The 63,349-nt window shown below is 43.3% G+C and overlaps 1 long non-coding RNA gene across 1 annotated transcript; it reads left to right on the top strand.

The window, feature by feature from the left end:
- Positions 1–22,551: 22,551 nt before the first annotated feature.
- On the top strand, positions 22,552–46,960 carry LOC142656372 (uncharacterized). The gene is made up of 4 exons (XR_012849667.1): positions 22,552–22,629; positions 44,455–44,573; positions 45,248–45,362; positions 46,644–46,960. It is a non-coding gene; the product is annotated as an uncharacterized LOC142656372 (long non-coding RNA).
- The last annotated feature ends 16,389 nt before the right edge of the window (positions 46,961–63,349 follow it).

Below are 63,349 nucleotides of genomic sequence, written 5' to 3' on the forward strand. Positions count from 1 at the left end.
CTGAGGAGAGGACTTGGGTACCCACCCGGGATGTTCACGCTGGGGTATTGCTCAGGAGGTTCCATCTTCGTTTCCCCAATAAGCCAGGTCCACCTAGAAAGGGTCCAGTGGCCCCTCTTAAAAGGGAGGGTACTGTAAAGGATCTACCAGACACAGCTTCTGTGTCGACGCCCGTGGGTAATCAGTCTGCACCTGCTCCTAAGTCTGAGAGAGTGACACGATCTTCTACCAGTCAGGCTGGGAGGCTGAGGAGTCGGAGAGCCTATCACAGCCTGGCCAGATGGAGCTAGCTCCCGCCCTCTGTCTATTTATACCTGCATTTCCTGCTCCTCCTTTGCCTGTGATTCTTTTCTGTTTCCTGGCTCTGCTGCTCCTGCTATGATTATTGACCTTGTGTAATGATAGGGGTAGGGAAACGGACAAGTGAGCCCTAATCTACCCGCCACTCTGTCCCTGCTTACTTGCAACGACCCGCCCTAGGCGACGGGGTACAACTGGGCGGCGGTCCCTACGCTCAGTAAGTGCACGAGACAAACATACAAGGGAATATAAAGCAAAGGGAAAGGGGCAGTTGCCCACGGCAACACCGTGAGCAACAGAGTGGTGAACAAGCAAAGTCAAACCAGGAGAGCACGAGGTACCAAACGCAGAGCAGAAGAGTAGTCAGAAAGCCAGGGTCAGAATGGAGTAGGATCAAATTGTTAGGAGCTGTAGCTGGGCCAGGAAACCACACGGAAAGAATCACAAGCAAGGAGGAACAGGAAAGGCAGGTATAAATAGACAGAGGGCGGGAGCTAGCTGAGACTGGCCAGGCTGCGATAGGCTCTCCCACTCCTAAGCCTGCCAGCCTGAGTGGTGGAAGCTGGAGTCAGTCTCAGAGAGATAGACTCAGGTGAAGACTGATTACCTATGGAAGTTAACCCCGAAGCTGTGCCTGGCAGATCCTTTATACCTTGCTTCATTTTTGACCCTGGCTTTACTGACTACGCTCCTACTCTGCGATTTGTACCTCATGCACTCCTGGTTTGACTCGGCTCGTTCACTACTCTTGTTGCTCACTGTGTTGCCGTGGGCAACTGCCCCATTTGCCTTAGCTTCTGTGTACCCTTGTCTGTTTGTCTGTCGTGCACTTATTGAGCATAGGGACCGTCGCCCAGTTGTACGCCGTCGCCTAGGACGGGCCGTTTCAAGTAGGCAGGGACTGAGTGGCGGGTAGATTAGGGCTCACCTGTCTGTCTCCCTACCCCGTCATTACAACTATTTCTATTTTTACAGATGACACCAAGATATGTAATATAGTTCAGACTACGGAAGATGTTTGTGAATTACAAGCGGATTTGAACACACTAAGGCCCCATGCACACGAACGTAAAAACGCCCGTAATTACGGGCCGTAATTACGGCTCGTAATTATGGGTACATAGACTTCTATTGGCCATGGGTACCTCCCCATATGCTTATGGAAATGTGCCCGGGCCGTTGAAAAATATAGAACATGTCCTATTTTAGGCCGTAATTACGGCACGGGCAGGCCCAGAGAAGTCTATGGGGCTCCCGTAATTACGGGTGACTACGTGTGTGCACCCATAATTACGGGAGCGTTGCTAGGCGACGTCAGTAAATAGTCACTGTCCAGGGTGCTGAAAGAGTTAATTGATCGACAGTAACTCTTTCAGCACCCTGGACAGTGACTTCCGATCACAATATAAATCAACGTGTAAGAAAAATAGAAGTTCAAACTTACCCAGAACTCCCTGCTTCTACCTCTACTCCGGCCTCCCGGGATGACGTTTCAGCCCATGTGACCGCTGCAGCCAATCACAGGCCAATCACAGGCTGCAGCGGTCACATGGACTGCCGCGTCATCCAGGGAGGTCGGGCTGGATGTCAAGAGAGGGACGCGTCACTAAGGCAACGGCCGGGTAAGTATGAATTTCTTTTACTTTTACCTCGGAAAGGGCTGTCCCTTCTCTTTATCCTGCACTGATAGAGAGAAGGGCTGCTGATTACTGCAGTGCTATTTTGCAGTGAAAACGTGCCCGTAAATACGGGTGAAATACTGGTGACACCAGACCCATATTTACGGGCACGGGTCCGTAAATACTGGTGGAATACGGGTCGAATACGTGCGACCAATATTTACGCCAGTATTTACGGGAGGAAAAAAGTACGTTTGTGTTAATGAGGCCTAGCTGTCAGTTTTTTATGGCCGTTTTGCATCAGTTTGTCTCTAAATTTTCACCCATTTCCGTTTGACATCCGTTTTGCATCAGTTTTTCATGGCCATTCAAAAAAAAAATGATGAATTTCATTGGTCAGTTTTTTTTTTGTCCCAGCCCCGGGAAAACTCCCAAAGGAAGGTCACATGTTCAACTAGACACTATTTACAGCCTCCCTGTATATGATGCCACACAGCCCCCCTGTATATGATGCCACACAGCCCCCCTGTATATGATGCCACACAACCTCCCTGTATATGATGCCACACAACCTCCCTGTATATGATGCCACACACCTCCCTGTATATGATACCACACACCTCCTGTATATGATGCCACACACCTCCTGTATATGATACCACACACAGCCTGAATATGATGCCACACACCACCTGTATATGATGCCACACACCTCCATGTATATGATGCCACACACCTCCCTGTATATGATGCCACACATCTCCCTGTATATGATGCCACACACCACACTGTATATGATGACACACACCACCCTGTATATGATGCCACACAGCTCCCTGTATATGATGCCACACACCACCCTGTATATGATGCCACACAGCTCCCTGTATATGATGCCACACAGCTCCCTGTATATGATGCCACACAGCCTCACTATATATGATGCCACACAGCCTCCCTGTATATGATGCCACACACCTCCCTGTATATGATGCCACACACCTCCATGTATATGATGCCACACACCACCCTGTATATGATGCCACACACCACCCTGTATATGATGCCACACAGCCTCCCTGTATATGTTGCCACACAGCCCCCTGTATTTGCCACACACTTCCCTGTATATGCCACACACACTCCTGTAAATTATGCCATACACCTCCTGTATATGATGCCACACACCTCCCTGTATATGATGCCAAACACCTCCTGTATATAATGCCACACACCTCCTGTATATAATGACTCACACCTCCCTGTATATGATACCACACACCTCCCTGTATATGATGCCACACACCTCCCTGTATATGATGCCACACAGCCCCCCTGTATATGATGCCACACAGCCCCACTGTATATGATAACAAACACTTCCCTGTATATGATGCCACACAGCCTCCCTGTATATGATGCCACACAGCCTCCCTGTATATGATGCCACACAGCCTCCCTGTATATGATGCCACACAGCCTCCCTGTATATGCCACACACCTCCCTGTATATGCCACATAGCCTCCCTGTATATGGTGCCACACAGCCTCACTGTAGATGCTACACAGCCTCCCTGTATATGATGCCATACGGCCTCACTGTATATGGTGCCACACATACCCATGTATATGGTGCCACACAGCCCAACTGTAGATGCCACACAGCCTCCCTGTATATGATGACACACAGCTTCACTGTATATGGTGCTACAAAGCCTCACTGTATATGGTGCCACACAGCCTCACTGTATATGGTGCCACACAGCCTCCCTGTATATGGTGCCACACAGCCTCCCTGTATATGGTGCCACACAGCCTCACTGTAAATGCCACACAGCCTCCCTTTATATGATGCCACACACCTCCCTGTATATGATGCCACATACCACCTGTATATGATGCCACATACCTCCTGTATATGATGCCACACACCTTCCTGTATATTATGCCACACACCTCCCTGTATATGATGCCACATACCTCCTGTATATGATGCCACACACCTCCCTGTATATGATGCCACACACCTCCCTGTATATGATGCCACACACCTCCCTGTATATGATGCCACACACCTCCCGTTATATGATGCCACACACCTCCCTGTATATGATGCCACACAGCCTCCCTGTATATGATGCCATACACCTCCCTGTATATGATACCACACACCTCCCTGTATATAATGCCACACACCTCCCTGTATATGATGCTACACAGCCTCCCTGTATATGATACCACACAGCCTCCCTGTATATGATGCCACACACCTCCCTGTATATGATGCCACACAGCCTCCCTTTATATGATGCCACACAGCCTCCCTGTGTATGATGCCACACACATCCCTGTATATGATGCCACACATCTCCATGTATATGATGCCACATACCTCCTGTATATGATGCCACATACCTCCCTGTATATGATGCCACTCAGCCTCCCTATATATGATGCCACACACCTCCCTGTATATGATGCCACACACCTCCCTGTATATGATGCCACACAGCCTCCTTGTATGTGATGCCACACACCTCCCTGTATATGGTGCCACACACCTCCCTGTATGTGATGCCACACACCTCCCTGTATATGGTGCCACACACCTCCCTGTATATGATGCCACATAGTTCCTGTATATGATGCCACACACCTCCCTGTATACGATGCCACATACCTCCCTGTATACGATGCCACACACCTCCCTGTATATGATGCCACTCAGCCTCCCTGTATATGATGCCACACACCTCACTGTATATGATGCCACACACCTCCCTGTATATGATGCCACACACCTCCCTGTATATGATGCCACACACCTCCCTGTATATGATGCCACACACCTCCCTGTATATGATGCCACACACCACCCTGTATATGATGCCACACACCACCCTGTATATGATGCCACACAGCTCCCTGTATATGATGCCACACAGCTCCCTGTATATGATGCCACACAGCTCCCTGTATATGATGCCACACAGCCTCACTGTATATGATGCCACACAGCCTCCCTGTATATGATGCCACACACCTCCCTGTATATGATGCCACACACCTCCCTGTATATGATGCCACACACCACCCTGTATATGATGCCACACACCACCCTGTATATGATGCCACACAGCCTCCCTGTATATGTTGCCACACAGCACCCTGTATTTGCCACACACTTCCCTGTATATGCCACACACCCTCCTGTAAATGATGCCATACACCTCCTGTATATGATGCCACACACCTCCCTGTATATGATGCCACACACCTCCCTGTATATGATGCCACACACCTCCTGTATATAATGCCACACACCTCCTGTATATAATGACTCACACCTCCCTGTATATGATACCACACAGCCTCCCTGTATATGATGCCACACACCTCACTGTATATGATGCCACACACCTCCCTGTATATGATGCCACACACCTCCCTGTATATGATGCCACACACCTCCCTGTATATGATGCCACACACCTCCCTGTATATGATGCCACACAGCCCCCCTATATATGATGCCACACAGCCCCCCTGTATATGATAACAAACACCTCCCTGTATATGATGCCACACACCTCCCTGTATATGATGCCACACAGTCTCCCTGTATATGATGCCATACACCTCCCTGTATATGATGCCACACACCTCCCTGTATATAATGCCACACACCTCCCTGTATATGATGCCACACAGCCTCCCTGTATATGATACCACACAGCCTCCCTGTATATGATGCCACACACTTCCCAGTAAATGATGCACCACAGCCTCCCTTTATATGATGCCACACAGCCTCCCTGTGTATGATGCCACACACATCCCTGTATATGATGCCACACATCTCCCTGTATATGATGCCACATACCTCCTGTATATGATGCCACATACCTCCCTGTATATGATGCCACTCAGCCTCCCTATATATGATGCCACACACCTCCCTGTATATTATGCCACACACCTCCTGTATATGATGCCACATACCTCCTGTATATGATGCCACACACCTCCCTGTATATGATGCCACACACCACCCTGTATATTATGCCACACAGCCTCCTTGTATGTGATGCCACACACCTCCCTGTATATGGTGACACACACCTCCCTGTATGTGATGCCACACACCTCCCTGTATATGATGCAACATACTTCCTGTATATGATGCCACACACCTCCCTGTATACGATGCCACATACCTCCCTGTATATGATGCCACTCAGCCTCCCTGTATATGATGCCACACACCTCACTGTATATGATGCCACACACCTCCCTGTATATGATGCCACACAACTCCCTGTATATGATGCCACACACCTCCCTGTATATGATGCCACACACCTCCCTGTATATGATGCCACACACCACCCTGTATATGATGCCACACACCACCCTGTATATGATGCCACACAGCTCCCTGTATATGATGCCATACAGCTCCCTGTATATCATGCCACACAGCCTTACTGTATATGATGCCACACAGCCTCCCTGTATATGATGCCACACACCTCCCTGCATATGATGCCACACACCTCCCTGTATATGATGCCACACACCACCCTGTATATGATGCCACACACCACCCTGTATATGATGCCACACAGCCTCCCTGTATATGTTGCCACCCAGCCCCCTGTATTTGCCACACACTTCCCTGTATATCCAACACACCCTCCTGTAAATGATGCCATACACCTCCTGTATATGATGCCACACACCTCCCTGTATATGATGCCACACACCTCCCTGTATATGATGCCACACACCTCCCTGTATATGATGCCACACACCTCCCTGTATATGATGCCACACACCTCCCTGTATATGATGCCACACACCACCCTGTATATGATGCCACACACCACCCTGTATATGATGCCACACAGCTCCCTGTATATGATGCCACACACCACCCTGTATATGATGCCACACAGCTCCCTGTATATGATGGCACACAGCTCCCTGTATATGATGCCACACAGCCTCCCTGTATATGATGCCACACAGCCTCCCTGTATATGATGCCACACACCTCCCTGTATATAATGCCACACACCTCCCTGTATATGATGCCACACACCACCCTGTATATGATGCCACACACCACCCTGTATATGATGCCACACAGCCTCCCTGTATATGTTGCCACACAGCCCCCTGTATTTGCCACACACTTCCCTGTATATGCCACACACCCTCCTGTATATGCCACATAGCCTCCCTGTATATGGTGCCACACAGCCTCACTGTAGATGCTACACAGCCTCCCTGTATATGATGCCATACGGCCTCACTGTATATGGTGCCACACATCCCCCATGTATATGGTGCCACACAGCCTCACTGTAGATGCCACACAGCCTCCCTGTATATGATGCCACACAGCTTCACTGTATATGGTGCTACAAAGCCTCACTGTATATGGTGCCACACAGCCTTACTGTATATGGTGCCACACAGCCTCCCTGTATATGGTGCCACACAGCCTCCCTGTATATGGTGCCACACAGCCTCACTGTAAATGCCACACAGCCTCCCTGTATATGATGCCACACAGCCTCCCTGTATATGATGCCACACAGCCTCCCTGTATATGATGCCACACAGCCCCCCTGTATATGCCACTCACCTCCCTGTATATGCCACATAGCCTCCCTGTATATGGTGACACACAGCCTCACTGTAGATGCTACACAGCCTCCCTGTATATGATGCCATACGGCCTCACTGTATATGGTGCCACACATCCCCCATGTATATGGTGCCACACAGCCTCACTGTAGATGCCACACAGCCTCCCTGTATATGATGCCACACAGCTTCACTGTATATGGTGCTACAAAGCCTCACTGTATATGGTGCCACACAGCCTCACTGTATATGGTGCCACACAGCCTCACTGTATATGGTGCCACACAGCCTCACTGTATATGGTGCCACACAGCCTCACTGTATATGGTGCCACACAGCCTCCCTGTATATGGTGCCACACAGCCTCCCTGTATATGGTGCCACACAGCCTCACTGTAAATGCCACACAGCCTCCCTTTATATGATGCCACACACCTCCCTGTATATGATGCCACACTGCTCCCTGTATATGATGCCACATACCACCTGTATATGATGCCACACACCTCCCTGTATATGATGCCACATACTTCCTGTATATGATGCCACACACCTCCCTGTATATGATGCCACACACCTCCCTGTATATGATGCCACACACCTCCCTGTATATGATGCCACACACCTCCCTTTATATGATGCCACACACCTCCCTGTATATGATGCCACACAGCCTCCCTTTATATGATGCCACACAGCCTCCCTGTGTATGATGCCACACACATCCCTGTATATGATGCCACACATCTCCCTGTATATGATGCCACATACCTCCTGTATATGATGCCACATACCTCCCTGTATATGATGCCACTCAGCCTCCCTATATATGATGCCACACACCTCCCTGTATATGATGCCACTCACCTCCCTGTATATGATGCCACATACCTCCCTGTATATGATGCCACACACCTCCCTGTATATGATGCCACACAGCCTCCTTGTATGTGATGCCACACACCTCCCTGTATATGGTGCCACACACCTCCCTGTATGTGATGCCACACACCTCCCTGTATATGGTGCAACACACCTCCCTGTATATGATGCCACATACTTCCTGTATACGATGCCACATACCTCCCTGTATATGATGCCACACACCTCCCTGTATATGATGCCACTCAGCCTCCCTGTATATGATGCCACACACCTCACTGTATATGATGCCACACACCTCACTGTATATGATGCCACACAGCCTCCCTGCATATGATACCACACACCACCCTGTATATGATGCCACTCAGCCTCCCTATATATGATGCCACTCTGCCTCCCTATATATGATGCCACACACCTCCCTGTATATGATGCCACACACCTCCCTGTATATGATGCCACACACCTCCCTGTATATGATGCCACACACCTCCCTGTATATGATGCCACACACCTCCCTGTATATGATGCCACACGGCCTCCTTGTATATGATGCCACACCTCCCTGTATATGATGCCACATACCTCCTGTATATGATGCCACACACCTCCCTGTATACGATACTACATACCTCCCTGTATATGATGCCACACACCTCCCTGTATATGACACAACTCAGCCTCCCTGTATATGATGCCACACACCTCAGTGTATATTATGCCACACAGCCTCCCTGCATATGATACCACACACCTCCTGTTTATGATGCCACACAGCCTCCCTGTATATGATGCCACACACCTCCTGTTTATGATGCCACATACCTCCCTGTATATGATGCCACACACATCCCTGTATATGATGCCACACACCTCCCTGTATATGATGCCACACAGCCTCCCTGTATATGATGCCACACAGCCTCCCCGTAAATGCCACACACCGCCCTCTATATGATGCCACACAGCCTCTCTGTATATGCCACACACCTCCCTGTATATGCCACACACCTCCCTGCATACACCACACACCTCCATGTATATGCCACACAGCCTCCCGGTTTATGGTGCCACACGGCCTCACTGTAGATGCAACACAGCCTCCCATTATATGATGCCACACACCTACCTGTATATGATGCCACATACCTCCCTGTATATGGTGCCACTCATCCTCCCTGTATATGATGCCACACACCTCACTTTATATGATGCCACACAGCCTCCCTATTTATGATGCCACACACCTCCCTTTATATGATGCCACATACCTACTGTATATGATGCCATACACAACCATGTATATGATGCCACATACCTCCCGTATATGATGCCACACAGCCTCCATTTATATGATGCCACATAGCCTCCCTGTATATGATGCCACACACATCCCTGTATATGATGCCACACAGCTCCCTGTATATGATGCCACATACCTCTTGTATATGATGCCACACACCTCCCTGTATATGATGCCACACACCTGCTGTATATGATGCCACACACCTCCCTTTATATGATGCCACACACCTCCCTGTATATGATGCCACACACCTCCCTGTATATGATGCCACATACCTCCTGTATATGATGCCACACACCTCCATGTATATGATGCCACACACCTCCATGTATATGATGCCACACACCTCTCTGTATATGATGCCACACACCTCCTGTATAAAATGCCACACAGCCTCCCTGTATATGATGTCACACACCAATCCTGTATATGATGCCACACACATCCCTGTATATGATTCAACACACCTCTCTGTATATGATGCCACATACCAATCCTGTATATGATGCCACACACCAATCCTATATATGATGCCACAGAGCCTCCCTGTATATGATGCCACACACCTCCCTGTATATGATGCAACACACCTCCCTGTATATGATGCCACATACCTCCTGTATATGATGCCACACACCTCCCTGTATATGATGCCACTCAGCCTCGTATATGATGCCACACACCTCACTGTATTTGATGCCACACAGCCTCCCTGCATATGATGCCACACAGCCTCCCTGTATTTGATACCACACAGCCTCCCTGTATATAATGCCACACACCTCCCTGTATACGATGCCACATACCTCCTGTATATTATGCCAAACAGCCTCCCTGTATATGATGCCACACAGCCTCCCTGTATATGATGGCACACAGCCTCCCTATATATGATGGCACACAGCCTCCCTGTATATGATGCACACAGCCTCCCTGTATATGATGCCACGCAGCCTCCCTGTATATGCCACACACCTCCCTGTATATACCACACACCTTCCTATATATGCCACACAGCCTACCTGTATATGATGCCACACAGCCTCACTGTAAATGCTACATAACCTCCCTTTATATGATGCCACGCGGCCTCACTGTATATGTTGCCACACAGCCCCCCTGTATATAGTGCCCCACAGCCTCACTGTAGATGCCACACAGCCTCTCTGTATATGATGCCACACACCTCCCTGTATATGATGCCACACAGCCCCCCTGTATATGATGCCACATGCCTCCCTGTATATGATGCCACATACCCTCCCTGTATATGATGCCACACAGCCTCCCTGTATATGCCACACACCTCCCTGTATATACCACACACACCTCCCTGTATATGCCACAAGGCCTCCCTGTATATGGTGCCACACAGCCTCACTGTAGATACCACACAGGCTCCCTTTATATGATGCCACACACCTCCCTGTATATGCCACAAGGCCTCCCTGTATATGGTGCCACACAGCCTCACTGTAGATACCACACAGGCTCCCTTTATATGATGCCACACACCTCCCTGTATATGATGCCACACACCTCCCTGTATATGATGCCACACACCTCCCGGTATATGATGCCACACACCTCCTGGTATATGATGCCACACTCCTCCCTGTATATGATGCCACACACCTCCTGTATATGATGCCACGCACCTACCTATATATGATGCCACACACCTCCCTGTATATGATGCCACATACCTCCTGCATATGATGCCACACACCTCCCTGTATATGATGCCACACACCTCCCTGTATATGATGCCACACACCTCCTGTATATGATGCCACACACCTCCCTGTATATGATGCCACACACCTCCCTGTATATGCCACACACCTCCGTATATATGCCTCACACCTCTCTGTATATGGTGCCACACAGCCTCCCTGTATATGGTGCCACACAGCCTCACTGTAGATGCCACACAGCCTCCCTTTATATGATGCCACACGGCCTCACTGTATATGGTGCCACACAGTCCCCTGTATATGGTGCCACACAGCCTAACTATAGATGCCACACAGCCCCCTGTATATGGTGCCACACAGCCTCACTGTAGATGCCACACAGCCTCCCTGTATATGTTGCCACACAGCCTCACTGAAGATGCCACACAGCCCCCCTGTAGATGCCTTCTTCTGGTGTAGTCGCTAGTCTCAAGGGATCGGTGAAGGCGGCGGGGTGATGTCATCGCGCCGCCTTCGCAGAACCCGCGAGACTAGTGACCAATCCAGAAGATGTCGGTGCTGCATCGATGAATTGGTAAGTGTGTATCGTCGCGCCGCCGATAACCAGCAAGGGAACTAGTAGTTCCCTTACTAAGCCCCATGTCACAGATCCGTTTTTAACAGTTGTTACATATATTGACAACCATTAAAAACTGACCCATTGACTTCCATGGGGGCCGTTAGGCCGTTAAAATGGCCAAAAATAGGACATGTCCTAATTTTCGACGGCCATTATTCACGGGCTGTTAAAAAAACCACGTGTGACGGCCGTTAAAAGAACGGCCATCACACGGCCGTTTTTCACTGTCGTGTGAATAAGGCCTTAAGCCTACGCGTTTCTGACAGATCACTGTGCCATAACTAAGGACAGGTGATCTGTCAGAAACGCGTAGTCTTACTGCTGAGACAACCACCCTTACTCCTAGTGGATTTTACTTTTGTCTGAAATAAAGTTGGAATATTACCTCCTTTTAACGAAACAGCGCTGGATCAAATTCTTCAGTTTCTGCTACATTTAACCCCTTCCCGACATTTGCCGTAAATGTACGTCATGGAAAGCATTGACTTTTCGCATCTTGCCGTACATATAAGCCGAATGTTTGGGACCGGCTCAGAAGCTGAGCCGGTGCCATCATCACCGGATCTCAGCTGTATCTTACAGCTGACATCCGGCTGTAACGGCGGGGACCGAAATTAGATTCGATCCCCGCCATTAACCCCTTCAGTGCAGCGCTCAAACGCGATCGCTGCACTTAAGGTGTTTGCAGCTCATCGGAACCCCAGTAATGAAATTGCCGGTGTTCCGGTGGCTGCAATGGCAACCGGAGGCCTAATACTGGCCTCCCAGTCTGCCTAGCACCGAAGCCGATCAAGATCCGCCCGGCGGCGGAGCCTGATCGGCTTCCGTAGCTGCCGGCAAGATGGCACCGGGTCAGGAGCTGATCCGGCGTCATCAGCGGTGGAAGTCAGCTGTACTGTACAGCTGACATCCACCTGTAACGGCAGGAACCGGAGCTAGCTCCGATCCCTGCCATTAACCCCTTCGATGCAGCAATCGAAAGGGATTGCTTCATCGTAGCGGTTACTAGCAGATCGCCAGCCCTGACAGGCAATCAGGACTGGTGACTGCTGTTATGGCAACAGGAGACACAATGGTCTCCTGCTCTGCCATTACGGAAGCCGATTTAGGCCCCGCCGGGAGGCGAAGCCTAATCGGCTTGCTGTCAGTGAATGACTGACAGATCGAATACATTGCACTACATAGGTAGTGCAATGTATTAGAAAAAAAAATATCTGACCGTTGGACCTTCAAGTCCCCTAGTGGGACTTGAGAAAAAGTGTAAAAAAGTATAAAAAAGTGTCAAAAAAAGTGCAAATAATAAAAGTTTGAAAACAATAAGGCTGGGTTCACACGTGGCGGAATTTCACTTAAATTCCGCTGCGGACACTCCGCAGCGTTAATCCGCAGCGGAGCCGTTTGTCCATTGATTTCCACTTTAATTTAGCAGTGTTCGTTTAGACGATGCGTAAAATTCCGCTGCAGAGCATAGGCTGCGGAGCGGAATTTGGTGTCCGCAGCATGCTCTGTCTGTTGCGGAGCAGTGGCGGACTCATGGCGGAATTTCTCCATTGACTTCAATGGAGATTCTAATTTCCGCAATGAAGTCCGCAGCTGTCATGCACATGTTATGTGTGCTGCGGATGCGTTTTGCTTTTTTAACTTGACATTTCTTCATTCTGGCTGGACCTATGTATTTCTAGGTCTACAGCCAGACTGAGGAAGTCAATGGGGCTCCCGTAATTACGGGAGCGTTGCTAGGAGACGTCAGTAAATAGTCACTGTGCAGGGTGCTGAAAGAGTTAAGCGATCGGCAGTAACTGTTTCTGCACCCAGGACAGTGACTACCGATCCCAATATACAGCTATCTGTAAAAAAAAATGAAGTTCATACTTACCGAGAACTCACTGCTTCTGTCTCCAGTCCGGCCTCCCAGGATGACGTTTCAGTCTAAGCGACGGCTGCAGCCAATCACAGGCCAATAACAGGCTAATAACAGGCTGCAGCGGTCACATGGACTGCCGCGTCATCCAGGGAGGTCGGGCTGGATGCCGAAGGAGGGACGCGTCACCAAGACAACGGCCGGTAAGTATGAATTTCTTTGACTTTCACAAGGGAAAGTGCTGTCCCTTCTCTCTATCCTGCACTGATAGGGAGAAGGGAAGTACTTTTACCGCAGTCCGCAGCAGCTAGTCCGCATCAATTTACTGCACATTTTGTGCAGATCCGCAGCAGAATCTGCAACGCAGATTCTGTGCGGCATTGATGCGGACAGTTGCGGAGGAAATCCGCCACGTGTGGTCATGCCCTAAAAGTTTCAAGAAATCAAATACAACAAAATCCCCCTTTTACTCTTATCAAGTCCTTTATTATTGAAAAATAATAATAAACCATATGTATTTGGTATCGCCGCGACCGTAACGACCTGAGGTATCAAAATATTATATTATTTATTGTACGCGGTGAACAGCGAAAAAAAACCGTAAAAAACGTTACCAGAGTTTCTGTTTTTTAGTCACTTTGCCCTACAAATGTTAGAATAAAAAGTGATCAAAAAGTCGTACGTATCCAAAAATGGTACCTATAAAAACTATAGCTCGTCCCGCAAAAAACAAGCCCTCATACACCTCCGTCGACAAAAAAATTAAAAAGTTATGGTTCTCACAACTTGGCGACAGAAAAAATACATTCTTTTTACAAAAGTAATTTTATTGTGCAAAAAGTTGTAAAACATAAAAAAGTCCTATAAAATAGGTATCGCCGGAATCGTACTGACCCGCAGAATAAAGTTAACATGTAATTTATAATGCATGGTGAACGCTGTATAAAAAAAAACGAAAAAAGCTGTGCCAGAATTGCGTTTTTTTGTTTACCTGGCATCCCAAAAAATAGGATAAAAGGTGATCAAAAAGTTGCATGTACCCAAAATGGTACCAATAATAACTACAGCTCGTCCCGCAACAAACCAGCCCTCATACCGCTACGTCTATGAAAAATAAAATTAGTTATGGCTCCAATAAGTCAGGAAATAAAAAAATATGCAGTTGTGCCCGAGGGGAACATTTCTTCTGTTTGAAGAGGCGATTTATCAAGGACCTAAAATTAGGGAACCAGGAAAGGGAGGGCCCAAACATATCCGCTGGAAGCGACGGTGCCCGTATTATACCAGGACAACACTTCCTAGCAAAATTCCCCAAACTACAAAGGCGCGGAGTGTGGATCAAAAGGGGGATAATATAGGACGCCATATATCAGTGCGACACCGGCCTGTGCAGAAATGATTGTGTCACAGTGTAACACACATCTATGGATCATTTTATTGTTTTTTTTTACCCCATTATTATACCACCTGACTATGCCCCTTATATACTCGGCCAGGCTTACATAAGCCCTACATTATAAACGGAAACACCAGTAAGACTCCAAACAAAACTACTACCAAGCAAAATCCACGCTCCAAAAGCCAAATGGCGTTTCCTCCCATCTGAACCCTACAGCGTTCCCAAACAGCAGTTTCCTTCCACATATATGGCACCATCATACCCGGGAGAACTCTTTTAGCAATTTTTGGGGTGTGTGTCTCCAGTGGCATAAGCTGGGCACGACATATTTGCCACTGAATGGCATATCTAGGGAAAAATATAAATTTTTAATTTGCACCATCCACAGCGCATTTATTTATGGAAAAGACCTGTGGGGTGAAAATGCTCACTACACCCCTTAATAAATGCCTTGAGGGGTGCAGTTTCCATAATGGGGTCACTTCCCAGGGGTTTATTTTTATTATTTCACATCTGAGCCTCTGCAGTTGTGAACCAATACTTTGTAAATCGCCAAATTAGGCCTCAATTTTACATGGTACGCTTTCACTCCTGAGCCTGGTCGACTGTCCAGGCAAGAGATTAGGGCCACATGTAGGGTGTTTCTAAAACCAGGAAACCCAGCATAACAATTAGAGAGCTGTCTTGTTATGGTGGCACAAGCCGGGCACCACATATTGTCCACATATCTGTGAAAAAAATCAAATTTTCACTCTGCAACATCGAGCTCACACTAATTTCTACAAAACACCTGCAGGGTTAACATGCTCACTAGACCCCTAGGTAAATGCATTGAGGGGTGTAGTTTCCAAAATTGGGTCACTTCTGGGGGGTTTCCACTGTTTTGGGCCCACAGGCCCCCAGAAACCAATCCAGCAACATCTGCACTCCAAATGGCGGTCCTTCCCTTCTGAGCCTTGCCGTGTGCCCAAACAGCAGTTTATGACCACATATGGGGTATTGCCGTACTCGGGAGAAATTGCTTTACAAATGTTGGGTTCTTTTTTTTCTTTTATTTGTTGCGAAAATGAAAAAATTTGCGCTAAAGCTACGTCTTATTGAAGAAAAAGGATTGTTTTTATTTTCACTGCCCAATTCTAATAAATTCTATGAAACATCTGTGGGGTCAAAATGCTCACTACGCCCCTAGATGAATTCCTCAAGAGGTGTAGTTTCCTAAATGGTGTCACTTTTTGGGCGTTTTCATTGTTTTTTCCCCTCAGGGGCTTTGCAAATGTGACATGGCCGCCGCAAACCATTCCTGCTCAATGTGATCTCCAAAAGCCAAATAGCGCTCTTTCCCTTCTAAGCCAAGCCGTGTCTCCAAACAGCCGTTTATTACCACATGTGGGGCATTGTTTTACTCGGGAGAAATTGCTTTACAAATTTTGTGGTGCTTTTTCTCCTTCAGTCCTTGTGGAAATGAGTAAAAATAAGCTAAACCTACATTTTCTTTGAAAAAATTTTGATTTTTATTTTCAGGGCCTACTTCCAATAATTTCTGCAAAAAAACTGTGGGGTCAAATCGCTCACTATACCCCTAGATAATTTCCTCAATGGGTGTAGTCTCCAAAATGGGGTCACTTGTGGGGGGTTTCCACTGTTTTGTCTCCTCAGGGACTTCGTAAATGTGACATGGCCTCCGCAAACCATTCCTGCTAAATGTGAACTCCAAAAGCCAAATGGCACTCCATCCCTTCGAAGCCCTGCCGTGTGTCCAAACAGCCGTTTATTACCACATGTGGGGTATTGTTTTACTTGGGAGAGATTGGTTTACAAATTTACGGTGCTTTTTCTCCTTCAATCCTTGTGGAAAAAATTAGCTAAACCTACATTTTCTTTGAAAAAATTTAGATTGTCATTTTCAGGGCCTACTTCCAATAATTTATGCAAAAAACCTGTTGGGTCAAAATGCTCACTATACCCCTAGATAATTTCCTCAATGGGTGTAGTTTCCAAAATGGGGTCACTTGTGGGGGGTTTCCACTGTTTTGTCCCCTCAGGGGCTTTGTAAATGTGACATGGCCTCCGCAAACCATTCCTGCTAAACTTGAGCTCCAAAAGCCAAATAGCGCTCTTTCCCTTCTCAGCCCTGCCGTGTCTCCAAACAACCGTTTAGTACCACATGTGGGGTATTGTTTTACTCGGGAGAAATTTCTTTACAAATTTTACAGTGCTTTTTCTCCTTCAGTCCTTGTGGAAATGAGAAAAAAAATCGCTAAACCTACATTTTCTTTGAAAAAATTTAGATTGTCATTTTCAGGGCCTACTTCCAATAATTTATGCAAAAAACCTGTTGGGTCAAAACGCTCACTATACCCCTAGATAATTTCCTCAATGGGTGTAGTTTCCAAAATGGGGTCACTTGTGGGGGGTTTCCACTGTTTTGGCACCGCAAGAGCCCTTCAAACCTGACATGGTGCCTAAAATTTATAATTTATTCTAACAAAAATAAGGCCCCAAAATCCCCTAGGTGTTCCTTTGCTTCGGAGGCCGGTGCTTCATTCCAGTAGCACGCTACGGCCACATGTGGGATATTTCCTAAAACTGCAGAAACTGGGCAACAAATATTGAGTTGCATTTCTCTGGTAAAACCTTCTGTGTTATAAAAAAAATTGAACTAAAAATTTATTTCTGCAAAAAATATGAAATTTGTAAATTTCACCTCTACTTTGCTTTAATTCCTGTGACATGTGTAAAGGGTTAAGACATTTTCTAAATGCCGTTTTGAATATTTTGAGGGGTGAAGTTTTTAAAATGGGGTGACTTTTTTGGGGTTTCTAATATATAAGGCCCTCAAAGCCACTTCACAACTGAACTGTAAAAATGGCCTTTTTAAATTTTCTTGAAAATGTGAGAAATTGCTGCTAAAGTTCTAAGCCTTGTGATGTCATAGAAAAATAAAAGGATGTTCAAAAAACAATGCCAATCTAAAGTAGACATATGGGGGATGTTAATTAGCAACAATTTTGTGTGTTATAACTGCCTGTCTTAGGGTATGTTCACACGGCCTATTTACGGACGTAATTCGGGCGTTTTTGCCCTGAATTACGTCTCAAAATAGCGCCTCAATAGCGCTGACAAACATCTGCCCATTGAAAGCAATGGGCAAACGTTTGTCTGTTCACACGAGGCGTATATTTACGCGCCGCTGTCAAATGACGGCGCGTAAATAGACGCCCGCGTCAAAGAAGTGACCTGTCACTTCTTTGGCCGTAATTGGAGCCGTTATTCATTGACTCCAATGAATAGCAGCGCTAATTACGGCCATAATTGACGCGGCGTTCAAGCGCCTGCACATGCCGGTACGGCTGAAATTACGGGGATGTTTTCAGGCTGAAACATCCCCGTAATTTCAGCCGTAACGGACGCCCTCGTGTGAACATACCCTTACAAGCAGATACATTTAAATTGAGAAAAATGCTAATTTTTGCAATTTTTCGCAAAATTTTGGTGTTTTTCACAATTAAATACTGAACATATCGAGCAAATTTTGCCAGTAACTTAAAGTCCAATGTGTCACAAGAAAACAATCTCAGAATCGCTTGGATAGGTGAAAGCATTCCGGAGTTATTACCACATAAAGTGACACATGTCAGATTTGAAAAATGAGGCTCGGTCAGGAAGGTCAAAAGTGGCTAAAGAGGGAAGGGGTTAAATAAGTTTTGTTTTTTGTTGTGATATTTAGAAAAATGGTGCCGATTTTGACATGACTCTAAAAACCCTTTTAAGGCTATATTCACACGGGGTATTTTGGCGAGTTTTTTTACGCGGAAACCGCGTCGCAAAACTCGGCAAAAACGGTCCGAGAACGCCTCCCATTGATTTCAATGGGAGGCGTCTGCGTCTTTTTCCCGCGAGCAGTAAAATTGCCTCGCGGGAAAAAGAAGCGACATGCCCTATCTTCGGGCGCAGAGAAAGCGTATTTCGCAGTTTTATGCCCGCGGCGCTCAATGGCCGCGGTCGAAAAACGGCGCGAAAATCGCCGCGAAAATCGGCGTGCAGGGAGAGGAAAATCTGCCTCAAAGTTCCAAACTGAATTTTGAGGCAGATATTCCTCCCCCAAAATACTCCGTGTGAACATAGCCTAAAAATGCCATGATTTTGCCTGTGAGGTTTTCACACATTTTCACACATTTTCACACATTTTCTCACGCAGAGACAAAAACTGAAGCAAATCGTGGTAAAATCGCGTGTGTTTTCTCGCCATTTTTAATGCGTTTTTTTACCACGTGGCCAAAAACAACTCATGTTAATTTACCCATGTAAAGGTACTCTTCCTCTAAGGCTAAATGTACACGTTGCGTAAACCACACATACCGTAAACGCAGATAATTCCGCAGGTAAAATCTGCACGTAATAATGCGTTTTCTGATGCGTTTTTAGGTGCGTTCTTTACATTTTGATGCGGAAACAGGTGCAGATTTTATGCCGTGTATTTTGGTGCATTCTTTTATAAACTTGTCATTTACAATTCTGGGACGGAAATGCAAGATAAATTGACGGTGCAGATTTTAAAATACGCACCGCAGGTCAATTTACGTTCGGGAAAATTCTGCAACGTGTAGATGAGTTTACTTGGAATCTCAGTTACTTTGCTGGTGCTATATTATGCTGTGGATGTGCCGCAGGAAAATCAGCACGCCAAATCCACACGTAATACGTATAGTGTGCGAGTGGCCTAAGAGTCTATTCACACGTGGCGGTTGAGGTACATCTGAAAGCCGCATGCATTTTTACTGCATTTTGTTGCGTTTTTTACTGCAACATCATCGAAAAAACGCACCAAATTGCACCAAAAAGGCATGGGCTTTTCGGATGCATTTTTTAAGGCGGCTCTAACCACACCTTAACCGCAAAATGAGAATGGACTGTATGACTGAGTTCAAATGGTGCGGTCAAATATAGTTTTTTCTGCCACGACCGCGCAAAATGAATGAATGGTACAGAAATAATGGTTCAGTATTCTAAACCCGGATAGGCCACTGAGGAAAACAACATGGTGCCTTACGGGAAAGGGTACGTTTACATGAGTGATTTTTGGGTGTATTTACAAGAGTAATTAAAACTGGAAAAAACCGCACGCAAATATAAAAAAATCTCGAAAAACCACACACGGTAAGGCTGGGTTCACACGACCTATTTTCAGATGTAAACGAGGCTTATTATGGCTCGTTTTACGTCTGAAAATAGGGCTGCAGTACGTCGGCAAACATCTGCCCATTCATTTCAATGGGTTTGCCGAGGTATTGTGCAGACAACCTGTAATTTACGCGTCGTCGTTTGACAGCTGTCAAACGACGACGCGTAAATGGACTGCCTCGGCAAAGAAGTGCAGGGCACTTCTTTGCCACGTAATTTGAGCTGTTCTTCATTGAACTCAATGAAGCACAGCTCAAGATTTACGAGCGTCTCAGACGCCTCGTAAATTACGAGGAGGAGCATTTACGTGTGAAACGAGGCAGCTGTAAACAGTCTGTCTTTTCACACGTAAATGCCTCTCATCGTGTGAACATACCCTTATACGGCAGTTTGCTGCGGTTTTATATGCGGTTTTCGCCACTGTGGTTTTTACAGCTGAAACTTGTAAAAAAAAGGGTCGTTTCACACTGTGTGAGTGTTTTGGCTCTGATTTTGACGTGGAAACTGCGCCGGAATCCATGCCAAAAAGCACCCTGAATCGTCCCCCATTCATTTCAATGGGAGGCAGAGGCGTTTTTTCTCCTGCAAGGCTTACAGACTTTCGCCGAAAAAAAAGCGGCATGCTCCTTCTTTGAGTGGATTCCGCCTCTAACCTCCCTTTGAAATCAATGGGAGGCACAGGAACTTGCAGCGCTCATTTGGGCGTTTTTATTGCGGCGTTTTTTGCATTACTTTTAAGGGCGGACAAAAAACGCCACAAAAAATATGGAAAAAAAGCGTCATAATGTCAATTCAGAATTTGCCTTAAAATTCGTGAAGCAACTAGTGTGAACTAGGCCTAAATTTGTTTTACCTGTAAAAAACGCGCAGGCGAAAACCAGTTCGTAAACCGCATCAATTCATGGTAAAACTGCGTGGTCGTTTTTATTTGTGTGATTTTTTTTATGTCTTTTTTTTTTACCACGCAGCCAAAAACGTCTCATCTAAATGCACCCTGAGGATGTGTTCACGTGCTATGTTTTCACGCGTATTTTGCATTGTAAACGCCCCAAAATACGCCTTTAGAAATTGTAGCAAAACGCCTACAAACAGCTGCCCATTAAATTCAATGGGAAAAACGGTGTTTCGTAAAAAGAAGGAGCATGTCACTTCTGGAGCCGCTTTTGGAACTGTTTTTCATTGTGTCAATAGAAAACGCCTAAAAATACGCCTAGAAAAAAGCTTCAAATTTATTGCAGGCAGAAAAATCAGCTCCGTTTTTTTTTAAGTGGTTTGGATCACACACGTTTTTTGCCGCGTTTTTTTGGCGCGTTTTTCTAGGCTTTTTTTTAGCTATTTCTTCAACAGACAGAGGGAATAACCGTGAGCGTTTTTTTTTACAGAAAACGTGGCAAAAAAACGCGTTTATATCCGTCTCCCATTGATTTCAATGAGGTTTTTGAGGCATGTTGCTACTTTGGCCCTGTTCACACAGAGTTTTTTTACACGCTTTTTTAAGCGGAAACCGCGTCGGAAAACATGCAAAAAAACGGACGGCTCGCACGAAAAAGAAGCGACATGCCCTATCTTTGGCCGCTTACGTCTCTGACCTCCCATTGACATCAATGGAAGGCAGAGAAAGCATTTTTGGCTGCGTTTTTGCCCGCAAGCAGCTTGCAGGCAGATCAAAATCTGCCTCAAAATTCCAGACTGATTTTTGAGGCAGAATTTTCTGCCTGCAAAAAACTCAGTGTGAACAGGACCAAAAAACATCTCCACCTCCCATTGAAATCAATAGGAGGCAATTTCGGGCATGTTTTCCCCTGGTATTTGCTGCGGCAAAAACTCAGTGTGAACATGCAGCTTCAAAAACGGCTGAAAATCAGAGGCACAGCTCCGTAGTTTTCAGCCGTTTTTGACTCGCGTGTGAACATAGCCTTATCTGATTTAGCATGGGTTTTAAAATGTGTTCAGCAATGAAAGGGTGTTTCTGATTAGAGCTCCGGCGAGCGGGGGTGGGGGCGTGGCCAACTAATTAAGAAGATATAAATACAGCTGCTCGGCGCACTGCTCGTGTGGTTTTCGGCCAAGTGTGAGCAGAAGATGTGGAGGAGCCTGCCAGGATAATGTAAATAACGCCATGTTGGTTTGTGCCCCTCCATGTGCTGGCAGCGATCTGCACGTGATGCCCATTTCATTGCTCTGTTTGTATCTGTTGCTGTGTTTAATCTGTACCTGTAATTTATACGTTAGTGCTGATTACGATCAGTTTTTTAATGTTTTATAATTTTATATTCGCTCAGTTACACATTTAGTAGAGGAACTGCAATAGTAATAACTTTACATAAAGAGTTTGGTTCTCACGTTGTGGTATAAATAAATATTTTACCGAAAATCGTTGTAAAACCGTGTCGTTTGGCCGCGATGTTGCGGAAATCGCGGCAAAAATTGCGTTTTTTTGGCGCAAATTGCACCAAACTGCCCATTTTTACAGTGATCTGTAAACCTAGCCTAATGGTGAAACAAAACTCCTTCCCAACAGCCTGCTTCACCTCGATTTTGATGCAATTTGCGCCAGGACCGCTCTGTTTTTTGCTACAATATTGTGCGGTTTTGGAGCAAATTGCATTAAAGCATGCTTGAAGAATCAATGTAGCCGGTGCGCTGAATTTATGAGCAAAAAAACCAAGTTGCTGTTGGCAAAATAATAAGGCTGGGTTCACACGACCTATTTTCAGACGTAAACGAGGCGTATTATGGCTCGTTTTACGTCTGAAAATAGGGCTACGTTACGTCGGCAAGCATCTGCCCATTCATTTGAATGGGTTTGCCGATGTACTGTGCAGACAACCTGTCATTTAAGCGTCTGACAGCTGTCAAACGCGGACGCGTAAAAATACAGCCTCGTCAAAAAGTGCAGGACACTTCTTTCAGACGTAATTTGAGCCGTTCTTCATTGAACTCAATGAAGCACAGCTCAAAATTTACGGCTGTTGGAGAAGCCTCGCAAAATGCGAGGAGGAGCAATTACGGCTGAAACGAGGCAGCTGTTTTCTCCAGGAAACAGTGTCATTTCAGACGTAAAAGCCTGCTACCGTGTGCACATACCCTGAGCCCTTGTTTCCCAGTTACCGAACGGATTATTATAATTATAAAGCGCAACTTTTCACTGTATTCAAGAACAAACTGGTATTAACCCCTTCCCGCCGCAGCCGTTTTTCAGATTTTCGGTTTTTACTCCCCACTTTCCAAAACCCATAACGTCTTTATTTTTCCGTCGATATAGTACTGTGAGGGCTTGATTTTTGCGGGACTAGTTGTAGTTTTTCGTAGCCCCATTTATTTTGCCATATAATGTACTAGGAAACGGGAAAAAAATTATTTGTGGGGTAGAAAATGAAAAAAACAGCTATTTCTCCATTGTTTTTGCGCTTTTTTTTGCAGAATTCACTGTGCCATTAAAACAACATGTTAGCTTTATTCTGTGGGACAACATGATTACGACAATGCCAAATATATATATATATATATATATATATAGTTTTTTCTATATTTAACTACTTTTACAAGTAAAAACCTAAGTGTAAAAAATAAAATTTATTGTCGCCAAATTCTGAGAGCCATAACTTTTCTTAATTTTCCGTCGATTAAGTGGTATGGGTATGTTCACATGGCTCATTTTCGGCAGTTTTTCGGGCCAAAAACGGCCGAAAAATCGGAAGCAGAACGCCTCCAAACCTGTGCCCATTCATTGCAACGGAAAAAACGGCGTTCTGTTCCGATGGGCCGTTTTTTTAATGCGGCTGTTTTGAAAAACGACTGCGAATAAAGTATAGGACCCTTCTTGGGACGTTTTTGGAGCTGTTTTTCATAGACTTGATTATATATTACATATCTAGAAAACCGCTCAAAAAACGCTGCGAAATTCGCGAGTGTCATAGGCTATGTTAACACACTTTTTTGCAATTCTGTTTGGAAGTTTGAGGACGATTTTCCTCTACCTGCACGCCGATTTTCGCTGCGTTTTTCGCCCGCGGCCATTGAGCGCCGCTTGCATAAAACGCTGCGAAACACGCTTTCTCTGCCTCCCATTGAAGTCAATGGGAGGTCAGAGGCGGAAACGCCAGAAGATAGGGCATGTCGCTTCTTTCTCCTGCGAGCCGGTTCTACCGCTCGCGGGAGAAAACCGCCCCCGCCTCCCATTGAAATAGACGGGAGGCATTTTCGGGCCGTTTTTTACAAGCTTTTTGGCGCGGTTTCCATGTAAAAAAACTAGTCAAAAAAACTGTGTGAACTTGGCCTAAACGTCTGAAAACCAGCAGCCGTTTTCCTTTGAAAACCACTCCGTATTTTCAGACGTTTTTAGTCTAGTGTGAACATACCCTAAGGCCTCATGCCCACGACCGTAAAAACTCCCGTAATCACGGGCCCATAGACTTCTATTGGCCACAGGTACCTTCCCGTATGCTTACAGGAAGGTGCCCGTGTCGTTGAAAAAATATAGAACTTGTCCTATTTCAGGCCGTAATTACTGCACGGCCAGCCCATAGAAGTCTATGGGGTTCCCGTAATTACGGGTGACTACGTGTGTGTACCCGTAATTACGGAAGCGTTGGTAGGCGACGTCAGTACATAGTCACTGTCCAGGCTGCTGAAAGAGTTAAACGATCGGCAGTAACTGTTTCAGCACCCTGGACAGTGACTACCGATCACAATATAGATAAAGCTGTAAAAAAAAAAAAAAGATGTTCATACTTACCCCGAACTCCCTGCTTCTTCCTCCAGTCCGGCCTCCTGGGATGACGTTACAGCCCATGTGACTGCTGCAGCCAATCACAGGCCAATCACAGGCTGCAGCGGTCACATGGACTGCCGTGTCATCCAGGGAGGTTGGACTGGATGTCAAGAGAGGGACGCGTCACCAAGGCAACGGCCGGGTTAGTATGAATTTCTTTTACTTTTACCTCGGAAAGGGCTGTCCCTTCTCTCTATCCTGCACTGATAGAGAGAAGGGGCTGCCGATTAGTGCAATTTTGCAGCCAAAAACGTGGTCCATAAATACTGGTGCAATACGGGTCGAATACATGTGACCAAGGACCCGTATTTACGCCAGTATTTACGGATGGACAAAAATACGGTCGTGTGCTTGAGGCCTAAGGGGTTATTTTTTGCAGGATAAGCTTTAGTTTTTAATTATGCCATTTTGGAGTACATGTGACGTTTTGATCACTTTTTATTTCATTTTTTGTGGGAGATGAGGTGACTGAAAAATAGTTTCTGGCGTTTAAATTTTTATTTTTTTACGGTGTTCACCGTGCGGGTTAAATAATGATATATTGTAATAGTTCAGACTTTTACGGATGCGGCGATATCAATTATGTCTATTTTTTTACTGTGCTCCAGGGGGAAAAGGGGGGTGTTTTTGACCATTTAATTTATTTTTTATTTATGTTTTACAAAAACTTTATTATACAAATTTTTACTTTTTTCTTTTTATTAGTCCCCCTAGGGGACTTAACCAGCGATCTTAGATTGCTTGTAGATATACAGCAAAACTAATGTAAAGCAGTATATTGTGATTCTGACAGGCTTAATAGCAGCGCAAAGATGGCGGACCTGGGGGCCTTCATTAGGCCCCCAGGCAGCCATAGCAACCATTGCCACCCTGCGATTGCATTGCGGGCGGCGCGATGAGCCTCTTAGAGGGGGTCTCCCCCTCTGTCTAACGATTTAAATGCCGCGGTCGCTATTGACAGACATTTAACGAGTGGAATCCCGCTCGTTACTCTGAAGTGTTGGCTGTAACATACAGCCGACGCCCGCTTTATATGGATACGTCAAATGTCAGGAAGGAGTTAAAAAGGTCCATGCAGCTAATGGTCCAAGCGATTGTGTACATGTCAATTTAACAATGTATCACGCTCATTGTAAAGTCTATATGATGTATCAAAGCCACACACCAAGATGGGACATGTCACTTTTTTTTCACGTGAGTGTTTTTTTCTGCTTGCGGCATAAATACGCCTCCACCTCCCATTGAATTTAAAGGGAGGCAATTTTGGGCGTCTTTTGCCGCGGTTTCCGCTGCAAAAAATGTGTCATAAAACTCCATGTGAACAGGGCCTTAAAGTTTAACCCCTTCCCGCTCCTCGACGTACTATTAGGTCATGGTAGCTGTATCGTTCGCGCTCCATGACCTAATAGTACGTCTCGGGAGTAACGGCTGTTTCGGCCGTCCTCCCGACACATACAGGAGCTGTGACAGCTGCTGTCTCGTACAGCAGCTTTCGCAGCTACTACAGCGGGGACCGATCGCTGTGTCCCCGCTGATTAACCCCTTAAAAGCCGCGTTCAATAGGGATCGCGGATTTTTAGGGGTTAAGCTGCCATCGCCAGCCTGCTACAAGATAGCGAATGGCGATGGTGACCATGGCAACTGGACGCCTTACAATGGCGTACGGCTATGCCATGGACGGAAGCCTAGTGGGTCCTGACGAAGTCAGGACCCACTATGCTTGCTGTAAGTGAGTAGCTGACAGCTCTAATACACCACTACGCATGTAGTGCAGTGTATTAGAATAGCGATCAGGGCCTCCTGCCCTCAAGTCCCCTAGTGGGACAAAGTAATAAAGTAAAAAAAAGATGTGTAAAAATAAGAAAATAAGTTTTAAAAGTGATAAAAGTAAAAGTCCCCCTTTTCCCCTTCTCAGTCCTTTATTTTTAATAAAAATATATAAACAAACTATACATAATTGGTATCACCGTGTCCGTAGCGGCCTGATCTTCAAAATTATTTAGTTATTTATCCCGCGCGGTGAACGCCGTAAAAGAAAATAATAAACCATACCAGAATCACTATTGTTTGGTCACTTCACTACAGTTCGTTACGCAAAAAATAAGTTCTCGCACGGCTTTCATGATGGAAAAATAAAAAAGTTCTGGCTCTTAGAATAAGGTAACACAAAAAGTGAATGATTTTTTACAACATGTATTTTCATTGTGCTAACGCCATAAGACATAAAAAAACTATAAATTTCTGGTATCGCCATAATCGTATCGCCCGGCAGAATAAAGTCAATGTGTCACTTATAGCGCACGGTGAACGCTGTAAAAAAAAATAGAATAAAATGACAATAGTAGAATTGCTGTTTTTTAGTCACCACGCCACCTAAAAATAGAATAAAAACGTATCAAAAAGCCGCATGCACCCCAAGAAAACTACAATGAATTCCTCAAGGGGTCTAGTTTCCAAAATGGGGTCACTTTTGGGGGGGTTTCCATTGTTTTGGCACCACAAGACCTCTTCAAACCGGACATGGTGCCTAATAAAAAAGAGGCCTCAAAATCCACTAGGTGCGCCTTTGCTTCGGAGGCCGGTTCTTCAGTCCATTACCGCACTAGGGCCACATTTGGGATATTTCTCAAAACTGCAGAATCTGGGCAATACGTATTAAGTTGCTTTTCTCTGGTAAAACTTTTTGTTATAGAAAAAAAATGGTGTAAAAAGGATTTTCTGAGAAAAATAAATGTCAATTTCACCTCTACTTTGCTCTAAATATCTGAAACACCTAAATGGTTCATAAACGTTCTAAATGCTGTTGTGAATACTTTGAGGGGTCTAGTTTCTGAAATGGGGTGTTTGATAGGGGTGTCTAATATATAGGCCCCTCAAAGCAACTTCAGAACTGAACTGGAACCTAAAAAAATAAATAAATTAGGCAATACTTCGCTTCTTACATTATACTGATAATGAGCCGTGCCCACCCCGAGATGACCCCAGTTTTGATTGTTCGTATAAACGGAGACCCCTATTAGACAGTTTCAGTGCCCGGTTTTCCCAAGCATACACCTCAAGAAGTGTATTTCTATTGATGAGTCCTTGGTACATTTTAACCCCTATCCGCACCAGGACGTAACTGTCCGTCGTCGCGGGAGGTTACTTCTTGTACGAGGACGTATAGTTACTGAGTTTTTCCCGGTGCACACTGTCGGCAACAGTGTGCATCGGGAACCGGGAGGTCAGCTGTCGCCGACAGCTGACACTCCACTCTTGCCGACCAGCGGTCCTTTGCTGCTGGTTTCGGCGAATTAACCCCTTATATTTCGGCGATCAGGTGCAATCGCCGAATTTTGGGGGTTTCTAACATATCGGCAGACCCTGGTCCGACATCGCGGGGTTTGCCGATAGTTACTATGGTAAACGGAAGCCAAACAATGGCTTCCGGGTTTGACATGGACGGAAGCCCATCAGGACCAACCTTCGGCTGGTCCTGATAGGCTTCCTGTCAGAGTAACAGGAAGTCACTGTGTCGTTCCCGATGGCACACTGTCGGCGACAGTGTGCATCGGGAACTTGGAGATCAGCTGTCCCCGACAGCTGACACTCCAGTGTTGCCGATCAGCGGCTCATCGCCGCTGATTTCGGCAATTAACCCGTTAAATGCGGGGCTCGATTGCGATCTCCGCATGTAGCGGGTTTGTTGCGCATCAGCAGCCCCCATGCAATCGTGGGGGCTTCTGATGCTTGTGATGGCACCCGGGGGCCAGACAATGGCCCCCAAGTCTGCCATGTATGTCAGCCTATGGGGATCAGCCTCTGCTGATCCTCGTAGACCAACTGTCAGAGTGACTGGGACGTCACACTGACAGTTGGAATACATTACACTACCTAGGTAGTGTGATGTATTCTAGCAGCAATCAGAGCTGCAGGTAAAAAAAAGAAAGTGTAAAAAGTAAAAAAAAGTTAATAAAAATGTTTTATAAAAGTGTAAAAATAAAAGGTTTTGTTTTCCTATAATAAGTCATTTATTATCGGGAAAAAATGAAAACGTTAAAAAAAAAGTACACATATTTGCTATCACCGTGTTCGTAACAACCCAAACTATGAAACTATAATGTTCATTTTTCCGCATGGTGAACGCCGCAAACAAAATAAACGGAAAACTGTCATCATCGCTATTTTTTGGTCACCACCCCTCCCAAGATGTACAATAAAAAGTGATCAAAAAGTCGCAATTACCCCAAAATGGTACCAATAAAAACTACAACCCGTCACGCAAAAAACAAGACCTCCCACAGCTTTTTTGATGAAAAAATAAAAGTTACGGCTCAGAATAGCGTGTCTCAGAAAATAAATTATTTTATAGAAACTTAATTTTATTGTGCAAACGCTGCAAAACTTAAAAAACACTATACACATATGGTATCGGCGTAATCGTACCGACCGGCAGAATAAATTAAAACGTAATTTATTGCGCACGGTGAACGCTGTAATAAATAAACAATTTAAAGCGCCAAAATCGCTGTTTTTTTGGTCACCTTAGCTCTAAAAAAGATCCTGAGGGGCCAAACTGCTCACTATACCCCTAGAAAAATTCCTTGAGGGGTGTAGATTCCAAAATAGGGTCACTTGTGGGTGGTTTCCACTGTTTTGGTCCCTCCAGGGCGTTGCAAACCCGACATGGCACTGAAAACCAATCCAGCAAAATCTGCGCTCCAAAATCCAAAAGGCGCTCCTTGCCTCCTGAGCCCTGCTGTGGGTACAAACATCAGTTTACGACCACATATGGGGTATTGCCGTAATCGGGAGAAATTGCTTTACAAATGTTGGGCGGCTTTTTCTCCTTTATTCCTTGTAAAAAATAAAAAATTCTATGTTTCCATAGAAAAATAGGTGATTTTCATCTTCACAGACTAATTCCACTAAATTCTGCAAAAAATGGGGTCACTTTTTGGGGTGTTCGACTTTTTTGGTACCACAAGACCTCCTCAAACCTGACATGGTGCCTAAAATATATTCCTAAAAAAAGGAGGCCCCAAAATCCACTAGGTGCTCCTTTGCCTCTGCGGCCTGTGTTTCAGTCCATTAGGACACTAGGGCCACATGTTGGATATTTCTAAAATCTGCAGAATCTGGGCAGTAAATATTGAGTTGCGTTTGTCTGGTAAAATGAAATGAATTTCGGCAAAAAAAATGAAATTTGTAAATTTAACCCCTACTTTGCCTTAATTCCTGTGAAACGCCTAAAGGGTTAAAATACTTTCTAAATGTGGTTTTGAATACCTTGAGGGGTGTAGTTTTCAAAATGGGTTGATATATGGGCACTTTCTAATATATAAGGCCGTCAAAGCCACTTCAGAACTGAACTGGTCCATGAAAAAATGGCCTATTGAAATTTTATTGAAAATATGAGAAATTGCTGCTTAAGTTCTAAGTCTTGTAACGTCCTAGAAAAATAAAGGTACGTGAAAAAAAATGATGCAAACATAAAGTAGACATATGGGGGATGTTAACTAGTAACTATTTTGTGTGGCATTATGATCAATTTTACAAGGAAATACATTTGAATTTAGAAAAATTCAAATTTTTGCTAAAATGTGAAGTTTTTCACAAATATTGAATTTGTCGACCAAATTTTTTTACTAACATAAAATACAATATGTCACGAGAAAACAATCTCAGTATCGGTTGGATAGGTAAAAGCATTCCGGAGTTATTACCACATAAAGTGACACATGTCAGATTTGAAAAAATCATCTGTATCCACAAGGCCAAAACAGGCTGTATCCTAAAGGGGTTAAGGGGAGGCTTCAATTCCGCGAGTACCTGCCGGGTAAGAGGGCAAGGTATGGAGTGAAGATGTATAAACTGTGGAGAGTTCATCAGGGTATACGTACAGATTTAGGATATATGAAGGGAAGGATACCAGTGTTCAGCCCCCAGAATGCCACCCTTAGGCCTCATGCACACGACCGTAGCCATGTGCACGGCCGTGATATTCGTGTTGGCCGGCTGTGGACTGTCAGCCGCGAGCCGCCCGCAAATTGCGGGACATGCACATTGCCGCGGCCATTATTTTCAGTGAGCCTCGACCGCAGAAGACAGCCGTAATAAGACAGGTCCGTTCTTTCTGCGGTGCGGGCTCCCGGGCCATGCACGGCCCATAAAAACTACGGTCGTGGGCATGGCCCCATAGAAATGAATGGGGCCGCAATTCTTTAGTGTATTTTCGGGGGAATTGCGGCTGCAAAAGCACGTTCGTGTGCATGAGCCCTTACTGGGAGTTAATGCAAAAATTGTGTGGGATTTGGTGCAGCCACTTCTGGACCAGGGTTACCACCTCTACCTGGATAATTTTTATACCAGCATCCCACTCTTCAAGTGCCTCGCTTCCAGAAGTCCTGAGGCATGTGGCACTGCTAGAAGAAATACGAGAGGCCTCCCTAAGACTCTGCTTGGGCAAACAAGAAGGGGTGAGAGCAGGGCACAATCTAGCAGCAACATATTGTGTGTCAAGTACAAGGACAAGAGATGTCACACCAGTACCCATGTACCCGTATGAGGTACCAGTACATAGATCCCCAAACCAGACTGCATCCTGGACTACAATAGGTACATGGGAGGGATGGACTTGTCCGATCAAGTCCTGAAACCCTACAGCGCCATGCGGTGTGGTATAAGAAGCTGGCTGTGCACATCATACCGATGGCATTGTACAATGCGTATGTGCTATGTCGATGTGCAGGCCAGAGGGGTACATTCCTGGAATTTCAAGAGGTGGTTATCAAGAAACTAATTTTAGGGACCAAGAATTTTGTTTGAATTCCCAGCCCAATTCAAATAAGTTATGTGAAAAAACTATGGGGTCAAAATGGTCACAACACCAATAAATGAATTCCTTGAGGGGTGTAGTTTCCAAAATGGGGTCACTTCTGATGGGTTTCCATTGCTTTGATACCTCTGGGGCTCTGCAAATACGACATGGCACCCGAAAACCAATCCAGCAAAATCTGCACTCCAAAGAACACACAGCGCTCCTTCCCTTTTGAGCCGTCCCATGGGCCCAAACGTCAGTTTATCGCCACAAATGGGGTATTGCTGCATTCCGGAGAAATTGGGCAACAAAATTGGGTATTTTGTTCCCTGTGAAAATAAGACATTTTGATGAAAAATGACATCATATTGGAAAAAATTTCATTTTTAATTTCACAGCCCAATTCAAACACGTGCTGTGTAAAAACTGTGGGGTCAAAATGGTAACAACCGTAAATGAATTCCTTGAGGGGTGTAGTTTCCGAAATGGGGTCACTTTTTTGGCACCTGAACAGCTCTTCAAACCTGGCATGCTGCATAAAATATATTCTAATAAAAAAGAGGCCTCAAAATGCACTAGGTGCTTCTTTGCTTCTGGGGCTTGTGTTTTAGTCCAGGAGCGCACTAGATCCATATGTGGGACATTTCTAAAAACTGCAGAATCTGGGCAATACATATTTAGTAGTGTTTCTCTGGTAAAACCTTCTGTGTTACAGAAAAAAATTGAATCCAATTGAAATTCAGCAAGAAAAGTTAAATTTGTAAATTTCACCTACTTTTCTATAATTTCTGTGAAATGCCTGAAGGGTTAAATAAACTTTCTAAATGCTGTTTTGAATACTTTGAGGCGTCTAGTTTTCAAAATGGGGTGTTTTATAGGGTTTCTAATACATAGGCCCCTCAAAGCCACTCGGAACCGAACAGGTACCTTAACCCCATAGTGACCAACAATACGCCTATTCACGTGAGCCTAGTCATAAGTCCTGCATGGGTCACCCGTGCAGGCTGGAGCGGGGGCTCAGCTGTCTGATGGCAGCTGGACTCCTGCTCCAACACCCGCGATCGAAGTTTACTTCGATCGCGGCCGATTAACCCGTTAAATGCTGCAGTCAATAGCGACCGCGGCATTTAACTTGTTTACAGAGGGAGTAAGCTCCCTCTGTCACCCATCGGCGGCCCACAAATGCAATCGCGGGTCTCCGATGGGGTGTCATGGCAGCCGGGGGCTTGATAAAAGCCCCCAGGTCTGCTCTGAATATATGCCTGTTAGGACGCCCTGGAGGCACGTCCTAATAGATTGCCTGTCAGATTTACACTGACGGGCAATAATGCTCTGGTATACGAAGTATACCAAAGAATTACAGCAGCGATCTCAAGATCGCACAGTAAAGTCCCCTAGTGGGACTAATGAAATAAACTAAATAAAACCACTTATGATAGAAAAAATGGATTTAGTTTTTTACTGTAATTTTTATTAATCTTTATTTCACATTTATTATTTAAGTGTAAAAAATAAAATATAAGTACACATATATGGTATCGCCGCAACCATAATGACTCCATTAATAAAGTTAATATGTCATTTAAACCGCAAGGTGAACACTGTTAAAAAAAAAAAAACGCAGAAAAACAATGGCGAAATTTCAATTTTTTTCAATTGCCCCCCAAAAAAGTCATAATAAAAATGAATCAATAAATCCCATGCACCCCAAAACAGTGCCAATCAAAACTACGTCTCGTCCCGCAGAAAACAAGCCCAAAAAATCACTACATTGATGGAAAAATAAAAAAGTGACAGCTTTTGGAAAGCAACAATGCAAAAACAAATCATTTTAGTTCAAAAGTGTTTTTATTGTGCAAAAGTCGTAAAACATAAAAAACCTCTACATATGTGCTATCGCCGTAATCATACCGACCCATAGAATAAAGGTAACATGTTATTTACGCCGCACAGTGAACGGCGTCAATTTAAAAACGCATAGAACCATGGTGGCTTTTTTTATAATCCCCCCCCCCCAAAAAAGATACTAAAAGTTAATAAAAATTTTCTATGTACCCTAAAATGGTGCTATTAAAGAGTACAACTAATCCCGCAAAAGTCCTCATACAGCTATGTAGACGAAAAAATAAAAAAGTTATAGCTCTTTGAATGCGACTATAGAAAAACAAATAAAATCGCTTGGTCATTAGGGCCTAAAGTGGGCTGGTCACTAAGGGGTTAAAAAGCTTTTGATTTTTTTAAAAATATGAGAAATTGCTGTTTATATTCTAAGCCTTGTAACGTCCAAGAAAAATAAAATAATGTTCAAAAAAACGATGCCAATCTAAAGTAGACATATGGTAAATGTGAACTAGTAACTATTTTGGGTGGTATAACATCTGTTTTACAAGCAGATGCATTTAAATTCTGAAAAAGGCTATTTTTTTTTATAAATTTCCTCTAAATTTTGCAATTTTTCACCTATAAATACTGAATATATCGTCCAAATTTTACCACTAACATAAAGCCCAATGTGTCACGAGAAAACAGTCTCAGAATCGCTTGGATAGGTTTAAGCATTCCGACGTTATTACCACATAAAGTGAAATATGTCAGATTTGAAAAATGGGCACATCTCAAGCACCGCTGAAGAAAGCGGGATTGAGGCGTGTGCCAGGGTTGTCGTCGTCTTTGTCGGGTGGTTCGGAGTGTAGTGGGGGCTGGTTCATCCAATGCATTTGAGAGTGTTATTATAAAGTTTGGCAGCCAGATTGGGACAGGAGAGGGAAGAGATAGGGGACAATGAGGACTGTAGACTGTCTATGAGTTTCACAGTGTTAATGGCATGTAGATTTCTGTATGTCTGATACGTAGGGATGACCTGAGGAGGCAGAGAATATTTGATAGTAAAGCAGAGAAGATTGTGGTCAGAAAGCGGGAGAGGAGAGTTAATAAAGTCAGAAACTGAGCAGAGCCGGAAGACCAGGTCAAGTGAATGCCCGCCTTCATGTGTATGAGAGTTAGTAAGTTGTGACAGACCGAGGGACGAAGTTAAAGATAGAAACTGGGAGGCAGATGAGGAGATTGGGTTATCAATGGGGATGTTGAAGTCACCCATGATGAGAGTGAGTGTTTCAGAGGATAGAAATTGTGGAAGCCAGGCAGCAAAATGATCCAGGAATTGGCAGGGTGAGCCCGGTGGGCGGTAGACAACTGCCACTCGGAGGGGAAAAGGGTAAAAAAGTCTGAGGGTGTGGACTTCAAAAGAGGGAAATGTGAGTGAGGGGACCGGGGGAATGACCTGGAAAGTGCAGTGTGGGGAAAGAAGTATACCTACTCCTGCACCCTGCCTGTTCTCCGTTCTGGGGGCATGAGAGAACTGGAGACCACCATAAGATAGAGCAGCAGGGGAAGCAGTGTCAGACAGGTGTAGCCATGTTTCTGTAAGAGCCAGAAGGTTGAGAGAGTTAGAAAGGAATAAGTCATGACTAAAGGTGAGTGTGTTGCACACGGACCGAGAGTTCCAGAGAGCACAGTTAAAAGAGACAGGAGAAGACATACAGGGAATGGTAAAAAGATTTGCAGGGTTTCTATGTGTGGCAGGTAAGTGGTTGAGCTTGGCAGAAGAAAAGGGTGGCCCAGGGTTGGGAGAGATGTCCCCTGCAGCTAATAGCAGGAGAATGGAGAGAGACAGCAGATGGTTCTGTGATTTATGAGAGCGTTTTTTATGTTGGGCAGTGGAATGAGATGGGGTAAGTTGACTGAGGAAAGTGAATGGTGAATGGGAGCTGTACATGGGGGAGGCCAGGAGAGAAGGACTGATGTGGACTGTTTTTTAGCAAGTCTTAAATGGGCGATAGGATTGAAAACCAAGAGCAGCTCTAATGATGAGAGCGGTGGCAAACATTTTTGTTTACAGATCGTTCGAAATCTAATATTTAGAGCGTGGGCTAGTTTGTCTGGTTTGGTAATGCAGCTTACCTGTCACTGACCCTGTGCAACTGCCATGTATAACTGCCAGGACACTTTGACAGTATGACACTTAGACAGAGATGACTTCTGCCTTCGTGCCCCCCTGCACGAGTGCCTTCACCATATGCTACATCTAAATTTATAGGGAGTAGATGCTCAGATCTAGGCCTAATTAAGCTCGTTCAGCTATTAATCAAATCAACTAGACACATGAGGTGAAAAGCTATGCAGAGATAAACAAACAAACTAGCAGGTCTGGATGATCATAAAACTTAACGACGATCAAACACTGACAAAACTTAGGGTATGTTCACACGGCCAAATTTCAGACGTATACGAGGCGTATTATGCCTCGTTTTACATCTGAAAAGACGGCTCCAATACGTCGGCAAACATCTGCCCATTCATTTGAATGGGTTTGCCGACGTACTGTGCAGACGACCTGTTATTTACGCGTCGTCGTTTGACAGCTGTCAAACGACGACGCGTAAAAATACAGCCTCGTCAAAAGTGCAGGACACTTCTTTGGACGTTTTTGGAGCTGTTTTCTCATAGACTCCAATGAAAACAGCTCCAAAAACGGACGTAAAAAACGCACCGAAAACGGCGCGAAAAACGCCGCGAAAAATGTGAGTTGGTAAAAAAACGTCTGAAAAGCAGGGTCTGTTTTCCCTTGAAAACAGCTCTGGATTTTCAGACGTTTTTGTTGACTACGTGTGAACATACCCTTAGAGATAACATTAGACTATATAGCAAGACAGGAAAGCAGAGTACCATAAAATACAAGTTTCAGCTTTTTGAAATGCAGCTACAGCAGGGATGAGGTTTGCTCGGTTATATAAATCACAATGAGCCACCTTATACAAATGACAATTTTGAAATATAGGTTATTACAACTTTATGGATCTATCAATTAAAAACACTATGCCCTTTGGGATTAAACTTGGACTTTGAATTAAAATGTTTTCTTTAAATCACAGCTCTAATTACATCCATACATTTTTTCTTTTTTGTAGCCACCTTCTAACCAAAAAAGAAAATAAAAAGGGTATTTTACCCACATGTATAAGATGTAAGATCGGTATATAATATTGTAAGATAAACACATAATGTTGTAATAACCTATATTTCAAAATTGTCATCTACAACCGTCTGAGCGGTAAAAAACTCATTTTATATCTAATACATTGCACTACTTAGGTAGTGCAATGTGTTAGAAATAAGAACATCAGACAGTTGGACCTTCAAGTCCCCTATTGGGACTTGAAAAAGTGTAAAAAAAAGTGTAAAAAAATACGTTTGAAAACAATAAATGTTTCAAGTAATAAAATAAAACACAATCGCCCTTTTTCTCTTATCAAGTCCTTTATTATTGAAGAAAAATAAGAAACCATACGTATTTGGTATCGCTGCGACAAATAACGACCTGAGGTATCAAAATATTATATTTATTGCACGCTGTGAACAGCGTAAAAAAAAACCGTAAAAAACTATACCAGATTTTCTGTTTTTTGGTCACTTGGCCCTACAAATATTGGAATAAAAACAGAGAAAAAAGTCGCACGTATTCAAAAATGGTACCTAGAAAAACTATAGCTTGTCTCGCAAAAAAACAAGCCCTCATACAGCTCCGTCGACAAAAGAATTAAAAAGTTATGGCTCTCACAACTTGGCGACAGAAAAAATACATTCTTTTTACAAAAGTAATTTTATTGTGCAAAAAGTTGTAAAACATAAAAAAGTTCTATAAATTAGGTATCGCTGGAATCGTACTGACCCACAGAATAAAGATATGTAATTTATAACACGTGGTGAACGCTGTATAAAAAAACCTAAAAAAAACTGCCAGAATTGTGTTTTTTTGTTTACCTGGCCTCCCAAAAAATAGGATAAAAGGTGTACCCCAAAATGGTACTAATAACTACAGCCCTCATACCACTACGTCTATGGAAAAAATAAAATTAGTTATGGCTCCATTAAGTCAGGAAAAATATGCAGTTGTGCAGCCCGAGGGAAACATTTCTTCTGTTTCAAGAGGCGATTTATCAAGGACCTAAAATTAGGGAACCAGGAAGGGGAGGGCCCACGCATATCCGCTGGAAGCGACGGTGCCCGTATTATACCAGGACAACACTTTCCCAGCAAAATTCCCCAAACTGCAAAGATGCGGTGTGTGGACTAAAAGGGGCATAAGAAAGGACGCCATATATCAGTGCGACACTGGCCTGTGCGGAAAGGATTGCTTCACAGCGTAACACACATCTATGGATTATTTTATTGTTTTTTTACCACATTATTATACCACCTGACTATGCCCCTGATGTACTCTGCCCAGCTCACATATGCCCCACATTATAAATGGAAACACCAGTAATAATCAAACAAATCAACTACCAAGCAAAATCCGCTCTCCAAAAGCCAAATGGCGCTCCCTCCGCTCTGAACCCTACAGTGTGCCCGTGCCCAAACAGCAGTTTACTTCCACATATATAGCACCGTCATACCCGGGAGAACCCTTCTAACAATTTTTGGGGTGTCTCCTGTGACATAATCTGAGCATGACATATTTGCCACTGAAATGGCATATCTAGGGAAAAATATACATTTTTGATTTGCCCCATCCGCAGCGCATTCATTTATGCAAAAGACCGGTGGGGTGAAAATACTCACTACACCCCTTAATAAATGCCTTGAGGGGGTGTAGTTTCCAAATGGGGTCATTCTCAGGGGTTTCTTTTATTTCACATCAGAGCCTCGGCAATTGTGAACCAATACTTTGTAAATCGCCAAATTAGGCCTTAATTTTACATGGTACGCTTTCACTTTTGAGCCCTGTCAAATGTAGGGTGTCTCTAAAACCGGGAAACACAGCACAATAATTAGAGACCTGTCTTATGATGGTGGCACAAGCTGGGCACCACATATTGGTATATCTATGCAAAAAAATAAAATTTTCACTCTGCAACATCGAGTGCACGCTAATTTCTACATAACACCTGCAGGGTTAAAGAGGCTCCCACCAGATTATAAGTGCCCTGTCTCCTACATAATCTGATCGACGCTGTAATGTAGATAACCGCAGTGGTTTTTATTTTGAAAATCGATCATTTTTGAGCAAGTTATGAGCTAGTTTCGATTTATGCTAATGAGCTTCTCAATGGACAACTGGGCGTGTTTTTTACTTTTTACCAACTGGGTGTTGTACAGAGAAGTGTATGACGCTGACCAATCAGTGACTAATCAGCGTCATACACTTCTCATTGTTCCAGCCCAGCTTTTTTCACTGCACAATCACACTGTGCTGTGGATCATGCTGGGCTGGAACAATGAGAAGTGTAGGACACTGATTAGTCACTGATTGGTCAGCCTCATACACTCCTCTGTACAACACCCAGTTGGTAAAAAGTAAAAAAACACCCAGTTGTCCATTGAGAAAGTCATGAGCTAGTTTAGATTTATGCTAATAACTTGCTCAAAAATGATCGTTTTTCAAAATAAAAACCACTGCTCTTATCTACATTACAGCGCCGATCACATTATGTAGGAGATAGAGCATTTATAATCTGGTGACAGAGCCTCTTTAACATGCTTACTACACCACTAGGTAAATGCATTGAGGGGTGTAGTTTCCAAAATGGCGTCACTCCTGGGAGGGGGGGGGGGGGGGTTCCACTGTTTTGGGCCCTCAGGCGCCCAGCAAGCAATCCAGCAAAATCTGCACTCCAAATGGCGCTCCTTCCCTTCTGAGCCCTGCCGTGTGTCCAAACAGCAGTTTATGACCACATATGGGGTATTGCTGTACTTGGGAGAAATTGCTTTACAAATGTTGGGTTCTTCTTTTCCTTTATTTGTTGAGAAAATTAAAAATGTTGCGCTAACTTTATTGAAGAAAAAGGATTGTTTTTATTTTCACTGCCCAATTCGAATAAATTCTAACATCTATGTGGTCAAAATGCTTACTACACCGCTAGAAGAATTACTCAAGCGGTGTAGTTTCCTAAATGGTGTCACTTTTTGGGCGTTTTCATTGTTTTGTCCCCTCAGGGGCTTTGCAAATGTGACATGGCCTCCGCAAACCATTCCTGCTATATGTGAACTCCAAAAGCCAAATAGCGCTCTTTCCATTCTAAGCCCTGCCGTGTGTCCAAACAGCCGTTTATTACCACATGTGGGGTATTGTTTTACTCAGGAGAAATTGCTTTACAAATTTGTTTGTGCCTTTTCTCTTTTAGTCCTTGTGGAAATGAGAAAAAAAATCGCTAAACCTACATTTTCTTTAAAAACTTCCAATAATTTCTGTAAAAAACCTGTGCGGTCAAAATGCTCACTATACCCCTAGATAATTTCCTTGAGGTGTGTAGTTTCCCAAATGGGGGATTTCCACTGTTTTGGCACCGCAAGAGCCCTTCAAACCTGACATGGTGCCTAAAATATATTGTAATAAAAAGAACGCCCCAAAATCCTCTAGGTGCTCCTTTGCTTCTGTGGCCGGTGCTTCAGTCCAGTAGCATGCTACAGCCACATGTGGGATATTTCCTAAAACTGCAGAACCTGGGCAATAAATATTGAGTTGCATTTCTCGAAGACTTTGTTATAAAGAAAATTGGATTAAAAATTAATTACTGAAAAAAAATATGAAATGTATAAATATCACCTCTACTTTGCTTTAATTCCTGTGAAAAGTTTAAAGGGTTAAGAAATTTTCTAAATCCTGTTTTGAATACTTTGAGGGCTGAAGTTTTTAAAATGGGGGTGACTTTTTTTGGGGTTTCTAATATATAAGGCCCTCAAAGCTACTTCCCAACAGAACTGGCCCCTGTAAAAATAGCCTTTTGAAATTTTCTTGAAAATGTGAGAAATTGCTGCTAAAGTTCTAAGCCTTGTAACGTCCTAGAAAAAAGGATGTTCAAAAAAACTATGCCAATCTAAAGTAGACCTATGGGGGATGTTAGTTAGCAACAATTTTGTGTTATAACTGACTGTTTTACAAGCAGATACATTAATGTTGAGAAAAACGCTAATTTTGCAATTTTTCGCTAAATTTTGGTGTTTTTGACAAATACTGAACATATCGAGCAAATTTTGGCAGTAACATAAAGTCCAATGTGTCACGAGAAAACAATCTCAATCGCTTGGATAGGTTTAAGCATTCCAACGTTATTACCACATAAAGTGAAACATGTCAGATTTGAAAAATGAGGCTGTCCGTAAAGTCAAGTGGCTAAAGAGGGAAGGGGTTAATGTTACTAATGGTTTTTTTGTGTATTTTGTTTTTTACAGGTTGTTGGACTACGTCAGATTCAAGGATTTTAGATTACAGCATTTTTATTTTCATTACATTTAACTAGTGTTGTGTGGCCTTTTATTTCAAATATATATATATATATATATTTTTTTTTAACTTTATTACCACTGCCTTAGTGATGGTGGCTGTCTGATAGATGGCATCCATTACTAAGGCGGGGCTTAGTGTTAGCCGGTGCAGAGGCTAACACTCTCTCGCCCATTATTTCCCCGATACCCACCGCCACCAGGGATACTGGGAAGAGCCAGGTACGATCCAGTACCTGACCATCTGAAGTGACGGTCGGGCACTGGGGCGGCCGCAGGCTGGGAATTCCCAAAAACAATGGGCTTTCCCACCCTGCTAATGCAAGCCTGTGGTTTTGTCTGGCTGGATATGAAAAATAGGTGGGGACCCCCACATCTGTTTTTTTTTTTTTCAATAAACAATTGCTATAAAAATTATTTTTCATAACCAGCTAGATATTATAAAGCCGCTGCAGCCTAGCATTATCAGGGTGGGAAGGACCCTTGTTTTTGTGCTTTCCCAGGGTAATACCGGCCTGCTGCCGCCCCAGTTACCAACCATCACTTAAGATGGTCGGGTAGTAGATTGTACCCTGCTCTTTCTGGCACCCCTGGTGTCGGTGGGTATCGGGGTCATAATGGAGGGGTTAATGCTAGCCTCTTCACCGGCTAACACTAAGTCCCACCTCAGTAATGGACGCTGTCAGTCAGACAGCCGTCATTACTAAGTCAGTAGTAATAAAGTTATAAAAAACACCTATACAGAAAAAACATTTTATTGAAATAAAAGCGCCCCACATAACCATTTCAGTGAAAATAAAAATGCCGTCATCGAAGTAGTCCTCGAATCTGACGTATTCCAACAACCGAACCTGTAAAAAAACACAAAAAAAAGAAAACGCATTAGTACTACTAATAACTTAATAAGCAAAACAATTATACTTGCCATCCTGGGTCTGTCGAAATTAAGCAGTGACAGCTCTACGCGATCATTGGTTAGTTTACATGGTCCCAGGTTACGTCTGTTCATTGGCCTACTTTTAAAGTAGGATGATGTACTGAGGTAACGGGCATAGTTTTTTTTGCTCCAGTTGGGAGGGGGGCTGCTTCAGGAGTGATTTTTATTTTTCTAAAAAATAAGCTGACCTGATCAAGTATAGGGGAAATGGCCCCAGTGTTCATGTGAGGGAGGGGGCAGGGGAAGGATTGTTAATGGGTTAGCACTGAGCTTTTCTTCAAGGGTATGTCGTAGCGTAAACTCTACAGATTTTACGCAATGGATTTCATTGCAAAAAATCCGCAGTGTAATACAGTAGCTTAGAGTGGATGATATTTGAACAAATCTCCACACGCTGCATAAAAAACCTCACCGAAAACAGGTCATAATTTGATCTGCGGAGCGTTTTTTAATCCGGAGCATGTCCATTTATGCTGCGAGATCGCTGGTTTTCTGTCGCAGGTTTTCCCCTATTGAAGTCATCTGGCAGGTAAAATCCACAACAATTAACACATGGTGCGATTTTTTTTTTTTTTGCCGTTAAAGCTGCGTTTTCGGGGGTGTCGGCCCTAAAAGTGCCAAGGGCAGCACCAACTCCAAATATGGCCCTGTCTGGAGGGGTGACCACATTTTTCCATCAGCAGCATCCATTGAATAACATTGTGCACCATAAAGGAAACTATCAAGTGCCGTGTACAGCGTTATTAAATGGAGGCTTCTTATTTACGGGTCTCGTCACACGCCCCTCCATCAGTGGCCATATTTTGCCAGTATACCACTAGCTCAAAAACAAATCTCACTCCATTGCACCTTATAAAAATGGAAATAGTTACCATGAGAGGACAGTAGGAAAACGTGGATATCCGCAGTTCTCATCAGTTGCTAGATTACTAATATGTAAGAAGCGGACTGGAACCAAGGGACAGCTTCACTCGGACCATGGAGAGGGGATGACAGACCAGAGAATTGCATTACAGCAGTCATTTGCAGCTGTCGGTGCATGCTGACAGTTGTAGTTTCTCAACCGCTAGAGGCGCGGTTTGCCAGCTGCTGGATTAGTCTATAACCTGTCATCACTTCTCTCGAAGGTCAAAACGCGTAGGGCACTGTAGATTCGGCTCTTTCATTCTAGCCACCATAGTCTGACAAATCTGAAGTTATAGTATATCTTTCAACTGAATTTGTAATTGAAGACTGGCCTGTACAAATGTGTGCAGCAGCTTGCAAAGGCTTTCCACATAAAACTTATCAGTAATTATTTCCCCCTTAGAGGCTCGGTCACCACATTATAAGTGCCCTATCTTCGACATAATGTGATTGGCGCTGTAATGTAGATTATAGCAGTGGTTTTTTTTATTTAGAAAAACCATCTATTTTGACCAAGTTATTACCTATTTTAGCTTTATGCTAATGAGTTTCTTAATGCCCAATTGGGTGTGTTTATACTTTTGACCAAGTGGGCGTTGTACAGAGGAGTGCATGACGCTGACCAATCAGCGTCATACACTTCTCCATTCATTTACTCTGCACATAGTGATCCTGCGTTGTTCACTATGTGCAGCCACATACACACACACACACACACACACACTAACGTTACTGAAGTGTCTTGAGAGTGAATAGACATTGCTACCAGGACGCGATGTCTATTCACAATCCCGACACTACGCTAACGTTTGTGTGGGACTTACAGCACAGCAAGCGTAATCTTGCTGTAAATGAATGGAGAGGTGTATGATGCTGATTGGTCAGCGTCATACACTTCTCTCCACAACGCATTGGGCATTAAGAAAGTCATTAACATAAAGCTAAAATAGGTCATAATGTGAAAATAGATAGTTTTTCTAAATAAAAACCACTGCTGTAATCTACATTACAGCGTCGATCACATTATGTAGAAGATAGGCCACATAATGTGGTGACAGAGCCTCTTTAAAATAAAAACAAAAAAACTTTGCCTGAGGAAGAGTGGGGCATAATCTCATTTTGATTTTCTATGAACCCGTCGTGCTCTGTCCCCTAGTAAGCAGCACTATCCATGATGCTAAATGGTTTTCTTGGAGTGTTCTTAAAAGCTTACTTCTCTTGTTTTCTCTTTTAGCCTCAAGATTTATTGCTGCCTCCTGACACTGGACACCCAATTCCTAGAGAAATGTGAAACAACCAGATCTCCGTGCCAGCTTCTACCATGTCGTCGCTAGCCAGAGTTGCTTTCAAATAGTAGGTACATAGTTTAGTTCCTTAGTCTGAATGACTTTGTCATATCCAATGTCCTTGTCCCATAAACCTCCAACTACATGCTTTCTGTAGAAAGGCTAATCCTAATCCCCATAAATGTTTCTGGCCTTGACTGGGATTACCGTTCCCTGCCTTAGGCCTTTTGGCCAGCTAGAATAAAGTTCCTGGCTCTGGCTCTTCCTTTCAGGTATTTACATCCTATTTTCCTTTCCATAATGCCCCTTGGCTGTTTTTAGCATACCGTGTAATCTCATTAGCATTTCTAGGTTAATAGCATACATAATGGCTTTAGAATTCTAAACCATTACTGTAATAAACATAGTAATAAGGTGTTCACCATACAACTACATGGTGAAAATGTCAACCCATCCCTAGTTGCGGCAGGATAGGTAGTAGCTACTTGAGCATGATTTGCGCAACTTCTGTCAAAAGGATTAATGAAAACAGAAAAGCACCACGTGCTTTTCTTTTTACAAACATCCAAATGGAGTGTCATAATGATGGCGGCTGCGCGAAAACCACGCAGCGGCGCATCATATGATGCTGCCACACGGAGCTGTCAAGTGCCTTTTGCGCAGTCAAAACACCGAGTTTTTTGCGTGCGCAAAAGGCACACGCTCGTGTGAATCCAGCCTTAGTGTTTTTCTTTCTTGTAGGCATGAGAAGTTGTTTCTATCTACTGTGGACCTCCGAAGTAACCAACAACCACCCAACTTTGCCATCCATGTGCTAGTCATTCAACAAGACAGGGCAGGAAGCCAACATAAGATGGTATGTGTAATTTTTTCATTATTTTCCCACTTTACATTGTACCCAACACAAGAGGCAGAAAATGGCAGTCCTTCGCTGGTCTCAATAATTCCCTTCTCTCTGTTAAAACTAAAAAAATATTGATTCATAATCCCCCCGTTATGAATCAAATCTTTTTAGTGTTATTGGGGGAAAGGGATTGTTGGCATTGGTGATTTTGTTTATTTTCTTAATCTTTGGGTTTTATTAATAGTAGGACGACTTATGTTCTACTCAAAGTAGTTTACTTTTCACCTTTTCTGGTGAAGACCCACCCAATCATCCCAGATTTCCTTAATTTTTATATGGAGTAGTGCTGTATATGATTACGGCCTCCACCTAGTGCTAAAGTACATTGGCTTGTGATATTTCGTGAGACATGAAATGTACTCTGTAGATCCCATAGTACCAGGTTTTAAATGGCTATCCAAAGCTGGTTCCCAGAACTGCCCCTTTCATTTTCACTTAAAGGTATTATGGTTCATAAGCCCCCCCATTATGTATCAAGCCTTTCTGTGTTAATGAAGGGGTGGTGAAGGGTGTTGTTGGTAGACGGTTATTTAACTGGTAATTTCCCTTTAAAAGGTGGAGTTCATCTTCAGACTATGTTTGAGATGGGCAGTGTAAAGGTAGCTTGTAATCCATTATAGTGGCTTAATGTATGGCCATCAGGTGTAACGTTCCCTTTTTCAGGTTACTCCATTAGGAAGCTAAAGAAAAAATAAAGATTACAATGGCAGTCTGAAGCTGGTTCCCAAAACTGCCCTTTTCATGATCACTTAAAGTTATTATGGTTCGTAAGCCCCCCATTATGTATCAAGCCTTTCTATATTAATGGAGGGATGGTGAAGGGAGTTGGTGGTAGACTGCTGTTTAACTGGTAATTTCCCTTTAAAAGGTGGAGTTCATCTTCAAACTGTTTAAAATGAGCAGCGGTAGATTGTAATCCATTATGCAGGATAAATTAACATTATCAAGAATCCGGTTCAATCCTTCAGTGTAGGGGTTGGAAGGGAACTTCAGGTTGCAGGAAGGGGATAAAGATGTAATTTTACCAATATTAGTAGAGATGTGTAAAATGTTTTGGTAGCTGACCTTTTACGATGAACAAATCTTTATACAAAGGTACAAGGAACGTCATGTATCTAATCGGCAGTTGCAAATCCGTAAATGAATTTAGCAAAACTTTCCTAGTTTTAAATGCACTTCAATATACGGTCATTTGAGATAAATATAATCTGAGAAATGAGGTTTCTCTTCTAGGGTCTCGCTGACTGGGGAATACTCTGCATCTCTACATCTGCTATGCTGTGTAGTAATCATCCACTTGAAGTATCAAGAACACGTGCAACTTGGAGACTGGGCTGCACCGGATTCTTAACCCCTTCAGGACTGAGCCTGTTTTGGCCTTCAGGACGAAGCAGATTTTTCAAATCGGACGTGTCACTTTATGTGGTAATAACTCCGGAATGCTTTTGCCTATCCAAGTGATTCTGGGTGTTTTCTCGTGACATATTGTACTTTATGTTAAAGAAAAAATTTGGTAGATAAATTCAATATTTATTTGTAAAAAACACCAAGATTTAGAGAAAATTAGCAAAAATTTGCATTTTCTAAATTTAAATGTATACTTGTAAAACAGATAGTAATACCACACAAAATACTTACTAGTTTATATTTCCCATAGGTCTACTTTGTTTGCATCGTTTTTTGAACATTCTTTTATTTTTCTCGGACGTTACAAGGCTTAGAACTTTAGCAGCAATTTCTCATATTTTCAAGAAAATTTCAAAAGGCTGTTTTTTCAGGGACCAGTGCAGTTCTGAAGTGGCTTTGAAGGCCTTATATATTAGAAAGTACCCATAAATCACCCTATTTTGAAAACTGCACGCCTCAAAGTATTCAAAACAGCATTCAGAAAGTGTTTTAACCCTTTAGGTGTTTCACAGGAATTACAGCAAAGTAGAGGTGAAATTTACAAATTTCTTTATTTTTTTTTCGAAAATTCATTTGTAATACATTTTTTCTGTACCACAGAAGGTTTTACCCAAGAAATGCAACTCAATATTTATTGCCCAGATTCTGCAGTTTTTAGAAATATCCCACATGTGGTCCTAGTACGGTAATGGACTGAAACACAGGCCTCAGTAGCAAAGGCGCACCTAGAGGATTTTGGGGCCTCTTTTTTTTTTTTTAGAATATATTTTAGGCACCATGTCAGGTTTGAAGAGTTCTTGTGGTACCAAAACAGTAAAGACCCCCCAAAAGTGACCCCATTTTGGAAGCTATACACCTCAAGGAATTTATCTATGGGTATAGTTAGGATTTTGAACCCAGTTTTTTTGCTAAATTTATTTGAATTAGTATGTGAAGTTGAAAATCTACTTTTTTTGTGAAAAAACATAGAAATGTTACAATTTTTGCAAGGAATAAAGTAGAAAAAACACCCTAACATATGTAAAGCAATTTCTTCCGATTTATAGCAATACCCCATGTGTGGTAATAAACTGCTGTTTGGACCCACAGCAGGCCTCAGAAGAGAAGGAGCACCTTTTTGGATTTCTGATTTTGCTGGAATAGTTTTCAGTGCCGTTTCGTGTTTGCAATGCACTGGAGGGATGAAAACAGTGGATACCCCCCCAAAAGTGACCCCATTTTGGAAACCACCCCTCAAGGAATTTTTCTAGGGGTATAGTTAGCATTTTGACCCCACAGTTGTTTTGCTGAATTCATTGGAATTAGTCTGTAAAGGTAAAAATCTACTTATTTTTTTTCTGTAAGAACGTAGACCTTTTTAATTTTTATAAGGAATAAAGGAGAAAAAGCACCCCAAAATTGTAAAGCAATTTTTCCTGATTACGTAAATACCCCATATGTGGTAATAAACTGCTGTTTGGACCCATACCGGGGCTTAGAAGAGAAGGAGCGCTATTTGGCTTTTGGAGCTCATGTTTAGCTGGAATAGTTTTTGTCATGTCGAATTTGCAAAGCCACTGAGACACCAAAACAGAAACGACACCACTTAAGGAATCTATCTAGGGGTATAGTGAGCATTTAGGCCCCACGTCTTTTGCAGAATTTATTAGAATAAGGCCGTGAAAATTTGTAAAGCAATTTCTCCCGAGTACAGCTATATCCCACGTGTGGTCATAAATGTTTTTTCATTAGAAAGTAATTAACCCTTTCCGAACTGATCCATGTTTTGCTTTTTCTTTTTCGTTTTTCCTCCCTGCTTTCCGAGAGCCACAACTTTTTTTAGTTTTCAGTCAATAGAGTGATGTGAGGGCTTATTTTTTGCGGGACGAGCTGTAGTTTTTATTGGTACAATTTTTTGGTACATAAGACTTATTGAGCACTTTTTATTACATTTTTTGGTAGAGCGAAGGTGACGAAAAAATTGATTTTGCCGTTTAAATTTATTTTTTTCACGGCGTTCACCGTGCGAGTTAAATAATGGTATATTGTAATAGCTTGGACTTTTACGGACGCAGCGATACCAATTTTGTGTATTTTTTGTGTATTTTTTTACATTACTTTAGAGAAAAAATGTGAAAAGGGTTTCTTTTTGCACTTTAAATATTTATTTAATTTTTTCCACTAATAATAACTTTACTTTTGTTTTTACACATTTTATTAGTCCCCCTAGGAGACTTGAACCAGCAATCATTAGATCACTGGTAGAATACACTGCAATACTAATGTATTGCCGTATATTGTCATTTTTACATGCTTCTGTAACAGCGTGTTCCCTGTTTCTGTCAGTTAGTCCCTCAGTGCGTAAGACGATCCATACGTCACCCCCCCCCACACCACAAAATGCTATTAAGTCATGGTGCGTGAAGGGTTTAATGCGCAGCGGATGGTGCAGAGTGAAAATTAAAATTTTCCGCTGATGTGCCATTTTAGTGCACTATATGTTGTGCCCAGTTTGTGCCACAAATACCTCATAAAATTTTAATCGGGTTCTCCCGGGTATGGCGATGCCATATCGGTGGACGTAAACTGCTGTTTGGGCAAGCTGTAGGGCTCAGAAGGGTGGGACGCCATTTGGCTTTTGGAGCGCAGATTTTGCTTGGTAGTAGCTCTGGCGTCTTGCTGATTTTTCAGTTTATAATGTGGGGGCATATGTAGGCTGGGCAGAGTACATCAGGGGCATAATAAGAGGGTATAATAATGCTGTAAATAAATAATAATCCGCAGATATGTGGCTTTTGTGGCACTTATATATGGCGCCTGATCTTATCCCATTTTGGAACACTGCATATTTTGGGAGCCAGAACTTTTTTATTTTTTCATCACCCGAGCCGTGTGAGGGCTTATTCTTTGTGGGACAATCTGTAGATTTCATTGGTACCATTTTGGGGTACATGGCATTTTTTTTTTTTCACTTTTTATTCCATTTTTCAGCAAGCCAGGTGACCAAAAACCATCAATTCTGACAATTATTTGTATTTATTTTTTAGTGTTCACCCTGGGCTATAAATGACCATTATATTTTATTCTGCGGGTCGGTACGATTACAGCTATAACATATGTATATTGTCACCGTATTCTGAGAGCCATAAGTTTTTGGTTTTTTTTCAGTTAAAAAAAAGCTGTGTAAGGGCTTGTTTTTTGCGGGACGGGTTGTAGTTTGTATCGGTACTATTTTGGCGTACATGCGACTTTTTGATCACTTTATATTGTATATTTTGCAAGGGGTGGTGACCAAAAAATAGTGATTCTGGCATTTTTTTTCGTTTATTTTTTTTGTGGTGTTCACCGTGCCGGAAAAATATTAGTTTTATAGTTGGGGTCGTTACGAATGCGGTGATACTAAATATGTGTACTTTTATTTTACGTGTTTGTTTTTCTTCCTATAATAAAAGACTTATAGGAAAAAAAACAGTTCTTGTTTATATCACTCATAACTTTTAATTTGACACTTTTTTTTTTAACATTTTTATTTTTTACTTTTTTCACTTGTCCCACTAGGGGACACTTAGACTTGCAGCTCTGATCGCTGCTGGAATACATTACACTACACACGTAGTGTAATGCATTCCAACTGTCATTGTGACGTAACAGTCACTGACAGGAAGCCTAGGAGGACTAGCAGAGGCTGGTCTTCACAGGCTTCATTACATGGCAGCCCGGAAGCCATTGTCTGACGTCCGGTTGCCATGGGTACCATCGCCAGTCCCCGTGATTTCACATGGGGGCTGCCGATCGGCGCTAAACACCTTAATTGTGGCGTTCAAAATCGAATGCCGCAATTATGGGGTTAACTGCCGAAATTAGCAGCGATGGGCCGCTGATCGGCAACGGGGAATGCAGGGCGGACACCCTACACAGTTAACCGCCGCTGCGGTGTAGCGCCGCACGGCGGTTAACTGTCAACGCACAGACGTTACTGCACGTCAAGGTGCGCGAACTTACTGCAAACATTGACGTGCATTAACGTCAAGGTGCGGGAAGGGGTTAATGGGCTACAATTGAGCAATGTTGATAAAATGTAATTTCTTACATTGAATCTGTTTCTGCTCCCGCTTTAAGACTGTTTTTGGAAAGTCTATTATGAGAATAAAATTAGTATTTTCCTTTTAAATGTACAGACTTTTTGTTATACATTTTAATATATGCATAAATTACAGGGAGTTGGTATTGGCAAGCCATGCATGTCAGGAGGTGGGAGGGGGGGGGGCACACACCAACAGATCTTGTCTCGTATATTTAGATAGGGCTGCAAACAACCTTTTACCCAGGTGAAGAAAATCCTAGCTTTGACAAACAGCAAAAAAAAAGTTTGTAATCGTAAAACGCAGCTTCTGTAGATTGCTTAATGTACACTTATCCATAAAGGGTTTGGAATAACGCAACAGTTAAGGGAACCGGTCACCAGCATTTCACATATTGAACTCTACTCATTCCTCGCTGGCCGCTGCTGTCAAAAGTTCATTTCCCTTAGCCCCTCTCCTAAACTACTCCTCAGACTATAATTAACGGTCTTCAAACATTTTGCGGCTCTTATGGTAGTAATATGAAAGTCTTGTTCGTTGCTCTTCTGCTCGCCCACTGCCAAAAACTGTCCCGCCCTGAATTCTAAAATCTCATTAGAGCACGCGCCCGTCCTGTTTGGTCCTATATCAGTCGGTGCCTCAAATCTAGTTACTGCGCATGCACCACTATGTTGTCCTGTTGCGCGCATGCACGTACCAGGACATGGATGTGCAAGCGTGGGATTTCGTGTGTGCTGGGGGAGGCGAGGTGCTGTCAATCAGAAGTAAGCAGGTGGGGTAAACGCAAAGGCTTGAGGAATGAAGATATAATATCCAAAATTGGCGACCGCGCTCTTCGAACACTAATGCCACCTAAGCACTATAAATAAATATGCATTGCTGCTGAATCTAATTACAATAGCGAGGTTCTTGGTGCAAATTTTGATCAAACTCTGTGAGCCCATCTGCCACGACAAGGCGACCTCTATAACGTGGATACCTACACTGCTCATACACCCAGAACTGGGGCTAAGCCCACATATACTTGGGGATGGTAGGAACCAGTATTAAACAAATTAAAATCACCTAGGGCAGAATGGGAGGAGTGCAAGATCACAAATGGAGGCAGTCAACCCCACATATATGCAATACATAAGAGACCACGACGTTTGAACAGCACATGTCAACAAAATGGAATAAAATTTGCATACAAAAGCAAGGAAGCCTAAGACTGCAAACAATACAATATTCAGAAATGACAACTTAACTCTTCGAACACTAATGCCACCTAAACACTATAAAACAATAAGGAATGAAGATATGAATATTCAAACGAAGATGAGTCTTTTATGCTCATTAGCATATGGCACAGGAATGCTAAAACATGGAATACTAAAAGTACAGAGACTACTAGACAATTATCAGCTACATAACGATTTTTCACCCACTTCCACCAGGTATTGCTGGTTTAACAGGTGAAATACTGGTGACTGATTCCCTTTCAGCATTTAGTTTTTTTAACATGCAATACTACTTTACAATGACCAAATAATTTCACCTAGTGACCACATATAACTACGGCAAAGACCAGTATCGCCATACAGAGGTCACTTACCAGGGCCTCCATTTAGGGGTCTGGTCTAGGGTCTGTATTAGTTTAGGGGGTCTGTATTTAGGGGGTCTGTATTTAGGGGGTCTGTGTTTAGGGGGTCTGTATTATGGGGGTCAGTGCTGGGGTCTGGTCTGAGGTCTGAATTTATTTATGGTGCTTGTACTGGGGTCTGTATTAGTTTATGGGGTCTGTATTTAGGGGGCCTTGTCTAGGGTCTGCATAAGTTTAGGGGTCTTTATTTAGGGGTCTATTAATTTAGGGGGTCTGGTCTGGGGTCTGTATTTAGGGGTCTGGTCTAGGGTCTGTATTTAGGGGTCTGGTCTAGGGTCTGCATAAGTTTAGGGGTCTTTATTTAGGGGTCTGTATTAGTTTAGGGGGTCCGGTATGGGGTCTGGTCTGAGGTCTGTATTTAATTAGGGTGCTTGTTCTGTGGTCTATTTGTTTAGGGGGCTCTGGTCTGGGGGTCTACAATAGTTTAGAAGGTCTGGGTTTGTATGTATTCTATGATCTAGTCTGGGGTCCAAATTTATTAGTCTGAGTAAAAGAGGTTGTCCAGGCACCTTGATAGGTCACCCGTATAAAAAAATGTTCTGTGCCCGGACAACCCCTTCTATAGAGGCTGGGAATGGCTGCAGAAGTGATGGGCAAAGATGTCTCATCAGGAGAAGTCGCCATAACGGTCTCTGTCAGATGGAGAAGAAAAAACTACCTCGATCAGAGAAACATCACCTGTGAGTCACTGGATCTATAGAGCATCTGTCACCGTTCCTGACATGTCTGTTGTAGGAAATCCTTGTATTCTACATATCTTTTATCTTTGTGTAATAGACAAATGCGTGTTACCATTCCCATTGTCAGGAGGATGTGTCCCTACACAGTGTTATACTGTCATTGATGGTTGGAGACTGTCCGTATGTAGGGACACAGCCCTTTGACAAGGGGAATCGTAACAACCATTTGTCAATGCTCACACAAAAAGGTGGTGTTCACTATAGACACATCAGAGCGGCGGTGGGGAAGGGGGGCCCAAGTTTGTGGAATAGCCCAGGGCCTAGGGTCTACGTAATCTGCCACTGAGCCTAACATGTGGTAGGCTTAGATACAGGGCCCAGCAGACAGGATCACACACCGTTTAGCCATTTTTAGTATGTGTTCGTTAAACGGCTATAACTTTAATTTGTCAGGCTAGCGATGTGGATTCTATGATATTTTTTTTCGTAGACAATGCAGGTTTTTTTTTTTATAATTTTTTGCGGTTTTAGAATTTCTAGGCTTAACTGGCGAGCGCTTCGCACATTAGGACGAGCATACTTGTCCTGTGTGACAGCCGTCTGTGCGCGCGATCGAGAGCGGGGCAACAGCTGTAATACACAGACACGGCCCCGCTCTGACAGCGGAGAGGAGAGAAACATCTTCTCTCCGCCGTTAACCCTTTGAACGCCGCGATGAAAGCTGATCGCGGCGTCCAAAGAGGGGGGACTGCACATTGATCGCGTCACAGAAAATAACTGACGCGATCAAAGCCCACAACTCGTATGGGCAGACAGCCTAGGGTCCATTGAAGGACCCCAGGGCTGTATGAACATATTTCCTGTTGGGGCATACTGAGAGATGCCCTAACAACTGCCTGTGTACAATCAGTACACAGGCTAATGTACTAGCATATAGATCTATGCCAGTACATTAGTTACAAAATCAAAATGATAAATCCCTTTATGGGATTAGAAAAAAAAGTTAAATGAATCTAAAAAAAAATTAATGAACAATAAATAATTAAAAAGTAAAAAAAATACACAAACACACATTTTTTATAATAAATTAACTTTTTAAACTTTAAGTCCCAAAACATGAAATAATATAGACATATTTGGTATCGCCACGACCGTAACAACCTGTACAACAAATGTATAACATTATTTATGAGCGGTGTATGGTGTAAAAAAATAATTAGCTGAACTGCTTTTTTTTCTGCATTTTCGCCAAAATAAAAATGTATAGAAATTAAACGATAATGTATTTGTACCAAAAAATGGTACCTACATGAAGTACAACTCGTCCCGCAAAAAACAACTACGTCGTGCAAAAAATAAGAGTTATGAGCGTCGGGATGCAAAGAGGGGAAATGTAAAAAAACTTTTGCTCTGTCCTCAAGGCCAAAATTGGCCGTGTTCTTAAGGGGTTAAAGAGGCTGTCAGCACATTATAAGTGGCCTATCTTGTACATGATGTGATCGGCGCTGTAATGTAGATTACAGCAGTGTTATTTATTTAGAAAATGTCATTTTTGACTGAGTTATGACCTATTTTAGCTTTATGCTAATGAGTTTCTCAATGGACAACTGGGCGTGTTTTACTATATGACCAAGTGGGCGTTGTGGAGAGGAGAGTATGATGCTGACCAATCGGTGACCAATCAGCGTCATACACTTCTCTCCATTCATTTACACTGTAGATAGCGATATAGTGAACAACGCAGGATCACTATCTACAGTGTAAATGAATGGAGAGAAGTGTATGACGCTGATTGGTCAGCGTCGTACACTCCTCAGTACAACGCCCACTTGGTCATATAGTAAAACACGCCCAGTTGTCCATTGAGAAAGTCATTAGCATAACGCTAATGTAGGTCATAACTCGGTCAAAAATGATCGTTTTTCTAAATAAAAAACACTGCTGTAATCTACATTACAGCGCAGATCATATTATGTACAAGATAAAGAACTTATAATGTGGTGACAGAGCCTCTAAAAAAAAATATAGTAAAAAAAATGTTTTTTAAAGTTTCAGCTATTTTTTTTTCTGGTAATTTTTGTTTTACACTAAAATAGACCTTTTATTTGTGATTGTCATGGTCTACCATAAATGTTGATATATTAGATGTCTATTTTAGGGTAATTGAGTCTGGGCTAGCCTTACGACAATGATTGGCGGAGGGAACATTTATTTTGAGCAGGGTATTTTATTTGTAATTATTATTACGTTCTTTTGCACTTTATTTTACTTTATTTTTTATTATTATTATGGTCAAAAAAGGCCTTTGGAAGACTTTATTTGTTTTTTCATCTTTTACACTATCTTTCCACTGTTAGGGTATGGTCACACGCTTAACAAAATATGGCTGAAAATACGGAGCTATTTTCAAGCGAACTAGCGTTTTTTTGTAGTTTTTTTACGGCCGTTCTTGGAGCGGTTTTTCTATTGAGTCAATGAAAAATGGCTGTAGAAATGGCTCAAATAGTGACATGCACTTTTTACTAGGCGTCTTTTTACGCGCGGTCTTTCGAAAATGAGGCGTAAAAAAACGCCCTGTCGGAACAGAACGCCGTATTTCCAATTGAAATCAATGGGCAGATATTTGGAGGCTTTCAGTCCCCGCATTTTTAGCTGTTTTTCGGGGCGTTTACGGCCCGAAAAACATCTGAAAATAGGTAGTGTGAAGATACCCCAACAGCCCTAGTTACAAGGGAAATCAGCGATTGTCACTAATAGGGCTGTGCTGGGTCTAACGGCACCCGGTGATCATTTGATCGCTGCCTCTATTCATATACACAGTGCTCATTGAGCGCTGCGTACAAGTGATCAGAGAAGATAGAAGCAGCAATAGCCGGGGACCCGACATTCAGCTGCCTGATCGCTCAGGCAGAAATCTAAAACCCGCGCCATAAATACTCTATCGCCGGACGTTTATATACAGCAGGCGGTCGGGAACATGTTAAAGAAATACTGTTTTGTTTTCAAACTGTTTTTATTGAGAATGTCACAGAATCATGTAATATTTCAAATATTATGCATTTCACAATCTCGGTTTTACAATAAGGCATAAAGTACATTCATACAACTGTTTATGTCAATCGGATTTATCCATGAGGAATGTACTATGAAATCAATTTTTTAATACATAAACATAACCAGATAAATTAACCATAACTTTAACCATTCACGTGGTATGCCATGTAGCCTCTCAAGAATCTCGTGAAACATGTAACAATCACAATCCACATACCCTTGGAGTATACAATGTCTCGCCTGAAATGACTCTTTAGTATCCTCTCTAAAAGGATCTGGTTTTATCCAGATAGGTCATCCATGGTGACCAGATATGTAGAAAACCCAGCCTCATATGTCTTTCCCAATGTAAAAGTTCCTCAAACCTACGTATCTCTTGTACCTTCCTAATCCAATCTTCTATAGTGGGTGGGCCTGGTGGATTTCCACAGTATCGGAATCAGCAACTTAGCAGCAGTAAGTTAGTCGCCAGATCTTGTTTCTTGGGCGTAAAGGAATCAGACGATAACCATAGAAGTACCACTTGTGGGGATACAGTAATTGTTGTTAAACAAATCGAATTAATTTCAGAGATAACCGCTCTCCAAAATCCCTGTATCAAGGTACAGTCCCACCATATATGCAGTAAAGAACCCTTATTCAGTGAGCACCTCCAACATGTCTCTGGTATATCTGGATTAATCATGTGCAGCCTTGGGGTTTTGTACCACCGGGAGATAAATTTGTAAGAGTTTTCTCTAATTCTAATGCACTTTGAAAACCCCTGGGAGCACTTCAAGATAATTCGTTGTTCCTCTACCGTAAAGGTAGTACGGAGGTCCTGTTCCCACTTAGCGATTAATTCCAGCTTATCTTCTTTTTCTCCCAACAATAGCCTATCATATGATCTAGCTAAAGCGCTTTTTTGGGCTGTAATGCTTTTTCAAGTGGGGACAGATGTAAAGAATTGACAAAACGAGCTGTGTACTTATCACATACTGTCTGGAAATCTTGCCTCTTAATAAAATCAGAAAAGTAGACCTGTACGTCTAAGCAAAAGAGCTGACCAATACCGAGACTCTGATTAAAAAAATTGAGATATTGTAATATTATCCATGTGTTTCCAAAATGAGCTTACTGGGATTCTCCTCTTATCAACTAGGTAAGGAAGAAAGACCATAGGTAGTAGCGGAGTGTTTTCCGATAAAAGAGGATCCCTCCCATTAACCTCCTTATGTAGGAGATAGGGCACTTATGTCGTGACAGAGCCTCCTTAAGGTAATTGTTTGTTCTGCCTCTAACCAGTACTGTAGTCACTGTATAATCTGCAGTGAGAGGATGGGTGGTATGATTATGATATCATTTTTTTTACATTTTTTTTTTTTTTTTTGAGACCGCAACTTCCAGCATATCCTTACCATTGTTCGGGTCATGCTGGGAGCTGGAAACAATTTAGTGCAAACCTATACGGCAGGGGTTGCACTAAATTGAGCTGTGTTTGTGCTGGTGTTATATATACGTAATGAGCTGGGTTCTGTTGCTGTATATACGTACTGAGCTGTGTTCTGGTTGTGTACAGAACTATATTGCTTGTAAAAGAGGTTGGTGGGAGGAGCCAAACTGAATTTTTGCCCCGGGTACTGGAGAACCTAGCTACGCCTCTGGGAAAAAGATGGAGCTTGAGCTGTGCATGTTGAGCAGACAGATTTCTGTTCTCTTTTTTTACTGGGTAGAATAATATAACAGATCAATCTATCCTGTCTACTAAAACAACAGAATAATAAATAATCCCAACTGATTGCACTTTCCATGAGCAAAATACTTCTGAGATCAATCAGGTAACCTAAATATTTCTCTGCTTTTTTTTAAAATATATATATAAGAAATATAAAACACAACAATCCGTTTTCACTTAGCCCTAACAGCAGCACAATAATGGGGTATTTCTTCCCCTGTGTACTAGTAAGACAGATGGAATTTTTAATTTTAATCTATCTTCTAAGCACTTCTATCTTCTAAACTCTTATTAACTAAAACCCCCTCCCTACAAAAGGTTGTCTAGCCCCTCCTACCATGTGTTTATCGTAGAAGTAGTAGCCTTAATTATTGGGCGTGAAGCTTGTGCTGCTGTTAGGACTAAGACCTCATTCACACGACTGTAATTTTCATCCGTTATTACGGAATGCGAAACCCGTACGAAATTGCAGACCCATCAATTTCTATTGGCCATGGACACCTTTCCGTCTATTTACGGATGTCTGTCCGTGCTATAGAAATTATCTGCAATTCATAGGACATGTCCAATTCTTGTCCGCAAATGCAGTATGGACTTGGTCATAGAAGTCTATGCGCGCTTCTGCAATTGCGGATGGCTACGGATGTGGACAGCAAAATCCCTTATGTTCGTCTGCACCTCATGACGCCCCGCAGCCATGTGTCGGCGAGCACTGGCCCCAGTCTCCTCCTCAGGAGACTCAAGCGCTCAATTCCACTCACCTCGGCCGGGTCCCGTAGGACTTTAATGTGTAATCAGCCCATGAGTGCCCTGGACTATAAAAAGGGCCCAGTCCCTTTCTTCCAGGCCTGAGCATTTTGTCGTATCCTTGTTAGTCTCCTAGTGTTTTCCAGTTCCCTGTGTTTCCTGTTCCTGTATCTCGTGCTGTGCTGAGCTGTAGCCGTGCTGAGCTGTAGTCGTGCACACCTGTCCTGCTACACCACGCCTTACGTCTGCCTGCTGCCTAGTCCCAGCCGTGCCTGCCTTGCTACTGTCCGAGTTGCCACAGGTACCCTATACTAACTATAGACTATACGAACTATAGACTGTGACCTGCCCCCTGTTGGCCAGCTGCCATACCGCCAAGGCGGTATGGCCCAGTGTATTCACGAACCCTACGTGACAGTACGCACAGGCCATGGACCCCGCTGGTCGATCTAAGACCAAGATGACGTCACAAGTGATGCAGACGGATATGCTGGACCACCGGTCTCGACAGGACCAACTCCTCCAGGCCTTGAACATTTTCGCACGTCGGCAGGAGGCACAAGCTGCCGTTCCTCCTACTACACCTCCTGGCAGTACTCATTCTCAGACTACACCCCCTGGCAGTGTTGATCGTCATTTTTCTTTGCCACTTCCTGACCGCTATGATGGAGACGCAGGCACCTGGGTTTTTGAACCAGTGTCAGATCCACTTCAGCCTGTATTCAAGGGCATTTTCGTCTGATGGCGCAAGGGTCGCTTTCATCATCTCTCCTTACTGGCAAGGCCCTTGCATGGGCGAATCCTATCTGGGAGAGACCAGGACCAGAGACCCGTGACTTCCAGGTGTTCCGGACATTTCGCACAGTGTTTGAGGAGCCTGGACGAGTCTCCTCTGAAGCAGCTTACTTGCTGAACCTGCGCCAAGGAGACATCTCCGCGGGCGGGTACGCCATCCACTTGGCGGGAGAACTGTTGTGGAACAATGAGGCCCCGGTGGCTAAATTCTGGCATGGACTGTCTTCTAAAATGAAGGACGAACTTGCCACTCGAGACCTGCTGTCTACCCTGGATGACCTCATCCTTCTGGACGCCTGGATTGAAGGCTCCGAGAACGGCTCCAAGAGGTTAGTCGGGAGAGGTCTTCCTAGACCGTTCCCTACCTTGCAGCAACCCCTGCTGTCCTCAGATGCCGATCCTCCTAAGGAGTCTGTGAGGATGGACCAATGTAAGCTATCTACCCAGGAGAGACCGCAGACGCACTTCGGGACTGTCTTTATTGCGGCCTCGGAGGCCATCTTGTGCGTTTGTGTCCCCAAATGCCCCAAAGCCTAGGGTTGGTAGGATAAACAACCTTGGGCAAAGAAGGACTCCCGTCTAAATTGTCCTTACCCGTGACCATAGTGTCTGGTGAGAAAATGCATCAGGTCTCTGCGTATCTGGCCTCAGGATCCGCTGCTAATTTCATTTGTAGAGACCTGGGGGACCTTCTTCAATTACCCACTACACCTTTGGAGAGACCGTTGATGGTTGCATCGGTAAATGGACTACCTCTGCCAGACCCAGTTATAGCCGTGACCAAGCCGCTGAGGCTCCAAGTAGGGGCTCTCCTCTCCGAGCTTCTATATTTCTATGTCCTATCCAAGGCCGTTAACCCCGTGCTGCCTTGGCTCTGACTACATGCCCCAGTCCTGGACTGGAACTCTGGAGAGGTTCTCCAGTGGGCCCCCGAGTGTCAGCCATTGCCTGGTGCAGATTCGTTCGGCTCAGCCTCCTCCGCCTCGGTCATTGTCAGGATTGCCTGGTCATTATGCTGCATTTTCGGACGTCTTCAGCAAAAGAGAGGCGGAGACACTGCCCCCACACCGGGTGTATGACTGTCCTATCGAGCTGATTCCTTGTGCATCCCTTCCCCTTGTTAGGGTATATCCTCTCTCCTTGCCAGAGACTCTGTGGTATATGTGTGATAGGGTGCCACCATTCTTGGAACTTGGAACTCTGCATTACCTATACCTTAAACTAGAGATTATAGTATACCTTGTCTAAAGCATAGGTTTTATTATCCTGACATGTACATGTGAGCTTGTATAGAGTTCTAGCTTTTGATACCATTTTTAATTGGCTGTCTAACCTGCATGTTAAAAAAAATTGTTATATAGCTATTGTACTCCGTTTTTCTGTATGGCATTAATTGTGGAGTGGCCTCATTGTTATGAAAGGGAAGAGGTCCCTTGTGGACATATCTCAGCCAGTTACCGTACTATTCTAGGAGTTTATATATTCATAAAGCTGTATTGTCACTATTTTTCTGTTTGTGATGGAACAAATCATTTGCTTTCCACACACATATTTATTTGTGTATATGTAGAGATAAGCAGCACTCTGCGACAGATTCCAACACGGTAATGGGTGCAAGCAGGTAATGCAGATCCGTGTATTATAAAACCTAAACGAAAGAAATCCCACAGCACTTCGATGGTTCCAAAAAGTATGAGATTTATTCAGTCAACAGCTGCAACGTTTCCATCCTGCTATAGGACCTCTTTCAAGCATAGTGACTCAGCAATACATGCAGGTATATAAGACATGTGCTGTGTCACTGCTTGAAAAAGGTCCTATATCAGGACGGAAACGTTGCAGCTGTTGACTGAATAAATAACATACTTTTTGGAACCATCAGAGTGCTGTGAGATTTCTTTCGTGTGTATGTATGTATATATATGTATATATATGTATATATATACACACACACACTACCGTTCAAAAGTTTAGGGTCACTTAGAAATGTCCTTATTTTTTAAAGAAAAGCAGTTTTTTTTTTTTCAATGAAGGCAACTTTATTTTCAATTATATTTTGCTTTATATATTTGTCATTTTTATTTTATTTAAAGACACTACTGATCACTAATTGGTTTGTCAGGGATAAATTACCCAAATAAGATTTTATATGCAATGTACTGGAGGTATATTTCATAGTACCAAATATATGTGTATGTTTCCCGATAGAACTTCTTGATGGAATATTTATGGGAATTTATAAAAAAAAAAAATACATGCATGACATGACGTTCCAGGTTTGAATTACCGGAATAGAATCAGTATCTAATGATATATCTTAACATATGGGTCTAGTTCCCTTTAAATTTGGCACTATAAAGATGCCAGACTTTATTGAATTTACGGAATAGCTCTGAGGAAATCCCGGTCCGGGATGAAACGCGTCAGCTGATTAATCAATCCACACCTGGCAGGTAGTGACGTCAACCTTGCCTCGTTCTGCAGTCTCCTGCGTTGCCGAAAACTCAACGTGGATGCCAGCACAGCACGATACTGACTCTTCAGAGTGCTTCATTGCCAATTTTATTCCCCCTCGTGAAATCTCGGCTGCCCCCGAGTATATGAAAATCTAAGCCGCTTAAATAAGCATCGACCATTGATGGACTGGGTACAAGAGAGATCTCCTTTGTGAGAATTAAGAGCGACCATTGAAAGATCGAAGGGGCAAAAACCTGACTGGTATAGCTCAAAAATCTGTTTCAACTCAACGCATGTCCCAGGAGGAAGAACACAGTGGAAAGGAGGGAATCTCCAGTCTACCCTAAATTATGAGAAACAAACATAAAGATGAGTATTAACCCCTTAGTGACCAGCCCATTTTAGGCCCTAATGACCAAGCTGTATGAGGACTTGTTTTTTGCGGGATTAGTTGTGCTTTTTAATGGCACCATTTTTGGGTACATATAATTTTTATATTAACTTTTATTAACCTTTTTGGGGGGGATTATAAAAAAACCCTGAAATTCCGCCATTGTTCTATGCGTTTTTAAATTGACGCCGTTCACTGTGCGACATAAATAACACATTACCTTTATTCTATGGGTCGGTACGATTACGGCGATACCACATATGTAGAGGTTTTTTTATGTTTTACGACTTTTGCACAATAAAAACACTTTTGAACTAAAATTATTTGATTTTGAATCGTAGCTTTCCTAGAGCCGTAATTTTTTTATTTTTCCATCAATGTAGTGATTTTTTGGGCTTGTTTTTTGCGGGACGAGACGTACTTTTGATTGGTACTGTTTTGGGGTGCATGGGACTTATTGATTCATTTTTATTATGACTTTTTTTGGGGGCAATGGAAAAAAATTGCAATTTCGCCATGGTTTTTTGCGTTTTTTTTTAACGGTGTTCACTTTGCGGTTTAAATTACATATTAACTTTATTAATGGAGTCATTACGGTCGCGGCGATACCACATATGTGTACTTTTTTTTTTTTTTTACACTTTTACTAAATAAAACCACTTTTTATGGAAAAAAATGGTTTTATTTATTTTTTTACTGTACTTTTTATTAATATTTATTTCACTTTGATGACTGATTTTATTAGTCCCACTAGTGGACTTTACTGTGCGATGTTCCGATCGCTGCTATAATGCTTTGGTATACTTCGTATACCAGAGCATTATTGCCTGTCAGTGTAAATCTGACAGGCAATCTGTTAGGACGCGCCGGAGGCGCGTCCTAACAGGAATATGTCCAGGGCAGACCTGGGGGCTTTTATCAGGCCCCCGGCTGCCATGACACCCCATCGGAGACCCGCGATTTCATTCGCGGGCCGCCGATGGGTGACAGA

Source organism: Rhinoderma darwinii, chromosome 6 (assembly GCF_050947455.1).
Source record: "Rhinoderma darwinii isolate aRhiDar2 chromosome 6, aRhiDar2.hap1, whole genome shotgun sequence".
Taxonomy (NCBI): domain Eukaryota; kingdom Metazoa; phylum Chordata; class Amphibia; order Anura; family Rhinodermatidae; genus Rhinoderma; species Rhinoderma darwinii.